Below are 72,089 nucleotides of genomic sequence, written 5' to 3' on the forward strand. Positions count from 1 at the left end.
AAAAGTGATACATCTTCCCTGTCTAAAAAAATATTAAAAATCAACCAAGTGGCTGATCAGTTCCAAATTTAATAAGATTTAATAAGGCAAAAAGCAGCCACATTTTCACAGTGTTTCCCCTAAAGTTAATACTGTAAGGAAATGTTTAGAGTTTGAAGTAAACACTTTTGAGAATGCAGCTGGCTGAAACTCCAACCCTAAGAGGAAAGCCAAGTCATCTTGAGGACCGCAACCGGACAAGAACAAAAAACCCACAAATGATGTTACAATCTGTTAATTGAATTTAAAAACCCTCACTTTTTCTTCTTTCTTCATTTGACTACTGATTCAGAACTGCACAAAATCCTCATTACAGCTGCACAAATCTGGCTTAGAATTGCACATTTTGTGTGGAAATGTGCATTAGAAAAATCCCTGCCTGGTCTCAGAAGCAATTCTCTGGGTCAGACCCAAGGCCCATCTAGTCTACCATGCTTTTTCACACAGTGGCTCACCAGATGCCTCTGGGAAGTCCACAGGCAAGAGATGAAGGCATTCTCTGATGTTGTTCCCCTGCAATTGGTATTCAGAGGCATTCTGCCTCTGAGCCTGAAGGTAGTCAATGGCCATCAAATCTAGTAGCCATTGATAGACCTATCTCACATTAATTTGTCTAAGCCCTTTTAAAAGCCATCCAAGTTGATGGCCATCACCACATCTTGTGGCAAAGAGTTCCAAAGTTTAATTATGTGCTGTATATTTCCTTTTGTATTTCCTTTTGCCTGTCCTAAATTTCCTGGCAATCATTTTCATGGGATGACCCCTGGTTCTAGTGTTGTGAGAGAGGGAATAAAATATCTCTCTCCACACCATGCATAATTTTATAGACCTCTAAGCTAAAAAGCTGCAGATGTTGTAGCCTTCTCTCATATAGAAGGTATCAAGGCCTCTGATCACCTTGGTTGCCTTCTTTTGTACCTTTTTCAGTTCTATAATGTCCTTTTTGAGACAATGACCAGAATTGTACACAGTGCTCCAAATGTGGTTGCACCATAGTATAAAGGCAATTTTATTTTCATTCCTCTTCCTAAGGATCTCGAGCATGTAATTTACCTTTTTCACAGCTGCTGCACACGGAGGCAGCACTTTCAATGACTGTCCACCACAACCCCAAGATCTCTCTCCTGGTCAGTCACCTACAGCTCAGACCTCATCAGTGTATATGTGAAGCTGGACTTTTTTTGCCCCAATATGCATCACTTTACACTTGCATACATTGAACCGTATTTGCCATTTTGTTGCTCACTCACCCAGTTTGGAGAGATCCTTTTGGACTCCTCACAATCTGTTTGGGATTTCACTACCCTAAATAGTTTAGTGTCATCTGCAGATTTGCCCACCTCGCTGCTTACTGCAATTTCGAGATCATTTATGAATAAATTAAAAAGCACCGGTCCCAGAACAGATTCCTGGGGGATCCCCACTTCTTACTTCCCACCATTGTGGAATCTGTCCATTTATCCCCACCCTCTGTTTTTTATCCTTCATCTAGTTACCAACACACACACGAACCTGCTCCCTTATTCCATTAATGCTATGCTTTCTCAAGAGCCTTTGATGAGGAACTCTGTCAAAAGCTTTCTGGAAGTTCGAGAGCCTCTTCTCATGACCGGTGAGAAGGGCTCCAGTGCAGGCTGCGGGAAAGGTTGGGTTAGACTTACCTTCCCCCAGGTCGATCGCTCCTCCTGTGCTGAGCGCACTCCCTGCATGCCCAGACGATTCCCCGTGCACCCAGGCAGTGGGGAGTATCGGGGGGTGGGATGTGGCCCCCAGAAATACCATAATGCACTGTGCAAATGCACAGTGCATCATGGGGCTCCTCACTCCCCAAGCTCCCTGCAGTCTGGCAGCTGCAGCTGCTGACACAACCACAAAAATGGGGTTAAGGGAGTGCTTGCTCCCTTAACCTTGTTTTAAAGGGTGGCTCCACATGTGGGTTTGTTGCCGTGGTGCTGCCGGGATTGGGCCTGCTCCCAGTGGTTCACACCTGCATGCAAAACTGGGCTGGGCTCCCTTAGCCTGGTTTTGCACGTGCATATGAACAGCCTCCAAGTATACTATGTCAACAGGATCACCTTTATCAAGATACCTCCTGACGCTCTCAAAAGAACTCCAAGAGATTAGTGAGGCAAGATTTATCTTTGCAGAAGCTATGCTGGTTCTCTTTCAGCAAGGCCTGTTCTTCTATACGTTTAACAATTTTAGCCTCAAGTATGCTCTCTATCAATTTACCCGGGACAGTTGTTAAGCTAACTGGTCTGTAATTTCCTGGATCACCCTGGATCCCTTTTTGAAAATTGGTGCTACATTGGCTACTTTCCAGTCGTCTGGTACGGAGTCTGATTGTAGGGACAAGTTACATATTTTTGCGAGGAGATCTGAAAAACAAAAAAGAACCAGGAAGCATCCACTAAACATCAACAATAAGAGAGCATATCTCAAGATGCTTGTAAACCTTTGTTGAGCTCAACGCCAGGGGCGTAACTATAATAGGGCAAGGAGAGACAGTTGTCTGGGGGCCCACTGCCTTGGGGGCCCCCCAGAGGCAAGTCACATGACTGACTCCCCCAGCCACGCACCCGCCTTGGCTTCCTTCACTTGTATTCATCCTCCGAAATTGATGTGAGTGTTAAGACCTGGAGCTACCAGAACAGCATGTCTTTCTCTAGTACCATTAAATGACTTGCATCGTCCACAATTTACAAAACCTTTAAAAAAATAATTTAGGATGATGTTCTATTGTGGCTCATAGGAGATATAAATATAAATATAAATATAAATATAAATATAAATTTTACTATGCTTTTTGTTACCACTATTCAGCCTCATTTAAGATTTCTTTACTTCATGAGCCGAACTTCAGTGGTGGGGGGCATTTTAAAATCTTGTCTCTGGGCCCACTCCAACCTTGCTACGCCCCTGCTCAACGCATTTCAGCCAAATGCCTTCCTCAGGGGCAATAATTTGTAATGACCTTACAAGAGATCTCTTGATAACAGTGCTGTTCATCCCTTTCATCTAACAGTCGAACCACCTCCCTGGCAGTTTTCCTGCTTCTGATGTATTTAAATAAATTTTTATTATTCCACTTGATGTTTTTAGCTATATGTTCCTTAAACACTCTTTTTGTGTCCCTTATTGTCTCATTGCATTTCTTTTGCCAGAATTTGTGTTCCTTTCTGTTCTCTTCATTTGTGCAGGACTTCCAGCTTATGTCCAGGAATAACAGTGTCCCACTGGCTCTCACTGTTCCACCATGTTTCCTTTATGCTCACTGTATCTGTGTTTTCATTAGTAACAGGTCCCTTTGGTACTGAAAGTGAGGTGGGTGATGCCAGAGATAGATCATTTACTGAGGCTATTCTCATGATGGGGGGAAACTGGGGAGCCCAGCCCAGTTTCCCCCCATTGTGAGAACCACAGGGCTCACAGGTGAGCCCAGTGGTTCTCTGGTGGCCTGCCAAAGAAGCCCTCCCCTTAAATGGGGTTAGTGGAGCGAGTGTTACACTAACCCTGTTTCCCCAATCATGAGTCACCACGATGCAGCTCCGTGCCATGGCGACTCGTGAGGAGACCCCTGCCAGGAGGCTAAAACAGGCCTCCGGGTCTCGGGGGTCTCCCCAGGATGCCCTGCATCGCATGAGGCATCCTGGGACTTCCAGGGACTGAGCGTCCCCTGATCCTTGCAGCACCTACTGGCTCTGTAACGGAGCTGGTAATCGTGTGGGCAGCCGATCCAGCCACCCAGCAACGAGTGACTGCTCGTCTGCGGAGAGAGCCCGGTAAGGCTCTCCACACTGCTCATGTGGAGAGCCTCACTGTGTGCTGTCTTGACTCCAGAATTATTCCCCCTGGGGAGGTTTGCCCGACAATCAATCTATTATAGTTTCAGTTCCATAATTAAAAACAACAACAAACCCATTTCATTTTGTCAAGTCTTTTTATTTTTCCGGTGTGATCTTAATTCTGTTTTACTTGTTGCTGTTTCTTTCAGTAGTATTTTACATTGTTTTATTTATTGGTTTTATTGTATGATTTTAAATTATGTTGTAAGACAATCTGGGTATTCCAGGATTGAAGGGCAAGGTATTAAATAGTTTAAATAAATAAATGGGGTTACAGCTTAAGGATGAGGAACTTGTGATGACTATTGCATGCCGCATAGTGATTGCTCAGCTGGTGTAGGGTGAGATAAAATAGACTTCCCAGTAAACCAAGAAAAGAGAAGAAAGCAGGAAATAGCTCAGCAAAACAGAAACATGAAGATCAGATGCAGTAGAATTTAAATTTAAATGGTGTGCGCACTGGTGAAGCGGCCAAGCCTCTGCCCCTCACCTTCCCCACTCCCTCAACACGAAGAGCCCCGAGGGCCGGCACGCGGGCACAGAAGTCACCCTCCCATCGCCGCACCTACCCACTCACCCTCGTGCAGTCTGTGCGGTGGCACTGAGCTGGGAAGCTCCTCCATGCCCTCATCCAGTGGTGCGGTGGGCACAGGCAGTGGTGAGGTAGCAGGAGGCCTCTGCAAGACAGAGCCCCCCCCGGAGGCCCCCCAGGATGGAGATAAGAGGGGGTTCGTTGTGGTGGTGGGGCTGCTAAGCCCTGCAGATCAGGTCCGGGCCGCACCACAATTACCGAGGTGCCCCCCTGAATTTACTGCAGTACGTGTGTTCAACATAATGCATGAATGACTGTACCTATGTACAAATCTGTACCCAGCTGTAAAAGTATCGAACATAACATATAAATGGGCCTCTTGTCTTCAGGCAAAGATGGTGTTGCCTAACAGCCCAACCCTATACATAAGGTTCAGTGGGACCTATACACACTCCCAGAAAAGGGTGTATAGGATTGAGGGCCCTTGTGCTAGTGTAGTTTCAGCCATGTTAACTAGCACATCTTGAAGTCCCAGCTATTACAGCGGTAGAAGGGCCAGGAATGGCACAGCTGTGCCTGTAAAATGATGCCTCCTCAGCAGGATCACACAGAATTCATGACTTCCTCCATGGTGTGGGGATAGCAATTAATGCCCTCGGCTGAGCGGCCTTGGTGGCTGATACTGTATGTTATGGAGACTGAGGAGGATTCTCTTCATTTTCTAAGTAGAGCTGTCACCCTATTCAAGAACTCTTGCAGCACAATCCTGTGCTGTGCACATGTGCATCGGCCACTTCTGGTATGACGGTGACCGGGGTGCAGGGAGGTACGCTGTAGCCCCACAGCATTGATTTTGGGGAGAGCGCCAGTTGGGGGAAGCAGTGGGACAGTTAAGTGGCACCCTCCCTGCCCCTTAAAGCGCCCCCCTGCCTCCGAACCAGCTCGAATGCTAGACTTCTAAACCAGTTTGGCGCTCCAGAAAAGGAGCACCCAACCAGTTTGTGAACATCCCTACCGGGTGGTGGGGAGTATTGGAAGTGAAGGACTATGCACTGTCTCTTGTCTCAATGACAGTGGAGGACAGACTAGTGAGTCAGAGGGCTAGAGGGTCATCTCTTCTCTACTGCTCTGACACTATCCCTTTGGAACGTAGATTGCTAATCTGAGGGTCACTTCCTCTCTCTCTTCTCTTCCTGTTCCTACTACCTTGCAACATGCAAGTTCCTCTCCCCTGAACCATGTGTGCAGAGATGCAGAATCCGTCTGCATCCAGCTAGCTAGCTAGATTAGAGATCCTAACTCCTCACTTTCCTATCTAGAATGGAGTTCTTTAATAAATGACATATACTGTATATTGATTTGAAACTATGAACTGGCTCCAAGTTGCTTTACTCTCAGCATACACGCATGCCTAACTAAATTCCGCTGTGTTGTGCCTCTGTGCACTCTGCTATAATGAAAAAGGGTTTCTCCTACCAGAGAGAATTCCCAACAGGGAGGACCTCTTTCAGCCTGTTTTAAGCATCTTGATTAGAAGTACAAAAATGTGGGGTTAGTAATCCTCTACCGTGAGATTTTAAGAACATGCAATGAAACCAATGATTAGAGAGCCTGGAATGAATTAAATTAAGTCTGCCCACGCTGACTGCATCATATTAAATAATGAAAACAAGAGGGGAATAAAAGAAATATTAGTTCTGGGAGTGAAGTGGGAGATAAATTCAATGATTGCAAGAGAAAAATAATAAAATAAGGAACAGCTAAGGGGAGAGAAGGGAAGTTAAGAAATAGGCAAGTTTCTAATCCTCATTCTGAAAGGACTCAGGCAGTTTATTTAACAAGACTGATCTTTTTTACATGCTCATTTTGAACAGCTTTCCAAATTCCCTTGAAAGCATTCTTTACATTCACTCTTCACATTCATTGTGTGGGGTTGATTTAGATAGCTTATCCTTGAGGAGCACACCCTCCTGCAGCCTTGATGAACCTTTCCCCAAATACTCGATGGCTTTCACAGGCATGCAGTTATTAGGTAAACCTCCCAAGCAACTCTTCTCTGGATTGCTGAGCTCATTGTATCACCCCTTGAGAAACCCAGCTGAAGGGAAGGGTGCATGTGTGTTGAGAGTGGTAGCCTCTCTATATACTTCCTTTCCTGAGCGTTTTCCAGATTACATGCTGCAATGTACTTGTAGCATATCCTCTAAGTGCCCCTCCAGATTGCCTGTGTTTCCACTTCGGTGTCACTGTGTTGTCAGCAGGGTGCTGTTCACATTTCCTATGCCTTGATTTGAATTTTAATGATGCGTTTTTGTCCTACAACATTATAAATGCACTGCAGGAAAGCAGAGGTATTTTTCTGTTGTAGGGAGCCTTTCCCCGCATTTTATGCATTGTCACATTTTGCAGTACGGACAGTTCTTGCTTCCTCTGCTGCAGGGAGAGAAACAGGCAGGGAGAAATCTTGGCTTTCCCCTCCTTTCCTCCCCCCTTTCCAGGCTCGCCAAAGGATTCCATTTTGCTCACGACTCCATTGGCCCAAATGGAGCAGGAGGAGGGGCAGATAAATGTGTTTCAATGAGAATATGGACAATCCTGACTGGATGATATGTTTCAGTGGATGGAAAATATGAATGGCCACCAGCTTACAACAAAGCATTAAACAACCCTTTACTCTCGTTTTGAAACCATTGCACTATTCCATCACAGTTTGCAACACATTAACTGTTGCAAATCTCATAGTCTGGAAAACTCCCTGGAAACTGATGGCCAGGATCCAGATGGGGATGAGAGAACACATACATCTGTCTTTAAATGAGGGAAAGTTGGATAGTTGTTCACAGTCTGTATTCTGTCCCCACACACGTTAGGTTGTCCAGTTAGCAAACTTCCATCAGATCTCACAGATTCACGTGATCAGACTTCAGTTGCATTGAAAACATAAGCAGAACAGCAGACTTTTGGATTTGTTGATGCTGTGTAGATGGTAAATGAAGGACTGAACAGGAGTAAATCAGGCAGAGGAGAAAGGGAGGTTTCCTAGCGCTTTACTTCAGGAGGAAGCGGCTTTAGTTAGGACGAATTAGGATGAGAGCAGATAAAGTGCATACTGTTTAAACGTAAATAAGCATAAATCGGACTAAAGTTGGGACTGTTCACATTGCTGCTTTTTATTATGGTTGGGGATGGGTCCCTATGGGTTTTCAAACCTCAGATTGTTCATGCAGCGTGCCCCCCATCCTCCTGGCCCATTTCTGGCCAATAGGGTCATAGAGGAGGTGGGGTGCCCCCAGGCTCGTACCGGCCCACATGGCAACAGGGCATATTCCCGGTGCGCCCTGCCCGCGCGGTGCCCCTGCACCCCAACTCCCACCCTTAATTACCTGTTCTGCTCTAAACCCGGCGCCCTCCTCACATACATTCCACCACCCTCTCAGTACCCCCAGTTTGACCCTGGGTGCCGCACTTCATCTATCCTCTTGGTTGGAGATGGAGTTCCAGTGCATTGAGCTTTTGCACCAACTATCCTAAATGACCACTAGGGGCATTGGGAGTAGAGGGAGTTAGTGAGGGTCTCCTTACCTGTCCCTGCTTCACCTCTACTCTATGACCCCTGCCTTGACTCCTCAGGTATTTCCTGTGGGAAGTCAGTCCTCTTCCTTTCCTCTTAGAGAGTAGATGGAAACATCTTTCTCTCCCTACCTTCTTATTATGTAGCTGATAGTTAGGATAGGTCTTTCCTATCTCAAATGTACTTAACCAATAATTTATTTAGTTCAGTTTAAATAATTTATTTAATAATTTATATTTAGTTTAGATTGTATAACAATCCCCATGTGTGTTCTTAAGATAACTGCAACAACTAAACTCTGTACCCTAGTCTGTAACTGGAGTGGGTAGCTTCCTTTTGGTGCTTTGCTAAATAATTACAAACCTCAACACTCTTTATACATTCACCTGTGTGCAGGCAGGGAAGAAGTACGTTTGTGTGCATGCGTGGTGGATGGCCTACATTTCCCCCCATGCAGTATCATGGCTTTATGCTGACTGCCTTCTCCTGCATTGAAAAAAAAAAATCATTAAAATCAATGGATTGATGGCTTCACTTAAAATTCAATATATAGGAACATAGGAAACTGCCATTTACTGAGTCAGACCATTGATCTATCTAGCTCAGTATTGTCTTCACAGACTGGCAGCGGCTTCTCCAAGGTTGCAGGCAGGAATCTCTCTCAGCCCCATCTTGGAGAAGCCAGGGAGGGAACTTGAAACCTTCTGCTCTTCCTGGAGCAGCTTCATCCCCTGAGGGGAATATCAGTACACAGACTCCTGTCAATGTCATCCTGCTAATGGATTCTTAAAGGGAAAACTAAAATTGTAAATATGCTGGGAGTCGGGACAAAACCCAACAGCAGTGTTAGTATTTTAGACAGTAACAATTTAGGTGCAGGGGACGTAAGAGTGAACAATGGATGAATGAAGCTGTGGTGGTGTCAACCCACTGTGAAGAGAGTTCCTGATTAAATAGTCCATCTGGAAGTGCTCAAATAAAGAGATGTGTTCAGCTTCTTGTTGTGTTGTGAGACTGGCTTATTCTTGTTGCTTGCTTGTGGTGAGATTGCACTGAGTTGACATCCGCCCAAGAAAAGTAGTTTGAGTAGTTAGAGCATAAAGCAGGCACAACAACAGTGTAGGGGGGGTTAGGGTTCACTTCACAAACTGAAGAGCTTGCCTACCTGCGGGGAGAGCTTATGCAACCTTCCCAGTCATTCTTGCAGGCACGTGTCTTCTTCCCCAACACAAACTCACAGGCTAGTCACAGGGCCAGTAGGGACCGTGTACAATTTCACAGCTCCACCTGCTGGCCATTTGTGGGCAATCTGTGATGAAAATTAAAGTTTTTTTAGTCTCTAAAGACATGATTTTCATCATGAATTGCTTGCAAATGGCCAGTAGATGGATCTGTGAAATTTGTGTGAGGTCCCTGCTAGCTGTGTCAGCAGCCCTTGGACTCACACTGGGAAAGAAGATGCAAGCCTCGGGAGTGTCTGGAGGCTCAGAGAAAAACAACACCATGGCTTTCATTGTTTGATGGTTAATAATTAACTGTTCCTCCTTGCAATATGTGGCAGAATAACAGTGTCATCTGCATAGAGCAGAATAGGCAACCATATATCTGCCAAAAATAGAACATAAATTGAACATGTAGATTTAACCCCTGCAGATGTTTAATTAGATAATTTGTATAGGTATTGTAATACCAGTCTCAATCTCAGTGATACATGCAACATTCTTTCTCACAATCTATTATATTGTATTACTATATTATAACCTGGCTGACCTTAGACCATAATAAAGATTGATTGATTGATTGATTGATTGATATAAGTATTAAACAGAAAAGTGGCCAGTATTCAGCCCTGCTTGACCCTCTTAAAGGTCGTAATTGGGTAAGAAATCTGGCCAGCACGATTACACCTTACTCTAAGTCTAATATTGTCATAAAAGTTTATATATCAGCAGCGGAATTTTTATCTCTTAAAAGAACCATGATGCCAGGATGGGAATCCACTGTCCTAGATATAGGGAGCCCATATCTAGTTTGGTCGAAAGGGACTAGAGGAAAGAGTTGTTCATCCATGTTCTCTCTATGCCATTTACATTTACATCCCAGAGAGAATGTTACCACATAGGAATGAGCCATATTCGGATTGTGCTGCCAGGTCCATTCTCTGTGAGGGCTCTTGAACCCTTAAAAGTTGCACAGAAGGGAGAGTTTTGTCAGGTGTGTGGCTTCTCCAATCCCTGGAGCACTTTGGTAGGAAAAACCGCCCTTGGCAGCCCTGCTTGTTTCTCACAGTGGAGCGTTTCTGGGTCCATTAATATAGGCAATAGGAATAATGGAAAATACAACATTAATCTGTCAAAAGATTCCACAGTTTATACAGCAGTTTCAAGCCTTGCTTGGCTCTAGCAGTGTCATGTGATTTTCTTAAGGCAAGTCCTTAAATTATGTAATTTTAACTTTTGATTAAAGGGAACCTTTCTAAAAGATAAACATTTATACTCCATGAATGGTAAGTTGGGGAAATGGTCCATGAGTGTCAAACTTTCCCAAGGCCAAATATTTCTTACTTGCTCCTGATTGTGTTGCAGAAGATAGGTTATAATTTTGTCTCTTTTTCATCCTATTTTCTGCCTTCTCACGTACTCCAATTTCCAGCTCAGCTGAAACTGCTGGAAAGAAATAGGATGGGGCCTGGGAGAGAAACTGCTGATGGAAGAATATGTTTATCAAGAGTTCCGATCACAGAAGATGGTGACTATTCTGTAGAAGGGCCTTGATGTCATCAGTTTGGACTCGTGGTATTTTCCACAATCTCTTTTGCTGGATAAAGGAAGACACTACAGGCTGTTACTTCATTCTCATTTCTGTAATGTGGGGTTACCAATGGTCATTTGGGTGTCATGAATTTCCCCAGGACTTTCTTGAAGGCTGCCTTCACATCTTTGTTGCGTAAGCTGTATATCATGGGGTTGACCAGAGGGTTGAGAACTGTGTAGAACAAAGCGTTTGCCTTGTCCCAGTCTGGCGTGTGCTGGGAGCTGGGCCGAGAATACATGAAGAGGATGGAACCATAGAAGAGGGAGACAGAGACTAGGTGGGCGGAGCACGTGGAGAAGGCCTTGCGCCTCCCAGCAGCTGAGTGAATGTGTATGATGGCTGCTACTATACCCACATAGGAGCTCAGAATGAGGGCAGTGGTTGCCACAACATTGCAACCAATGATGGTGGCTACAATGAGTTCATAGACCCTGGTATCATCACAGGCCATCTTCACAAGTGGTGGTGCATCACAAAAATAGTGGTTGATAATGTTGTTCCCACAGAAGTGTAGGCGGAAGGTGTTGCCTGTGTGTACAATGGCATTGACAAAACCAGCTACGTAAGACCCAACCACCAGCTGGATGCAGAGCTTTCTGGACATGACAGTGGCATAGAGAAGTGGGTTACAGATGGCCTTGTAGCGGTCGTATGCCATGGCAGCCAGCAGGAAGCACTCGCTGTAGGCCAAGCCAGCGGAGAAGAAGAACTGGGCAGCACAGCCGGCAAGGGACATGACCTTGTTCTTGGACACACAGTCAGACAAGATCCGTGGAGTGTAGACGGTGGAAAACCAGACATCTAGGAAGGAAAGGTTGCCAACAAAGAAGTACATGGGTGTGTGCAAGTGAGAATCTAGGTAGATCAGTGTCATCAGGCCCACATTTCCAGTCAGTGTTAGGATGTATGAAGCTAGGAACAGCACAAAGAAGATGATACGCAGAAGTGGATCTGTTGTGAAACCCACCATAACAAAATCAGTAACAAGCGTGCGATTGCCTTCCATTTCTATTGTCCCCATAGGACATATATTAACTGTTGATAGCAGAAAGAGAAATTGGAGTTTTCCTATTCAAACCAGCAGCATTACAGTAGGGGTGGACACACTTCCAGCTTGTGAAATCTACCGTGTAAGGGCAATAAATTAATATTGGTTTAAAAAACAAACAGATGAAGAACACTACAGCTGCAAAACCCAGTAATTAGCATAAGACCAACCATGGCAGAGAAAATGTTTTACTTGCAAGTTATTGTTATTAAAGACCTTTGAAAAGAGGCAACAAAGGGGAGACATGATCAAGGTGTAAATATTATGCATGGAATGGAGAGGGTAGACAAAGAGAAACTTTCTCTCTCACACACACACCTCTAGAACCAGGGGTCATCCCATGAAACTGAAGGTTGGGAAATTTAGGACCGACAAGAGGAAGTACTTTTTCACACAGACCATAATTAATCTATATGGAATTCTTTGCCATGGGATGTGGTGATGGCCAACAGCTTGGTTGGCTTTAAAAGGGGCTTAGACAAATTCATGGAGGACAGGCACGATGCCTCTCAATACCAGTTGCAGGGGAGCAACAACAGGAGAGAGGGCATGCACATATCTCTTGCCTGTGGGTTCCCCAGAGGCATCTGGTGGGCCACTGTGTGGAACAGGATGCTGGACTAGATAGGCCTTGGGCCTGGTTGGGCAGGGATGTTCTTATTTGAGTCAGCAACCTTTAATGTTTTAAACTTTTTGATTTTGTTTTAATTAATGTTTTACTTTCTGTTTTTATTTTGTTGTAAACCACACAGAGAGGTAAGTTTTGGTAGGTATAAAATATGTCAAATAAATAAATAAATAAATAAATAAATAAATAAATAAATAAAAAATAAAAAAATTTACTAACCTACTGAAAATCATCAAGAGGTATAGCAACAGATTCTCATTTTGTTTCTGCTACTTTCCGTATATCTGTCATGTTGAAAGTTGCATTGAAAATGCTTCTTATCTATTTGGTATGATTTTGCACATTACCAATGGAGCAGATAGGAACATAGGAAGCTGCCATATACTGAGTCAGACTATTGTTCTATCTAGCTCAGTATTGTCTTCACGGACTGGCAGCGGCTTCTCCAAGCTAGCAGGCAGGAATCTCTCTCAGTCCTATCTTGGAGAAGCCAGAGAGGGAACTTGAAACCTTCTGCTCTTCCCAGAGTGGCTTCATCCCCTGAGGGGAATATCTTGCAGTGCTCACACATCAAGTCTCCCATTCATATGTAACCAGGGCAGACCCTGCTTAGCTAAGGGGACAAGTCATGCTTACTACCAAAAGACCAACTCTCCTCTCCTAGATGAAAGCCTTTGTCTTAGAGCAAGTTCATGTGAGGGAAAGAAATGCTGAATCATCCCTGCGAGCTGCCTGGCTAGGCATCTCCTAAAACTATTCTGTATTATCGGTAGGTTCAAAAGGCTGTCACTGCCACCCCTCTTATCAACAGTGCTTGAACCTCCCTGGGCTTGGGGTGGAATCCCAGGGGAAACTCTCTTTATTTTGCTATTGGATAAATGCAACAATCTTCCACGTGCAAGCCTATACGTGGTGAGAAAACTGATAGCTGCTGTCTGTCTGAGGATGTTCTTGCACCATCCCCCTTCGCCCCTCCCTTTTCATGAGTTAAAAATGAACTCAGAGAGTCTTGTAAAAAGAAAAGAACTAAAAAAAATGTTTTATTCAGTTACTACAGACTGCTTCCATCTGAGGCTTCTCAACTTTTACATTCAAATAAGAATACTTAGTAGGATTGCAAAAATAGGTTGTTTTAATGCATGCTTAAATGTTTGTAGAGTCTTTTGAAACCCCTAGGTAGGATGGGTGTAGACTAGTGTTTCTTATTTTAATTACATTATAGGTAAACTATAATAATAGAACAGTATCAGGAATATGCAAAAGCATACACACCTAAGAAATAGAAATTCTAATGCAAAGTCTGACTAAACAAACAGTTCCCTAGACTAAATTTCCCTTTCCCTTGAACTCGCCAAACTCCAGATGAGAATTCAAGCTTCCTGCCCTCCTGTCTGTCAAGGATCAGCAGAGTTATTTTCCTGCAGTCATCCTCCAAGGCCACAAGTCCTCCTGAGCACCTCCCGTCTAGCCTCTTCTCTAACAAAGAACTCAATTCTTCCTGGCAACAGCTCTCTAGGTCCCACCTACCTGGTGTACAGACAGTCTCAAAAGTGAATAGGTTCAATGTCGAACCAGCTCAGTTTGAAGGTTTAGGTTCGAGCCAAAATGACCCCACCCCCAGTTCAGGGGTTTGATTAGCCTTTTAAAAACTTAACCCTCTGGGGGGCTTCTCCAAGATGGCAGGTGTGTGTATCCACAGAGGTTCCTCCTGCCTCCACCAGTCTTCCTTTAAAATTTGCCCAGTTCAGGCATCTTTGGCCCTTTCCAGGCCTATTCCCTGGTGAGGCAGCCATTTTGGAGGCCACTGCACCTGCGCAGTGGGACCCTGAGTAGCCTGGATACTTGTTCAAATCAAAGTATGAAATGTAGCTTCCAATGATGACCACCACCAACACAAACAGTGCTACTTTGTGCAACTCCTGGCAACCAGCCCTCTTAACTGCCCCCCCGCCCCAGTTAAACATGTTTAGCAGAGCACACACTCTGCTAACCCCATTTTTTGGTCATGTGTCACTGCGGCACAGTTCCACACTGCTGCAACTCACAAGTAGACCCCCAATCGGGAGGCTACAACAAGCCTCTTGGCATTGGGGGGCTCCCCAGAATGCCCTCTGCAGTCGCGTGGGGCATTCTGGGACTTCCGGTACTTTTGGGGCATCCTGGGACTTCCAGGGGCCAGGAGGCCCCTGATCCCCGCTGCCCCAACTGGCTCTGTGACGGGACTGGTTATCATGTGGGCGAGCTGCCTGCAGGCTCTCCACACTGCTTCTGTAGGCTCTCCACACTGCAGGCTCTCCACCTCCTGCAGGCTCCCCACACTGCTCGTGCAGAGAGCCTCCATTAATGCAACCAATAACAAGTTTAGAAACTAAGGTGGTTCTTTGCCCTCTCAGATCTATCTATCTATCTATCTATCTATCTATCTATCTATCTATCTATCTATCTATCTATCTATCTATCTATCTATCTCTAATTTGTACACTGTCCCAAACTTTAGTCTCTGGGAGGTTAACAATAGCATAAAACAAGTTAAAACATATACAAAAACTTTAAACCATGTAACAATTTAAAAATCATCCACAAATTAAAACCTTAAATTTTCTAAAGAATTGAAAAAGCTTGGGTGAAGAGGTGGGTTTTCAAATGCTTTTTAAAAAAATTGTCAGATGTGGTTGGGGGATATATACAATGATATATCTTGTATTTCATTGTATATCTACAGCAATATATCTTGGAAGGTTTCAAAACATTTTCTGAGTCCTATGTATCACTGAGCTACACTTAGATTATGTCTGCATTTTATGATTTACAGTCATATCTTCTCTCAGCCTCCTTTTTGTTAATCTGTTCCAGCGTTTCCAGCTTCTTCTCTAACCTTAGAGCAGGAGTTCTGTTAATTCTATCTGCAAACCTTCAAACTGACCAAACAAACATTGAATGCACTATTCCAGTACCTTGCACAATGGTTACATGCCTTATCTCTGCTCATAAATAATAATAATAATAATAATAATAATAATAATTTGATTTCTATACCGCCCTTCCAAAAATGGCTCAGGGCGGTTTACAAAGAGAAATAACAAACAAATAAATAAGATGGAACCCTGTCCCCAAAGGGCTCACATTCTAAAAAGAAACATAGATACATATCTTATGTACATATAATGAAAACTCAACTGTGGAGAATGTTGAGAATAACTGGGAAAGGGAATGCCATAATTGATAGGTGAATGTTGAAAAGAATAATAAGGTGACAGACCAGAAAATGTCTACCATCTCTAATTCTCCACATTTTCTGATTTTCACCAGATGCCTGTAGGTTTACTGAAATTGCTGACAAGCTCTGCATGTTGGGCATTTACTATTACCCTCCCCACCTCTTATAATGTATCTTAAATCACTCTATAGCTGGCTACAGTTCTGTGAGCATACGCTTGTATAGCTTGAGCCTTTCAGCAACATGAGAAACTAGGAAGCCAGGAAATGGGTTGCTTATGATTGTTCTGTTGTGGTTTTGCAGATAAAACAGTTTGATTTAGAAAAAGGAGAAGCAGTCCCTTGAAAAGAGGAAAGGGAATGGGAAGCAAAGAGCCAGTTTTTCAGTAGGGGGCATGAATTCTCCCCTTTGCTTAGCAGAGTCCACCTTGGCTTGCATTTGGATGGGTGGCTACATGTGAGCACTTTCTGCTGTAAGATATTCCCCTTAGAGGACAGGGCCATAGCTAAGCCTCACTCAGTGGCAGGACATCTGCTTGCCTGCAGAAAGTCTCAGATACAATCTCTGGCATCTGCACGAAACCTTGGAGAGCTGCTGCCAGTCACTGTAGACAATACTGAACTAGATGGACCTAAATCACATACAATTTAGGCTACCCAAGCCAAGATAATCCTGGAGAGAATCTATCTATGTGGTTGCTAAGAGTCGACACGACTTGACGGCAATCAATCAATCAATCAATCAGTCAATCAAGTATTATAAAGGGAAGCTCAAAGAGTGGGACCCAATAGTGGGATTTTAGAGTCACAGGATCATCTCCACACATCTCCACACAAACCAAGAGCAACTGGTCTTACCTTTAAGAAGTGTAGTGTGTTTTCCTGACAACTCTTATAAGTATTTTATATTGGGCTTATAAGGTATTTTATAATGAAAGTTTTTTGTTTTTAACTCAAGGTGACCACAATGCTCTCCCAAGTTTCTCTAAAGTCAATGTATTTCAGTCAGCTCCCCATGTGAACAATTAAAATGATTTTTTCCTCTTGCTGATTTGAGGTGGGAATAGTCATATTAAGCTGCTGAATACGTTTCTCTCTCCTCTCCCTCGGATATTTCATACTAAAGAAGGACAAAACATCACCATCCCTTGGGCTGTGAGGTCTTCATGTGAAGAATCAACGGCACCCTAAATTATTGCATCTTGACACCTAAAAAGCTGTTAGGATCCTCCCTTCCTATGAGACTTCTCCTGTAAATGCATATTTGACAATAATAACAGAGAGTTGATTCCAAATCTGAAATGCAACTTGAAAGGAAAAATGTGTTGTGTGCATTTGTTCAAACGTCGATTGATGTCTGTCTTTCTATCTCTCTATCTCTCATATTTCTATACCGCCTGATACAAACATCTCTAATAATAAAACAGTTAAAATTAACAAAACTAATAAAATAAGATCATAGATAAAAACACATTAACTTTAAAAAAAACCTCAGTTAAAAGCCTGAGAGAACAGGTACATTTTTAGTGTTATCCTGAAAACAAACAGAGAAGGAGATGCTCTTATTTCAAGAGGGAGCATATTCCAAAGCCCTGGGGTAGCCACAGAGAAGGCCCAGTCCTGAGTCACCACCAAATGAGCCGGCAGCAACTGTAACCAGACCTTTCCAGATGCAACAGGGTTCCTGACAAAGGAGGCACTCTCTTAAATATCCTGGGCCCAAGCCATTAAGGGTTTTTAAAGTAATAACCAGCACTTTGTATTTCACACTGAAGCCTATTGGCAGCCAGTCAGTTCTTTCAAAATTGGTGTTATTGTTGGAGCTAGGTCCCTGGCAGCATCTGCTCTCAGCTGCAATGTCTCATAGTGACCACTGGGGTTTTTTTAGGGTAATGGATAAAAGTGTTGGACTCCTCTCCTCTTTGTTCTTCCAGTGTTAGTCTCCATTTTGTCTCTCCAGAGATGGCTGTTGGTGTTTTTTGCTCTTTCTCTTCATCCATGAGCGACAGCTGAAATTAAGCTGCAGGCTTTTTCACATTTGTTTGTAACCTTTTCTTTAAATAAATCCTCGTAGTTACTGAAGAGCTAGTAGTTACGTAAATACTGAAGAGCTGTCTCAAGACCTCTTGTTTTGCTGCTTTCTCACCAAACTGGTTTTGCTTTGCTAGTTGGGGACTGAACTGCCATTCTTCCCCTACAAATGGTTATGGGCCCAGAAGCCAGTAAATAAAAGAAAAAAGCCTAGACAGTTAAATAGAAAGCAAAACAAAGATAAAAGCTTTGTAAATGGAGATAGCACAAGGATTCCAGATGACTGAAAAGCTGCATGGTCCTGAGTATGAGTTCTGATATTTCAAGATGGAGATAATCCTCAAGAGTCATGGACTTGGCAGTGTTCTGTGCACCCAGCTTCCTGCAGATGCAGGAAAGGAGCAGAAAGAATGGGACAGAGCAGATGAAAAGGCATCAGGAATGATTTGCTTGGCGGTGAGTGATCTAGTCATAGTGCATCTAAGAGACAAAGATGTGATACGTGAGAAACTCTGAAGGGGTTATATAAAAAGAAGTCTGTGGTTTTCAAAGTGCACCTAGTAAGAAAACTGAATAATAAAAGGCTTAGAGAAGGAGAAAGTCTGTCCAAGCACATAAATGAAATGTTAGAAATATCTAGGCAACTACAAGCTCAAGAAGTAATCATACCAGATGCAGTTTTGATAGGATTGCTGTTGAATAGTTTGCCACATTACTTTGATAGTGCGACTAGTGCCTTGGAAGTCAAGGAGGATGCAGACGTACAATTTGTAATTAACCATCTAGAGCAGGAATTCTCAACCTTGGGTCCCCAGATGTTGTTGGACTTCAACTCCCATAATCCCCAAACAAAGGCCATTGGGGCTCGGGATTATGGGAGCGGAAATCCAATAACATCTGGAGACCCAAGGTTGAGAATCTCCGGTCTAGAGGACTTTGATTTGAGCAGAAGGGAGGCAACCAAAGGAAAGTGAAGAAAATGCATTTAGAACCTTGCAAAGAAATAAGAAATCCTTTATTTATGGAAGTCCCAAACACTTGCAGAATAAATGTCCCAAGAATAAACAGTTTGCAGATAAAACACAAGCAAAACAAAGTTGCAAAGAGAGTGAGTCATCTGGGAACACAGAGTACAGAACTTACAAGCAATCAGGGACTAAAGCTAATAAGCAAAGAATATACCTTGCAAGAACAGATAAAGTTTTGGAAGCGAAGTCTGAGAAATGCAGCAGTGGCATTTGCATTGACTCAGATGCTACAAGCAACCTGATTAGAGAAAGGGAGAGATTGATAAACCTAGATACATGTTGTAAAATCTCTATATATTTGGCAAATGGAAAACTGATGTATACAGAAGAGAAAGGATTTGCGCAGTTGCTCTGCAAACTGGAGAAAGGAGAAACCATTGGATTAAGAATTGAAGAAGCTTTGTATGTGCCTACCCTAGAAACAAGTCTGATGTCTGTAAAATATGCTACAGAAAGGGACTACAAAGTAAAATTTAAAGGAAAACACTATTTCATTACTCATAAACAAGAATTGCTTATGAAAGCAGTTTTACAAGATAATGGATTGTTTGAAGTAGAATGTGTGACTGAATAGGCCAAAACTGAAGGAATGCACACACATAGGATGTCAGAATTTGCGGCACAGAAAGTTTGACCATAAATATGCCAAAATGTTTAGGCTCAAAATGTTAGGCTGAAAAGTTGGATTTGGTAAAGGGTCTAAAAATAGCCCCCTGCAGCACAGAATCAAAGTGTGCATGCTGTATAAGAGCAAAGGCAACATGGCCTGCTTTTCTTGCACACAAAGAAAGAAAAACACAGCATCCTTTGGATCTGATTCATAGTGATGTTTGTGGACCTATGCAAGTTAATACATCAGGAAGGAATAAATATGTTCTTACTTTCATTGATGACTATTCTAGATACACATATACATACCTGTATTAGAAAGACTAAAATAATATGTTGCAAGAGTGAGGAACAAGTTTGGGAGAAAGCCACAGATCCTCTGCACTGACAATAGTGGTGAATACACTGGGAATGATGTCATAAGATTCCTAAAGGAGGAGAGCATTGAACACCAAAAGACTGTTCCTTATACTCCGGAGAAAAATGCAGCAGCAGAAAGAAAAAAACTGTTCTCTCATGGAAATGACCAGATGCATGCTTGTAGATGCTGGTTTGGCTCTAAATTTTGGGGAGAGGCAGTGATGACTGCTACTTACCTGCAAAACAGATTGTCAACAAAGGCCATAGGCACAATCACACATGAGCTATGGCATGGCAACAAGCCCACTTTGAGTCATATAAGAGTGTTTGAATCTAAAGCATACACTGATATACCAAAAGCCAGAAGGACCAAATTCAACTGTAGATCTGAGAAAGGAATACTTGTTGGCTATTCCATAGGATGTAAAGGATATAGGATTTTAGATCTTGTCACAGAAGCAATTAAAATATGCAATGTAGCATACTTCAGTGAAAATGAAAAACCAAGCACTAATGAACTGCCAAACTTAGAGCCCAATTTTCAGTTGAAGAAAGAATCAAGACAATATGACCAAAAGGAAGGATCCACCGTAAGTCTTATACCTGGCAGCGATTCAGCAGAAGAGAATGCTGATGATGAACAAAGGGTGTGATGTTCAACATGACAAAATAAAGCAGGTCCACCTAAGAAACTTTCCTACATTGCAAAGGGAGAAAGGTTTCAAGAACCGAGCACATGGAAAGAAATTGATAACTTACCAGCAACTGAAGCACAAAACTGGAAGGAAGCTGCAAAAGAAGAAATGGAATCATTGCACAAAAATAACACATGGACACTCACAGAGCTACCAGAGGGAAGAAAGACTGTGGGGTGGTTTCTTAAAATGCAAAATAGCAATAGCAATAGCAATAGCACTTACATTTATATACCGCTCTATAGCTGGAGCTCTCTAAGCGGTTTACAATGATTTAGCATATTGCCCCCAACATTCTGGGTACTCATTTTACCGACCTCGGAAGGATGGAAGGCTGAGTCAACCTTGAGCCCCTGGTCAGGATCGAACTTGTAACCTTCTGGTTACAGGGCGGCAGTTTTACCACTGCGCCACCAGGGGTAAATGCAGAAGGAGATATCCAGTGTTACAAAATGAGACTGGTGGCAAAGGGATTCTTGCAAATATATGAGGAAGATTATGATGAGACATTTGCTCCCATTGTAAAACACACCTCAATAAGGACACTCCTAAGCATTGTAGCAGCAAAGAAAATGCAAGTGGATCACATAGACATCAAAACTGCATTTCTTCATGGAGACATCAAAGAAGATATTTATATGGAGCAGCCTCCAGGATTTGTAGAACCTGGTAAAGAAAAACTTGTGTATAAGCTGCAGAAAAGTATTTATGGACTAAAGCAGGCTGCAAGAGCCTGGAATGTCAAATTAAACCAATTGCTAGTCAATGAGAGATTTACTCAAGGAAAGGCTGACCCTTGCCTGCACTCGAGGCTCAGATGGACCTATATATTTACTTCCATTAATGATCTGATAATTTGTTATGAAAATAGAGAGGATAGCCTTGAAATAATAAAGCACCTGAATAGTGAGATAGAAGTAAAAGAACTTGGGCCTGTTTCACACTATCTTGGGATACACATAGAGAGAGAAGAGGATGGAAGCTATTTGCTTAACCAAAAACAGAAAATAAATGATTTACTAGAGTATTTGGGATTTACAGAGGCCAAAGAAATGAGTACACCTATGGAAACAGGTTACCTAAAACAGAAGGAGGAGAGTAAACTTCTGCCAGACAACAGTGAGTACAGGAGAGTGATTGGAAAACCTTTATATATAGCTATGATAACAAGATGGGATATAGCAACATCTGTGGGAATTTTGAGTAGGAAAGTAAGCACACCCAGCAAAGATGACTGGACTGTGGTAAAGAGACTAGGCAGGTATCTAAAAGGGACAATCCATCTAAAATTAAAGTTGCCTGCTAATAGTGGATCCAAGTTAGTAGGTTATATGGATGCTGACTGGGCTGAGGATCAAACAGACCAGTGGTTATGTATTCTTTTATGGTGGTGGAGCAGTCAGTTGGTGTAGCTGCAAGTGGTCAATAGCTGCTCTCTCATCTACTGAGGCAGAATATGTATCTGCCACTCAAGCATGTAAAGAGGTGGTGTGGCTGCATAAGCTAATGTCGGATTTCAACATAGACGAACCAAAACCCACTGAGATGTTCAAGGATAATAAAAGCTGCATCCAGATCTCACAAATGGAGAAAATTAAATTTAGAACAAAACACATTGAAACAAAACCAGTGGGATGCACAAGAAAAGGGATTGTAAAACTGATCTATTGTCCAAGTGAACAAATGGTAGCAGATGTGCTAACTAAGCCGTTGCCCAGGGATTATTTCAAAACCTTGAGAGAGAAGTTGGGACTTATAGACATCAGCATGAGCTGATGAGAAGGAGTTTTAGAGCTAAGACCCTGGCAGCATCTGCTCTCAGCTACAATGTCTCATAGTGACCACTAGGGTTTTTGAGGGTAATGGATAAAAGTGCTGGACTCCTCCCCTGTTTGTTCTTCCAGTGTTAGTCTCCATTTTGTCTCTCCAGAGATGGCTGGTTTTTTGTTCTCTCTCTTCAGCCATGAGCTACAGCTGAAATTAAGCTGCAGGAGCACACCCAAGCTACATACCTGATCTTTCAGGGGGAATGTAACCCCATCCAGAACAGGGACATCTAAAACATCTCTTGGGTCCCCCCCCCTCAATACCTCTGTTTTATTTGGATTAAGCCTCAGTTTGCTATCCCTCATCCAGCCCATGACTGCCTCCAGGCAGGCATTTAGGGAAGTTATGCAATTTCCTGGTGAAGTTTGTATGGAGAAATAGATCTGGGTGCCATCAGGACATTGATAAATCAAATTCCTTGATGATCTCTCCCAGAGGTTTCATGTAGATGTTAAAGAGCATTGGAGATTGTATGTAACCTTGTGGAACTCCATACTCTAATTCTCACTTTGCAGAGCAACAGTCTCCAAGCGACACCATCTGGAATCTGCCAGAGAGGCAGGAACGGAACCACTGCAAAACAATGCCTCTGGACAAGGATCAAGAGAACAGGTCGTACCCCACACTTTGTCATATGGAAGTGGTCCCATTTAGAATAAAACAAATATGAAAGAAGTGTGTCCTTTTACAGTTGTTTAATTGATAGCCACAGATTGCCAGCAGATGGTCTTTATTTATTTTATTTATTTTTGCATTTATATACCGCCTTTCATTAAAAAGATAACCCCAAGGCGGTTTACAAAAGTTAAAAACATACAATAAAAACACAATAAAAACATCATATTAAAAGTACAAAAACATATAAAAACAGGCATAAAAACAACACAACAAATACAACAAATAGAAACACAGAGAAGCCGCAGTAGAAAACAATCATGTAAAAGCCTGGGTAAAAAGCCAAGTCTTTAAAAGCTTTCTAAAAGCCGTGATGGAGTCCGAGGAACGAATGGCCGCTGGGAGAGCATTCCAGAGTCTGGGGGCAGCAACAGAGAAGGCCCTGTCCCGAGTGCACGACAACCGGGCCTCCCTCATTGTCGGCACCCGGAGCAGGGCCCCCTCAGATGTCCTCGTCAGGCGGGCAGCAACCCTTGGGAGCAGGCGGTCCCTCAAATACCCTGGGCCCAAACCGTTTAGGGCGTTAAAGGTCAAAACCAGCACCTTGAATTGGACCCGGAAACGAACCGGCAGCCAGTGCAGCTCTTTCAAAATGGGAGTGACATGTTCCCAACGGGCAGCTCTGGATAAAACCCTCGCTGCCGCGTTTTGCACTAGCTGCAGTTTCCGGATATTCTTCAAGGGCAGCCCCACGTAGAGCGCGTTACAGTAATCCAGCCGCGACGTGACTAAGGCGTGGGTAACCGTGGCCAGATCTGCCTTCTCGAGAAAGGGACGCAGCTGGCGCACCAGCCGAAGCCGTGCAAAGGCACCCCTGGCCACCGCCTCCACCTGAGCCTCCAAAAGCAGAGCCGGGTCCAGTAGTACCCCCAAGCTGCGTACTTGCTCCTTCAAGGGGAGTGCAAGCCCATCCAGAACCGGTAAAATCTCCTCATCCCGATTGGCTCTCCTACTGACCAACAGTACCTCCGTCTTATCCGGATTCAGTTTCAGTTTGTTAGCCCACATCCAACCCATCACGGCCTCCAACCCCCGATTCAGGACATCCACCGCCTCCCTAGGATCAGATGACAAGGAGAGATAGAGCTGAGTGTCATCCGCATATTGCTGACAACTCAGTCCAAATCTCCGGATGACCTCTCCCAGCGGCTTCATGTAGATGTTAAACAGCATGGGGGACAAGACCGATCCCTGCGGGACCCCACAGGCCAACGGCCAGGGGGCCGAGCAGTAGTCCCCCAGCACCACCTTCTGAACCCTCCCCTCAAGAAAGGACCGGAACCACTGCAACGCAGTGCCTCCGATTCCCATACTCGAGAGGCGGCCCAGAAGGATACCATGGTCGATGGTATCGAACGCCGCCGAGAGGTCCAGCAGAACCAACAGGGACGCACTCCCCCTGTCTAGTTCCCGGCGTAGGTCATCCACTAGAGCGACCAAGGCAGTCTCAGTCCCATACCCGGGGCGGAAGCCAGATTGAAAAGGGTCCAGATAATCCGTATCATCCAAGACCCTCTGCAGCTGGGACGCCACCACACGCTCCATCACCTTGCCCAAAAAGGGGAGGTTAGACACAGGTCTATAGTTGTCCAGGTTGGAGGGATCAAGGGAGGGCTTTTTTAATAGAGGTCTTACCACCGCCTCCTTGAGGCACGATGGCATCCTGCCCTCCCTTAACGAAGCATTAACGATCACCTCCAGCCATCTACCTGTCCCCTCCCTGGCAGCTTTTATTAGCCATGAAGGGCAAGGGTCAAGAGCGCACGAAGTCGCCCGCACACTGCCCAGGATCTTGTCCACATCCTCAGGCCGCACCAAATGAAAAGAATCCAACACAACGGGACCAGATGGTACCAGAGGCACGTCTGCCGGAACTGCCAAAACTCTGGAGTCCAGGTCAGCACGGATGCAAGCGACTTTATCTGCAAAGTGACAGGCAAACCGATCACAAAGAGCCGTAGATGACTCCTCCCCCATTGTCCGGGGGGATGTGTGGAGCAATGTTTTCACCACACGAAACAGCTCTGTTTGCCTGCACTGAGCAGACGCAATGGAGGCGGAGAAAAAACATTTCTTCGCCGCCCCCACCGCCACGGCATAGTCCCTAAAATGGGCTCTAGCCCGTGTTCGATTGGATTCGTGACGACTCTTCCTCCACCGTCGCTCCAGCCGTCGTCCGAGTTGCTTCATCGCCCTAAGCTCCGAGGAAAACCAAGGAGCAGAACGGGCTCCACCAAGCCGGAGAGGGCGCTTGGGGGCAACCGTGTCAACAGCCCTGGCCATCTCTCCATTCCAGAGATCAACCAAGGCCTCGACAGGGTCACCAGCTCTGGACACTGGAAACTCCCTGAGGGCCGTCTGAAATCCAAGCGGATCCATAAGCCTCCGGGGGCGGACCATCTTAATCGGCCCACCACCCCTGCAGAGGGCAGACGGAGCAGTCAAACTAAACCCCACCAGGTGATGATCTGTCCATGACAAGGGAGTGATCTCAAATTCCCCCACCTCCAGATCATTTATTTCCTGATCGGCAAAAACCAGATCCAGAGTGTGTCCCGCCACGTGGGTAGGGCCCGATACCAACTGAGACAGGCCCATGGTTGCCATGGAGGCCATGAAATCCTGAGCCGCACCCACTAAGGGGACCTCAGCGTGGACATTGAAGTCCCCCAAGACAATAAGCCTGGGGGAACCCAAGGCCACCTCTGAGACCACCCCCGCCAGCTCAGGTAGGGAGACTGAAGTGCAGCGGGGTGGTCGGTACACCAGCAGAATCCCCAGCCTATCTCGGAGGCCCACCCTCAAGGACAAACACTCAAAATTCTGAGATTGCCTGACCGGGCACCTGGAAACGGGGAGGGTCTCTCGAAAGATGACTGCAACGCCTCCTCCCCGACCCTCGAGGCGGGGCTGCTGCACGATCTGGAAACCTGGAGGACAAAGCTGAGAGAGACCAACCCCGCCCAGCGCATCCAACCAGGTCTCCGTCACGCATATCAGGTCAGCACGCTCATCCACAATCAAATCGTGGATGAGAGATGTTTTTGCGTTAACTGACCTGGCATTTAGCAGCAGCACCCTAATCCTCGAAGGAGTGTTCACAGAGCTCCCTAGGGTCAGAGGGTTGGGGGAAGGGCCGGAAAAAGGAACAGGCCTCAATTGCCTGGACCGTTTTCCCCTGTAACGGCCTGCCCAACTCCCACCGCCATACCTCCCTCTGCCCGCTACCCGTGATATTGCCGCCCCCACTCCAGACCCACTTTTTTGCTCTCCCAGACACATCTCCCCAGACTATTCCACCACGGCTACTTGGCTTAATTTAAAACCAAGACCAGACTCATACAGTCCCTGCTGACTTCTTGCTTGGTGGAAGATGGATCGTCAGGGCAGGAGGAGAAGATCTTCAGGGCTCCAGGCAGCTCGCCCCACGGCTGAGAGCCACAAGGACGAGAGCCCTTATGCTCTCGCCCTTCGGCTCACGCCAAGAGGCTCACGCCCCTGGCCCAGCCCCAGCTTTAAAGCCACAGAGGCTGAGGGTCTTAATAATAAGATGAAATGTCCTTTTTGGTGTGGCTTCCCTGTTTTTTCTTATGGTGATAATTCACATTTATGTTGGACTATATCAGCATTTGGGAGGCCTCTGTGGAAACTAAAATATCACTATAACAGAAAATGTTTAAAGCATACATTTCTTATTGTTTGTCTTATAAGAAGACTTTCAGGTGGCAGATGCACATTCAGCAATGTCAAATATTTGGGATTCATATGACCTGGTCAAAATGGAAGAGGAAGGTGCTGTGACAGGTATGTGGATCCCTTTAAGCTAAAGGAAAATGGCTGTTGTGTGTGTGGAGCAGGCACAGGAGAAGTTTCCATTTTTTTAATTTAAAAAAAGCAGTTGATCATGTTTATTTGCATTTTCACACATGCATCACACTGCAAGGCCAACAAACAGATGAGAGCTGGTCTTGTGGTAGCAAGCATGACTTGTCCCCCTAGCTAAGCAGGGTCCACCTTGGTTGCATATGAATGGGAGACTAAACATGTGAGCACTGTAAGATATTCTCCTTCGGGGATGGAGCTGTTCTGGGAAGAGCACCTAGGTTTCAAGTTCCCTCTCTGGCATCTCTAAGATAGGGCTGAGAGAGATTCCTGCCTGCAACCTTGGAGAAGCCGCTGCCAGTCTGTGTAGACAATACTGAGCTACTGTAGATAGACCAATGGTCTGACTCAGTATATGGCAGTTTCCTATGTTCCAATGTTCCTATGCATACTGTTGCTGGGTCTCAGGGCCAGAGTTCCCTGCAAGAGGGATCCCCAGATGTTGCTGACTGCAACTCCCACTATCTCCTGTTGCAATGGCCATTGCAACAGAGGATTATGGGAGTTGTAGTGAACAATATCTGGGGATCCCTCTTGCAGGGAGCACTGGTCCTGAGGCCCAGCAGCAGTACCCATCTATCAGAGACTGTTGTATGTGTGGAGCAGGCACAGGAGGGTTTCATTTCTTCGCATTGATTGTTTGCATTGCACGCACGCACACATCACACCACGAGGCATATGATGATGATGGGTGGATGGGCTTCATGGCCCAGTAGCACCACCCATCCATCAGCGGCTGTGGTGTGTGTGGAGCAGGAACAGGAGGGTTTGGTCTTTTTGCATTGCATATTATTGAATGAATATTATTTAATTTGTTTGCATTGCACGCACACGCGCGCATGCACACACACACACATACATATTACACCATAAGGCTTATGATGGTGATGTGTGGACTGGTGCCATGGTTCAGCAGCACCACCCATCCATCAGAGGCTGTGGTATGGTGGAGCAGGCAGGTGGGAATGGTTTTTATTGGGATATGAACTGATTTCTTTGTTTGAATTTCTCATTTATATCGGGCCTCACTTGTCTGAATAATTGTTACTTTAATGTTTGGTTTGCTGCTTTGCTTTGCTGTATCTTAACTCCCCCCACCCATGAAAGCACTGTGACTGATGCAGCACAAACACATACGCACCTCCCCCAATACCCCCCAACCCCTCAACCCCCAGCCATGGCCACTGGCCAGTGATGAGCTTGCTGCTGCTGCTGCCCTCACATGAGTCAGCCCATCTGTCACACAGAGGGCATAGCCTTCTGAGGCCATGGCACAAAACCCCCCAACTCTTCTGCACTGCACACACAGGTATGACTTTTATTTATTTTCTTGTCTATTGTGTGCCTTAGTTGTTGTGTTTGTTCAATCTCAGCCTGTATGTTCGGTAATGTAACCTTAACCAGTATTCAGCTCATGGCTGGGCATTGGTTCTGTGTGATTTGAAATGCAGAACGTTACAAATAAAGTTGTGTGATTTGTGTTCAAGCGCCATTTTATTCAAACTTGATTGTTTGCATTTACAATAGTTTTGGTTGTCACCGACACCTCTTGGTTCCGTTCTGTAGCAGATTTTTTTTGGTTGCAATGCATGCTGTTGTAATCACTCTTCTGCTTTGGTGGTGGTGGCAGCGGGATATGACATTGCCGTTCCAAATCTGTATGCTGTGGATTTTAGATTATGTAATCCTGCAATGTGTTCAGTTGTTGTCACTTGAACTTCTGCTTAAGGGTGGTGGGAAAATAACAGGTCTCTAGCTTTGCTGCAACATAGTAGGGATGTGCACGGAACCTGTTCAGACGCCCTTTAATTCGAGCTTGAATCAGATCTGATGGATTTGATTTGAGCTTGAATCTGACCCCCTCAAATCAGACCAGATTCATTTTGAGTTGATTTGGATTAAATTCAAACTCGAATGGATTCAGGGGGAAATTAAAGGGCCAGGGGGCACCAGAGTAGGTTGGGTGGTAGTGCCCGATGGGTGGCAACTACCACGGAAACTCCAAAGAAATTGGACAAAGGTGTAATTTTTTAGGAATTTTTGAGTTTGGAGTAGTTTTATTTTTTCTTCCATAGGGAATAATGGGGATCTGAAGTGGTCCCATTACCCCCTGTGGGTAGTGCCAGGGTGGCCCAAAGCAGGCTGGGCGGTAGTGCACATTGAATGCCAACCACCCCGCAAACAGCAAGCCTTTGGGGTTCTGAGTTTGGTTCTTTTTTCTTAAATTTTTTTTTTAGGTGTTCAGAGTAGATTCTATGGTGCAAAATGATGACTTTTTAATGAACCCTATGAAGATTCCTAAAGAATCCACTCTGAACACCTCGAAAACTCAAAGAAAGAACCAAGTTCAGTACACCATGGGTTTGCGGTGGGGGATGGTTGGTACCCAATGTGCACTACTCCCCCCCCCCGAGCTTTGGGCCACCCTGGCACTACCCATGGGGAGTAATAGGGCACTTTGAATCCCAATTATTCCCAATGGAAGAAGAAGAAAACCGCTCCAAACTCAAAAATTCCTTAAAAAACCACCACTTTGTGCAATTTCTTTGGAATTGGGGTGGTAGTTGCCACCCATTGGGCACTACCACCCTACTTACTCTTGTGTCCCCTGGCCCTTTAATTTCCTCCTTAATCCATTTGATTTTGAATTTAATCCAAATCAACTCAAAATGTATCTGGGCTGATTTGAGGGGGTCTGACTCAAGCTCAAATCAAACTCAGCAGGTTTGATTCAAGCTCAAATTGAATAGAAAAAAATAAATTTGGACACACCCCTAGTATTCTCCACAATCTCTTTTGCTGGATAAAGGAAGACACTACAGGCTGCTACTTCATTCTCATTTCTGTATTGTGGGGTTACCAATGGTCATTTGGGTGTCATGAATTTCCCCAGGACTTTCTTGAAGGCTGCCTTCACATCTTTGTTGCGTAAGCTGTATATCATGGGGTTGACCAGAGGGTTGAGAACTGTGTAGAACAAAGCGTTTGCCTTGTCCCAGTCTGGCGTGTGCTGGGAGCTGGGCCGGGAATACATGAAGAGGATGGAACCATAGAAGAGGGAGACAGAGACTAGGTGGGCGGAGCACGTGGAGAAGGCCTTGCGCCTCCCAGCAGCAGAGCGGATGCGTATGATGGCTGCCACTATGCCCACATAGGAGCCCAGGATGAGGGCAGTGGTTGCCATCACATTGCAACCAATGATGGTGGCTAGGATGAGTTCATAGACCCTGGTATCATCACAGGCCATCTTCACAAGTGGTGGTGCATCACAAAAATAGTGGTTGATAATGTTGTTCCCACAGAAATGTAGGCGGAAGGTGTTGCCTGTGTGTACAATGGCATTGACGAAACCAGCTACGTAAGACCCAACCACCAGCTGGATGCAGAGCTTCCTGGGCATGGCAGTGGCATAGAGTAGTGGGTTGCAAATGGCCACGTAGCGGTCGTATGCCATGGCAGCCAGCAGGAAGCACTCGCTGTAGGCCAAGCCAGCGGAGAAGAAGAACTGGGCAGCACAGCCAGCAAGGGACATGACCTTGTTCTTGGACACACAGTCAGACAAGATCCGTGGAGTGTAGACAGTGGAATACCAGATATCTAGGAAGGAAAGGTTGCCAACAAAGAAGTACATGGGTGTGTGCAAGTTAGAATCTAGGTAGATCAGTGTCATCAGGCCCACATTTCCAGTCAGTGTTAGAATATATGACGCTAGGAATAGCACAAAGAAGATGATACGCAGAAGTGGATCTGTTGTGAAACCCACCAGAACAAAATCAGTAACAAGCGTGCGATTGCCTTCCATTCCTATTGTGTCCCCATAGGATAGGTATTAACGGTTGATAGCAGAAAGAGAAATTGGAGTTTTCCTATTCAATCCAGCAGCATTACAGTAGGGGTGGACACACTTCCAGCTTGTGAAATCTACTGTGTAAGAGCAAGCAATTAATACTGATTTTTTTAATGTATGAGGAAAACTACAGCTGCAAAAACCAGTAATTAGCACAAGACCAACCATGGCAGAGAAAACATTTTACTTGCAATTTATTGTTATTAACGTATTGTGAGTCAGCAACCCATCCTAACCTATTGAAGATCACCAAGAGGTATATAAAAAAGATCCCCATTTTGTTTCTCCTATTATTGGTATACCTGTCATGCTGAAAGATCCATTGAAAATGCCAGTTATCTATTTGGTAAGATTTTGCATGTTACCAATAATACTCCTTTCTTTTTCTGTAATACAGTAAACATTCATGGTGCATGGCATTTACATGATGAGGTCATTGCAAGCTGCATCATTATGCTTCCTGCCATAATAGGTAGGAGAGCAGGGCCGTCCTTAGAAAGCCCTGGCAGGGTGCGGGGCCCGGGGCAAATCAGTCGGTGGTGCAGGGCCCCCTTCCACTTAATTCTAATGGGGTTTAAAAGAGCAGGGCCCGGGGCGGTCGCCCTGCTTGCCATGCCCTAAGGACAGCCCTGTAGGAGAGCTGGTCTTATGGTCGCAAGGATGAATTGTCCCTTTTGCTAAGCAGGGTCCATCTGCTCTGCATTAGAATGGGAGACTTCATGTGAGCACTGTATGATATTCCCCTTAGGGGATAGGGCCGCTCTGGGAAGAGCATCTGCATGCTGCATGAAGAAGGTTCAAATTCCTCTCCTTGGCACCTCCAAGATAGGCCTGAGAGAGACTCCTGCCTGAAACCTTGGAGAAGCCGCTGTCAATGGGTTTAGACAATATGGAACTAGATGAACCAATGGTCTGACGCAGTAGAAGGCAGCTTCATATGTTCCTATGTAGCATAATCTCATAATGTGCCCTTGAATGTGGACAGAAGAACTATCTGCAGCATTATGATCCCTATAATCAGGAATACTAGATTTCACTGTGATCGCAGAATAATTAAATAAGGACTATAGTAAAAATTCCAGAGCACCTACGGATATGCTGCAATTTCACATGTATATAGGGGCAGCTAGCCACCTAATGGCACAGTAGGGGAATGCTTGACTAACAAGCAGAAGGTTGCCGGTTCAAATCCCTGCTGCTACTACAGGTGAAACTCAGAAAATTAGAATATTGTGCAAAAGTCCATTAATTTCAGTAATGCAAATTAAAAGGTGAAACTGATATATGAGACAGACGCATTACATGCAAAGCGAGATAAGTCAAGCCTTAATTTGTTATAATTGTGATGATCATGGCGTACAGCTCATGAAAACCCCAAATCCACAATCTCAGAAAATTAGAATATTACATGGAACCAAGAAGACAAGGATTGAAGAATAGAACAATATCGGACCTCTGAAAAGTATACAGTGTACTGTACTTGATTGGCCAGCAAACTCGCCTGACCTGACCCCATAGAGAATCTATGGGGCATTGCCAAGAGAAGGATGAGAGACATGAGACCAAACAATGCAGAATTGCTGAAGGCCGCTAATGAAGCATCCTGGTCTTCCATAATACCTCATCAGTGCCACAGGCTGATAGCATCCATGCCACACCGCATTGAGGCAGTAATTGCTGCAAAAGGGGCCCAAACCAAGTACTGAATACATATGCATGCTTATACTTTTCAGCGGTCCGATATTGTTCTATTCTTCAATCCTTGTCTTCTTGGTTCCATGTAATATTCTAATTTTCTGGGATTGTGGATTTGGGGTTTTCATGAGCTGTACGCCATGATCATCACAATTATAACAAATTAAGGCTTGACTTATCTCACTTTGCATGTAATGCGTCTGTCTCATATATCAGTTTCACCTTTTAATTTGCATTACTGAAATTAATGGACTTTTGCACGATATTCTAATTTTCCGAGTTTCACCTGTATATGTGATATAGGAAGATGCTGAAAGGCTGCATAATCTCATACTGCATCAGAGGAGGCAATGGTAAACCCCTCCTGTATTCTACCAAAAGAAAACCACAGGGCTCTGTGGGCGCCAGGAGTCTAAATCGACAGCACACTTTACCTTTATAGGGGCAGTGCCAGAATGAGTAAGATTGTAATTGGAAGATTGTAATATTAAAATTAGAGCTGAAATCCAACTGAAGACTTCTTTTAGTCCATTAATTGTACAACAGTCAAATAAATCTGCATATATGTAAATCAGTGAGTGAACCAATGCTGAAGGAAAAAAGCATACTTGTTTTTAGCTGATGCATGAACGAGTCACAACAGGCAACTTCTTAGAAGATGCATTCCCTCTTTGTGAGAAAGAAAGGCAAATGCCTCTTTTATAGGCATCTACAAATCCACCTGCCAGCAAACCAATCCTCTGGTGAGTCCCCAAGAGCAGGACATCCAGCACCACACAGATTTCCACATCTCCACTGCCATTTTTGAGAAGGTAAGAAACAGCAAGAATCCTTTCTGAGCAGCAGGAGAGGGCTCCTACCATTTCTTACTACTTCCATATCCCAGTTCAGATGACAGATGACGGATGACCCACTTCTCTCCTAAGACTTCTGCCTGTGTGCTAGAAAATGATCTGAGGAAAGAGGGCTGGCTGATGGTGACTGCAAATAATAGCTGGCTAGTGAGCTAACAGCTAAGCTTAAATTTGTGGGTCTCTGCTCTTCCAAGATGGTGCCTGCCTGACACTCACAGTTGTAAATTCTTGTATTATGAGTAACATCTTAAAAAACAAACACCTATTCCCCAGTTGATTCTGAGTACCTTTGACTCCAATTAAATTGCAATGGATTCTGAGCATGGATCACTACCTCTAAAGCAGGGCTGCACAACTTTGGCACTCCAGCTGTAGTTGGAGTACAGCTACCAGCATTCCTAGCCACAGTGGCCAATAGTCAGGGATGATGAGAATTGCAGTCTAACACCTGCAGGAGGGCTGAAGTTGTGCAGCCCTGTTCTAAAGTATGAATGCCAACAGAGGAAGAAAAATCGCAACTACAGTTAGGTCCACCAGGTCTGTGTGATTGTTTCATGCACATTGTTATTCTCTCTGTGATCCAGTTCTGATTATTGGAGTTCAGAGAGTTTATTGGAGTTCCATATCATCATGTTTCACCTTTGCTGAGGTTGCTGCATTGGCTACCAGTTCACTTCCAGGTCCAATTCAAGGTGCTGGTTATCACCTATAAAACCCTTCAGGGTTTGGCGCCTGTATACCTTCAGGACTGCCCCTCCTGTTCAACTTTGACCCGCCCTGTAAGGTCATCTCAGGTGGGCCTTCTCAGAGTTACAGGCCCAGGGGAGGTTCCGTGGCCCCCCCTCCTTATGGAACACTCTGCCTTCTGAGATTTGTAATGCTCCCTCTCTTCTGTCTTTTAAGAAGCTCCTGAGAACCTATCTATTTTGCCAGGCTTTTAGGTTTTTAACGTGTGTGTGTGTGGGGGGGGGGTGTTCTTTTTCTTTTTCTCCCCCCCTTCTCTTGTCTTAGTTGTTGTTTTAATTTATGTAAACCACCTTGAGTCTAAGAAAGTCAGGCGGTCAATAAATCTGCTGAATGAATGAGTGAATGAATCTTTTTATAGTCTTACAGCAGGGCTCCTCAAACTTGTGCCCCCAGGTCTTGTTGGACTACATGCCCTTTGGCCATTGTGGCTGGTGATGATGAGCCTTGTGGTTCAACAACATGTAGAGGGCCAGGTTTGAGAGCTCCTGGAGGTTTTTCACACCCGGCTTTATTTCACATCTCCTCCGGAATGGAGGTGAGTTTTCACATATTGGCCAAATTTACCCCGAAGTCCCTGGGAGCTATCAGGGAGCACTTCACACACAATTTGAGGTTGTTTTTTAAATCACACATTAGAGTGTAGACCAATTTATATCCAGGGTAAAAAAATCCACTTCGAACTCACAATAAAGCCTTGCATTAAACCTGTGGTAAAGCCTGCTTTCTGGGAAAACTCCTGGTCTTCCAGAATTACCAGCCAAATGTGTCACACTCATCAAAGCTCTTCTCGAATACAGTGTTTTTAGCACTAAAGCAATGTGTTAGCACTGGACCATTCAGTCCAATACTCTGATCATTATTGCTGTCTGTCTTTCTAGTCTTGTGGATGATAACAATATAATAGACAAAAGGGAATAAAAATTCCTTGCTGGTTGTAACAGGTAGCAGCCATTCCTGAAACATCTGTAGAAAACGAACAATGTATTTACATATACTATTAGCTCTTCATAAATGTAACTGACATGTTTAGAAAGTAAAGTTTCAAAAACTTTGAGGAGACAGAATGGATAGATGATGGGGAAAGACCGATGGATTCCCACTGAGAAGTACTCATCATCCTCTCTAATAAAAGCCTTGGTGTCCATCTGTGGATGGACACCAAGGCGTGTGTTCGTGCCTCCCTGGGCTGTTCTGGGCATGCGCGAAGTGCATGCCCAGAACAGAGCAAGGGAGACATGACCACCAGCACCCGGCGGCCATCTTGGGCGGCCAGAAGCGGCTGCCCCGAAGAAGCCGGGTATGCGGAGGAGGGGAGCACTGGCCGAGGCGTGGCCAAGGCCTGGCCGCGCCGCCGAAGCCGGGCGGGGGGAAGAGGCGGCGGGGGAAGCTGGCCGAGGTGGTGGTGGAGCCGCCGCTGAGGCCTGGCAGCACCGCCAGAGCTGGGCGGGAGGGAGAATTTGGGGCCCTTGCCTGGCCCGGCCGCGGAGGCCGGCTGCGGCCCGGCCAGAGACGGCCTGGCCAGAGACTGGGTCGCGGGGGGGGGGGGGAGAGGCGGCGGCGGACCCGGCCCAGCCAGGCCACGGAGGCCACAGGTGGTGGCGGCCCGCCCAGAAAGGCAAGGCCGGCGGTGGCGGGGGGCCCTTGCCCAGCCGGGGAGACCAGCCGCGGCATGGAGGGAGCATGCGGGCATGTTGGGGAGACTGGGGCCGGAGCAGGGAAACTGGGGGATGGACGGGGGCGGAGCGGAGGCCGGCGGCAGCACGGAGGCCGATGGCGAAGGGCCCGGCCGCGGAGGCCGGCCACGACCCGGCCAGAGACGGACCAGTCAGAGACTGGGTCGCGGGGTGGGGGGAGAGGCGGCGGCGGGCCTGGCCCAGCCTGGCCGCAGAGGCCACAGGCGGAGCTCACAATTCTCCTAGCGCCTGTTAATTTAACGGGCCTAAAAAAAAACTAGTCCAACATAAAAACAATAGAAAGACACTACTGCTGATATTTATCAAAGATGGAATTTAACTTGTTGGACACTTGAAAAAGACACATCAAACAGTGTATAATACCAGAAAGCTGTTGTGGTTCCATAGTTTTTTATATTATTGTCCTATTGTTTCTCTATATATATTGTTATAAATGTTTGGTTATTGCATCATATTTATATTTATCCAGATCACCATATATATTTGATTGTTCTACTTTTAATAAATTCTATATTCACATATTTAGTGGTTTTTATTGTTTTTGGTTATATTATCAGAATGTTAATAAGAATTATTAGTTGACAGTCCAGAGCAGTGTTTCTCAACCTTTTTGGAGTCAAGGACCGCTAAATTCTTCGTGCAGAGTTTCAAGGACCGCTACATTCTTCATGCGCAGTTTCCCGGACCGGCAGTTAGTAAAGGGGTTTCAAATCTATCTATCTATCTATCAGACTTCTATACTGCCCAAAACTTGCATCTCTGGGCAGTTTACAATTAAAATAATATAAGCATTAAAATAATTAAATTTGGAATCTTTTGCAAACATGGAATATTAGGGGTTCTCAACCTTGGGTCCCTCAGTTAAACTCCCATAACCCCCAACCACAATGGCATTTGGCCATTATGGCTGGGGATTATGGGAGTAGAAGTCCACCAATGTCTGGATACCCAAGGTTGAGAACCCCTGAATCTAAAAGCCTGGGTGAACAAATTTGTCTCCAGTATGTCTTCAGTATGTGTGGGGTGGGGGTGGAGGTGCTTGTGATTACTCAATGGAGAGGGGATGTTGGGCCATTAGAAAAATTCAAAAGCTACATGGGGGCAATGAAAACAACGCACAAGCAAGCTTTTGAATCCCCCAAAATGCTTCATCAGGCTGGATGTCAAGCAAAGCAAAAAGGAGGTGAGGAGAGGAGAGCAGGGCAAGCTCAGTAGAGCCGGAAATCTACAGTTTAACCCTCTCATGATGGAGGTGGAGTTTTAGCAGGAGTTGTGTAGTCGCAGGGCAGGATCCAGACAACGTTAGTCACGACCACCCACTGAAATTAATTTAGTCATCTCTCATTTGTGTCAATGCTGCTTGGTCATGATCACCTGACTTGATCTGGATCCTGCTCTTAGATGTGCACTTTGTGAGGTGGACCTAATGAAACCCGTGCAGCTCCTCCAAAACTCGTTAAATTCGTTACATGGCAGGTGCTGGGAATGGGGTTTTTTTTAATGGTGAAAGAAAATGTGAAGAAGAGCGGTGGAGACCTGGTATTAAAAGAAAGGGGGTGATTCTGAGATGGCGGAGGGTGTGGAGTGTTGTAGTGGTAGATGCCTCATTTTCCTCGCTGGGGAGACGAGGCACTGTTCAGGGTGGGTGAGGCAATGGTGCACCGGACTGCACTCGGAAGGTCGCCTGGGTCCAAGAGCTGCCGCCACTGTGCTTGCGCACCAGAGTGTAGCAAGTGTTCCCCATCCTCTCTCACAATGTGCACTTCTGTGCCCCCCTCCCAACTCCCCTGCGGGAGCCAATCACACCAGCCTGCCTTTGGGGCCACGCAGCTCACGTGGTCCCACATGCTGCCCGCGCATACCTGCGAGGTGAGCCAAGGCGGCCCTCCTCCCTCCCTCCTCTGCTTAGCCCTCACCGCGGCATGATCCCGGCCAGAGATTGTCCCCCGCACCCGGCGAGGTCATAAAGGGGACCGCCGTCCTCCACCGGCGGTGCAGACCAGGGGGTTACAGGGGGCAGAGGGACCACAACACCCCACCGATGCAAGAGGGAAACAGCGTTCCCTCTCAAGGCGCCTCGACCACAATAGGCAGCTGGGTTTCAATCAATCAACCTTTGGCTGCAAACAATGAGCATGCAAGAACCAGCAGCCCTTCAAGTGGCAGCCCTTCAGGTGGCATACCTTCCACACCGCATACAGTTTGAAGCTGTAAAGATAGGGAATAAAATAGCTGTAGGAAGATCACAGCAGCACGTGGAGGCAAGGGACAAGAAGGTGATACTCTTCCTCTTCCGTACCATGTGCAAAATTGAGGAAGTGAGTGCCTTGATTGCAGTTGTTGGGGGGGGGGTTTGACTCCCAGTCAGGGACCGGCGCTCAACCCTTCGGGGACCGGCAGCGGTCCCCGGACCGGTGGTTGAGAAACTCTGGTCCAGAGAATATGCACAATCTTCAATTTTCATATTTTCTGATTTTACCCAGATGTTCTCAGTGGCAGAACATCTGCCCGAAACCTTGAAGAGCTGCTGCCAGTCAGTGTAGACAACAGTGAACTAGATGAACTGATGGTCTGTCTCATGATAAGGCAGCTTCCCATGTCCCTACACCATTGAGAAAGGGAAATATACAGGCCTGCCCCAAAGCACGCTGGTGCCCGGACAGCTGCACCACATAACCTGAGAGGCATGGCACAGAATCTCTTGCAGAGTTGCAAAGGATACTTGGGCACAATTGTGGGCACAACTGTTTTTGCAATCTGTTCTTGTTCTCAAAGCTTTACTTCCCTGTTCTCTTTTCCAGAGTTCTATTTCCTCTTTCCCCACTGCCCTCAGAAGCATTCTGTCATTTCTGACAATGACAGATTTAATGCTCCTTTGTGCTAAATGTTCCACCACAGGATGCTCTGTGTCATCACAAGAACTTTTGGGGGATGGCTGCTACATCATACAGAGCTGTATTGCCTCTATAAAGCATTGGTTCCCAGTCAGTAACTGGGTTGTTTGGAAGACTGGACTAGCCCTGGATTTATGCCTACACCACATTTATGCTGATTAGAATGGAGGCTAGCTCAAAGAGCAAGCATGAGCATAGCAAACCTTTGAAGGGTGATGTAAACTGATTAGCACACACAGGGGCGTAGCAAGGTTGGAGTGGGCCCAGAGACAAGATTTTAAAATGGGGCCCCCCCACTCAAAGTCCAGGGCCTCCGCACACCCCAGGCCCCCAAGGATTTAAGTCTGATATTCCAAAATAAGTATGCTGCCTGCAAATACATTTCACTGAATACACACACACACGTCACAATATATAGTGATATACATTGAGTACTATACATTTGTATTACTTTTAATGCCTAGAACACAATAGAAAGATGAATGATTAAAATGGGCCCCTCGCTGCAGATTAGCAAAGGAGACTTTCAACCATGCAGGGTGAGCCTATGTTTGTTTTCTCAGAATTCTGAACAAATGCAGTCAAGTTTGATTGCAGGAGGTTTTTCACAGGAGGCTTTTAAAGGCCTTTAACACACATCTCCTCTGGAATGGAGGTGCTGCATTCACATGTTGGCCAGATTTACCCTGAAGTCCCTGCAAGTGATTGGGGAGCAGTTCACACACAAGAAAAATAAAATAAAATAAAAGCAGAAGACATGCTTCACAGTTCTCACTCAGACCTTCTGGGTTGCAAAACAACTTGAACATAAGTGCATTTATAAATATATGAATGAATGAATAAAATAAATATAATACTGTTTCTTCCAGAAGTTTTTGTAATTTTCTGCCATGAAACAAGCCACTTATAGGACTTTTTAGATAGTTTTTTTTAAGCCAGCAAATTTTCCAAGCTGTTTAAAAATAAATATTCAGAGACTTCTCAGTCCCTCCCCCCCCCCATATCAAAGCCCTATGGTAAGCAGATGCCTATATATCCGGGGGGGGGGGGAGAAGGTAAGCACAAAAAGGAGTTCACACTCTACCTGGCAGCAAGGGGTCTTCTGCTGCAGAGAACAGTGGTGGCCACTCTGGCTGCCTCCCCCTTCCTGGCTGGCTTGGGCCCTACTGGAGTTCAGGCTTCACAGAGGCCTACACCAGGCCTCCATGGAAGCCCCGCCCACCCGCCGATCAGCTGAGAGGCGGGAGAAAAGGAGCTCTTTGCAGCTTGTCTGCTGCCTCGATTGCCGGCCAGGAGGACAAGCAGGAGAGACAGCGAACAGGGCAAGGGGCTGAGGGGCCTTGGGGCTGGGCAGGGGGCAATGGGGAGTCACGTGAGGTGCCTCTAGGGGGCCCCTCCAGGCAGTGGGGCCCCCAGACAACTGTCTCCCCTTGCCCTATCGTTGTTACGCGCCTGAGCACACACCACCCACAGATCATTTTTAAATACTAAACACAAAGGATCTTCTGGTTATCTTGCTAGGAAGCCATCACATTCAGCTTAAATTGACACTGCTGCTGCTTAAGAACTCATTCATGAGAGATAGTGAAGAGTCCATTTTATTAAGGCAGCTCTTCAAATATGTTAAAAGCTGCTAAACCCAATACAAAATGTGAACTAGGAGGGAAATGCTATGATCACAGAGGCCCTTAATTTTCTCTATCTCAAAGCTATTCCTATACTCTCTCCCTTCATTCCTTTCATATCTGATTCACCTTCAAAGCCTATTACCATGAATGGGGATCTTTCTCATTTTGGAGAGTTGAATATGAAGTTGACTCACCAAGGTGTATATAAAGCACCTGCTTCAAGAAATGCAGGCCTGCAGACAGAAGAGGAAACAAGGAATTCTGATCACCACATTTTCATAATTTCTCCTTGATTGAATGGACAGAAATCAAATTACCCGCCAGAGATTTGACAATCACACACAATTTAGGCTAGCCATAAAGGGAAGCTCAAATGGTGGGACAGAATAGTGGGATTTTAGAGCCACAGGATCATCTCCACACATCTCCACACAAACCTAGAGCAACTGGTCTTACCTTTAAGAAGTGTATCATGTTTTCCTGATAACTTGGTTTGGATCGGCTTATAAGGTATTTTATACTGGAAGGGATTAAAAACAACTTAAGGTGACCACAATGCTCTCCCAAGTTTCTTTAAAGTCAATGTATTTCAGTCAGCTCCCCATGTGAACAATTAAAATGATTCCTTCCTCTTGCTGATTTGAGGTGGGAATAGTCAAATTAAGCTGCTGAAATATGTTTTTCTCTCCTCTCCCTTGGATATTTCATACTGAAGAAGAACAAAATATCACTTTCCCTTGGGCTGTGAGGTCTTCATGTGAAGAATCACCTGCACTCTAATTCTTTCCATCTTGAGGACATCTAAAAATCTGTTAGGATCCTCCCTTTCTATGAAACCTCTCCTGTACATGAAAATTTGACAATAATCACAGAGTGTTACAGGTGTAACCACAGAGTGTTACAGTTGTAAAAAATCTGAAATGCAACCTGAAAGGGAAAATGTGTTGTGTGCATTTTTCAAATGTCAATTGATGTGTCACTATTTATTTATTTTATTTATTTATCAAATTTGTACACCACCCCAAACTTTCATCTCTGGGCGGTTAACAATAACATGCAACAAGTTAAAACATACAAAAAACTTTCAATGCTTTTAAAAAATGTCCAGAGATGGGGAGGATCGTATTTCAGTAGGGAGCACATTCCACAAACTTGGGGCATCAGCCGAGAAGGCCCGACCCCATGTAGTCTCCAGCCGAGCTGGAGGCAACTGGACCTCTCCAGATGACCTAAATGGGCAGTGGGGCTCATAATGAAGAAGACGTTCTCTTAAATACCCAGGGCCCAAGCCGTTTAGGACTTTATAGGTTATAAACAGCACTTTGTATTTTGCCAGGAAACCAACTGGCAGCCATTGTAGCTCTACCAGCAAAGGAGTGATATGGTCTCTCTGAGATGACCCAGAGATCAACCTGGCCGCCGCATTCTGTACCAACTGGAGTTCCAGACTATGTACAAAGGCAGCCCCATAGAGTGCATTGCAGAAGTCAAGTCTGGAGGTTACCAGCATATGTACCACCGTTTTGAGATTTTTCATCTCAAGAAATGGATGCAGCTGGTGTATCAGCTGAAGCTGATAGAAAGCCCCTCTGGCACCACCTCAATCCGAGATACCAGGGAGAGGTGTGGATCCAGAAGTACTCCCAGACTGTGTACCTGTTCATTTTGGGGAAGTGTGACCTCATCTAGAACAGGTAGATCAAAATCATTTCTGGAGTTCTGACCCTGCACAATAAGTACCTCCGTCTAATCTGGATTCAGATTATCTGGATTTATCATATTTCTATACCACCTGATATAGACATCTCTAGGTGGTATATACAAAGTTAAAACATAACAAAGGTAAAACAATATAAAACAGTTAAAATTCACAAAACAAGTAAAAACAATCTCAGTAGAGTAAAACATATTAAAAATTTAAAATTTCAGTTAAAAGCCTGTGAAAACATATATGTCTTGAGAGTCTTCCTAAAAGCAAGCAGAGAAGGAAATACTCCTATTTCAACAGGGAGTGTATTCCAGAGCCCTGGGGCAGCCACAGAGAAGGACTGGTACTGAGCTGCCACCAAACGAGCCAGCAGCAACCATAACTGGACCTCTCCAGATGACCTTAACAGGTGACAGGGTTCATGACAAAGAAAGCGCTCTATTAAGTACCCAGGATCCAAGCTGTTGAGGGCTTTAATAACCAGCACTTTGTATTTCGTTCAGAAACATATCGGCAGCCAGTGCAATTCTTTTTGAATTGGTGTTATATGGTCCCTTTGTATTGACCCAGAGACCAATCTGGCTGCTTTCTGTACCAGTTGTAGTTTCCATCCAGACTATGTACAAAGGCAGCCTCAGGTAGAACACATTACAGTAGTTAAGCCTACAGGTTCCCAGCATATGTACCACTTTTTTAGGGTCATTTACCTCCGGAAATGTACATAGCTCTTTGGCCCTTAATGTACATAGCCCTTTGGCCCTTACCTCCGGAAATGTACATAGCTGGTGGATTTGTGCCAAGTCTTCTGACCTCCACTTGCACGCTAGTCGTCTACTTTGCAACTTCAGCTACCTTAGTTCTTCAGAGTACCATGGGGCTGACTTTGAAGCAGGTCGGAGAGGAGCTTTGGAGCTATTGTGTCTACAACTCTAGTGTGATCATTATACCATATTTGCACCAGAGGATCGACAGAATTATTACCCGAGCCAACTTGAAACCCTCTCAAGGCTTCTTGGAATCCTATTGGATCCAATAACCTTCTCGGATCGACCAACCTAATGGTTCCTTCACCCTTGCAGAGGTGAGTTGTGGTTGCAAGTCCCAGCTTAACCAGATGGTGATCCTTCCATGACAATGGGGTGATGACAGGGATTCCCCACAAGGAACACCACCCTGATCAGAGCAAAATACCAAATCAAGCATATGACCAGCATCATGCATTGGCCTACTTGGGATAGGCCCATAGTCATCATGGCTGCTATGAACTCCTGAGCCACTCCCGACAAGCTGGTCCTGAAATGGACATTGAAGTCCTCCACCAACAACCTTTGTCACTCCAATGCCAACTCTGCAACCAGTTAGGGACTCCATTGGGCAGTGGGGTGATTGGTACACCATCAGAAATCCCAGTTTATCCTTGGTCCCTAGACTTAGGTACACACATTCAATATAGTTCAATTCCCTGACAAGGATCCTGGTAAAGCAAATGGTATTCTTAAAGACCACAGCACCTCACCTCCCTGCCCACATTCTCTCACACCCTCTACCATGGAATAACTCATCTGGAGAAGCTGGGACCAAACCAGGCCACTAGCCTCTCCCTACCAGGTCTCTGTAATGCATACCAGGTCAGCTCCTTCATCCATGATCAAGTCAGGGATGAGCTTGTCTTATTTTGGACCAGTTGGGCATTACAGAGTAATAAGGTGAGGTTCTCTGGGTTGTTGGCACTGCTCTCAAAGGTTAAAGAGGTGGTAGGCCTGCTGGAAGGGGAAACAGCAATTAGATTTCTGAATTCCCTCTCCACCACTGATTCCCCACCAACACTGGAATAGGTGCTCCAGAGGAGTCTCTCCACCCCTCTGGATAATCCACGACACATACCTGAACCAGACTCAGCCAATTACAAGGCAGCCACAGTGCCTTCTAGGCAGGAGTCTCCTTTTTAGGAGTTCAAAACAATACCTTGCCTCCATCCCTCAGCCCCACCCCTGAAGGCGTCCACCAAAGGCTGGCCCCATTTGGCAGCCAGCTTTGGTGGCCACCTGCAGGCAGCCCACTTGCCGGTGACCTGCTCTGGAGGCTGTGCCCCCAGCACAGCCTTCCTTCTTTTAAGGGCCAAAGAGTTGGAAAAGCCTTACCAAGTGACTCTTACTCAGCCAGTGGGGCAAAGTTGGCCTAGCTGCCTGATATTCAAGCAGTTAGGAAGGGGAGAGGGGTGGGAGAGCCAGCCTTCAGCAAAGCCTTGAGCTGGTTTGCCTACTCTGACCAGAGAGAAGGGGGAGGAAAGTGAGACAGAATGCACACATACCATCGACAAAGAAAACAACCAAGAAAAGTCCACACCAATTCTCATGTATGAAGTTCTAAAGTTCTAAAGTTAGCAGGGATTGGACAAGATGACCTGAAGTGTTGCCCACCTTTGTAGTCACTGCAGGTGGAAGATGTGACAATGACTATGAAAAGTATTTGTTTAGTAAAGACTTTGTCTCCATGAGCACATATGCTCTTTCCTTCTTCTTGTGCACTGAGATGTCTTTCCCTAGTCACATGGGGGATGTGGAATTAGTCCAAAGTGCTCCATGTCAGGTACTACAAATACTACTTAAAATAGTATTTGTCGAACCACCCCCTCCTGCATGACTAGGAAAAGAAAGCCCTACATGTTGGAAAGAGGAAAAGATGTGTGTGATCATAGCGCATACTACTGCTACTACTATTTATATACAATTTTTCAACAAGCAGTTTGCAAAGTGGTTTATGAAGAAGAGGAAGTGGAAGACTAATTGGGTATACTCGGACAAGTATAGTCAGAACTGGTGATAACAGAGCTCGAAAATGTGTAGATAAGATAATTAAAATGATCGGGGTGTGGGGGGTGGAGCACCTTACTGACAAGGAAAAGCTATAATTTCAGGCATTTTTTTCCTAAACAAGTTGTTCTAGTAAGAACTAATCTGCCTATTTTCCTTTCACTATCCCTACAACTGGACTAAATTTGGCCCAAATCAATCAGTCAGTTCACAAGTTATCCCGCTTGCACCTAAAACATTCATGCATCCACCATCTTGAACTGGGGTGGATGACATAACAAACTATGCCATTGAGGTGTCCCTATGTGTCCCTACAATTGCACCTAATTTGTTCCAAATCAGTTCCCACTTGTGCCTCAAACATTCACATGTCTGCCATCTTGAATTAGGGTGGATGGCATTACAAATTGAATTAGGGTGGATGGCATTACAAATTACGTCCTAGTGCCATCCCTGTGTGTCCCTACAGGTGTAGCAAATTTGGTTCAAATATGCTATTTATTGTATATAAATAGGTTAGGCGGTTCACAAGTTAGCCCAATTGTGCCTCCATCTTTATGTGTCTGCCATGTTGAATTTGGATGGATGACATAATCACAAACCATGCCATTGAGGTGTCCTTCTGTGTCACTCACTACAACTGTACCAAATTTGGTTAAAGGTGGTTAGGCAGTTCACAGGTTAGCCCTCTTGCGCCTCAAATGGTCGCACGTCCACCATCTTGTATCGGGGTGGATTATATCATTATAAACTACACCACTGAGGTGCCCCTATGTATGTGTCACTCACTACCCCAAATTTGGTTCAGATCAATTAGACGGTCCACAAGTTAGCCCACTTGTGCCTCAAATTTTTACATGTTTGCTGTCTTGAATTGGGGTGGATGACATCATCACAAACTATGATTTTGAGGTGTCCCTATGTGTTCCTACAGCTGCAGCAAATTTGGTTCATATTGGTCCAGGCATTGTGAAGTTGATAGGGACACACACACACACACACACACACACACACACGGAATGCTGGGTGATCTCATAAGCCTACTACAAAGTAGGCTAAAAAGGTGTCTAAGGTGGAATATAACAGAAGTTTATAAAATTGTGCATGTGTGTAGAAAGTAAACAGAAGTTTTTCCTATTTCATCCTGTCAAACGGGTTAACAGGAGATTCCAAACAGACAAAAGAAAGTACTTCTTCCCACAACACACAATTAATTTATGAAATTAGCTGCCATGGGATGTGGTGATGGTAACTTGCTTAGATGGTTTTAAAGGAGATTAGAAATCTTTGTAGAAGATTGGCTTATCTGTCGAACTTGCACTTCAGAGGCAGAATATCTCTGAATAACAATTGCTTGAGGGGGCAACAGAGAAGGGCTACGGCCTTCATGCCTTTCTTGTGTGCTTCCCAGAGGCATCCGATTGGAGACTGTGGGGAACAGAACCCTGGACTTGATTGACCAAGGGATGCAGACAGAGGGAAAGCTTGAAAAGGGAGGGAATTTGGGGAAGGGAATATAGTTCATTGAAAATAGGCTTTGGAGGGAGTTCAGTGAAATGAGAGGGGATCTCCTCAAACGTTTAAGGCAGGATCTGTGCAGTGCACCCCTGTGATGGATTTTGGACTGACCCAGCAGGGTCTTCTTGTGTTCTTTGACATGATTGCCTCCTGGAAGTTTTTCACACATGGCTTTATGCCTCGGGGTATCTGAAGAGCGAATCTGCTTCACAGCAGATTCGCAAGATGTTTACTTTGTGGGATTAAACTGACAGTTAGCAGATCTTTTTTGTGCATTCCCACCAGTTTTTCTCTAATGACGGGCCAATGGCAGCAACAGCGGTTTTCTAACTGGTAGCCATCAGCAGCTGTGCCCCCCCCCCCACAATATCCCATTACACACAGTGAAGTTATGTGTGGCCTTGATCGGGGGGCACACACAGTGGCAGCTAGAATGTCAGGTGGTGGCAGAAAAAAATCCTCTACTTCCATCACAACACCTGCCACCAAAGTAAAGGGAGGGGGTCCCCAGGAGGGGGCCCACCCAGCTGGCAATGGCAGGTTGCTGACTGAGTCCAGTCCTCCTCAGGGAGGATCCTAGGATAGCTGCCAGTCAGCAGTGGCCCACCTTCAAACACTAGGGCCCTGACGGTTGTCCAAGGATGACACGTGCAGTCTTGGGGCCTGCTTCCATTGTGTTTTCTTTCCCATCCAACAGAAGCAGGTGTGGCTTGTCAGCTCTCCTCCGGAGGGGGGGGGGAGCAGGTGGCTTCTTTAAGGTAAACGGAGCCGGTGCTCTGTGCCGCCCAGCAGCCCCCGCGGTAGGGAATCGCCTCCGCCACTCACCTGGCTCCCGTGGAGGTGAGCCCCCCGCCAGTGGCCAGGTGAGTGGTGGAGGCAATTCCCCGCCGTGGGGGCTGCTGGGCGGCACAGAGCACCGGCTCCCTTTACCTTAAAGAAGCGCCCCCCAGAGGAGAGCTGATGAGCTGCGCCTGAACAGAAGTGGAGCTGGAGGTGGGGAAATGATGCATTTTCTAGAATCTGCTGCCCAAAGTGATTGCTTAATGTTACCTAATGCTAAGGCCTTCCCTAGGCAGCCCAACAGCATAGTGGATATGTGCACATCCTACTCTGAAAGAGCCAAAGAAGACAGGAGTGCAGCAATTCAGTTTTTAAGCCATCCCAAATCCAGAGAGACTGTTCACACATAGCTGTTTCCTATATAAGAAGGAACCATATATCAGGATTATGCATGTATCTAAGATTGCCAGGCCAAGACCTGAGAGGGCTCTTGCAGCTTAGGGACGGTTTTGATTGGTGTGTGGACGTATTTGATATGTGTGGAGATATTTGATTGGTGTGTGGACGTATTTGATGCTGCACCGCATCAAAGGGACATATTTGATTGGTGTCTGGCTTCGCCCATCCCTGTAGCACTTTGATGGGAAAAACAGCACTGAGCAACTATTCATGTCTCTGTCTGACAGAATAGGTGTCAGAGTTCCTTGAGGCTGAGATTCTGCTTACCACTGCCCCTTGTGATGACTTGCTGCACCTCAGCAGCTTTGGAGTCTCCTGGCATTCACATATTGTCCAGATTTAGGTCAAAGTTCCTGTGAGCTATCAGGGAGCACTCCATACATGATTCTGGTTTTTCATTGCACATTGAAGCTTAGCCCAATTTATGTCTGGGGTAAACAAAAAAAAAAATCCACTTTTTGTGTTGTGTTTTTGGGCAAATTTAAAATATCCGATATGCCCCATAACTCACAGTATTTCACCCCTTGTAATCCCACAATAAAGCCTGCTGTCTGGGAAAGACCCAGGCCCTATGATGGCCCCATGTTTGAGGCCAGTTATTTGGTTCCCTGCGAACTGGAAGAGTATAAGAGGCAAGAGCAAGGGAAGTGGTAAAGAAGCTGCTCCTTTGCTCAGGTTAGGAAACTGGGCAGTTGAGCAGTCCACATGCCTGGGGTTAACATGGCAGTGGGGGAGGTGAGGTAAAATGAGGTGGCCGGGATGGGGGGAAGTGAGAGGGAACAAGCCTCAACTGCAGCTCACTGACTGCCCCCGCCCACCTGCTCCACCACTTCTGATAAGAGGCTCCCTCTTTGACACAGACCTTGCCCCATGACTTATTGATACTGGTATATTTATTCTTGATTGCTGCCTTCCTTCCTTGACCAGCCTGGCTTGACCTCTGCCAGGTTTGTCTGCTAACTGTCCGCTCAGCTTGACCTCTAGTGTGTTCCTGACCTTTGGCTATCAATTTTGATTCCTTTATCCTGATTAGTTGCTTGGCCCTCCCGGTCCTAGCTTCTGTCCTTGCACCATCTAGTTGCTGCTGTCCATGGCGCAGCCCAGACAGCAACGGGGACATGGCCGATATGCATTTGTAGGGATGTGCGAACCGGTTCAAATTCGAACCGAACCAGCCATCAGGTTCGAGCTGCAGGTTCGAATTTGAACCAAACTGGGGGTGGTTCGATTTGAACCGGCTTGGACCTCCAAAAGTGGATAGGGTGGTAGCTGGCACCCATGGGTACCTACCACCCAAACCCCAAACCATGAATCCACTCTCATTGCTAACCTTAAAGACACATAAGCTTCAAAAATCTCTTAAAAATCAGCCCTTTGCACAATTTTCAAATAATTCTGGTAGTTTGCTTGCCCCCCTTGGGCACTAACACCCACCACACTCTGCTCTAGGCCACCCCTTTGCCCCCGACATGAAGCTATACTTTTGGTGACACCTCCATGCTTCTTTATGGAGAAAAACCTTAAAGACACGTAAGCTTCAAAAATCACTTAAAAAACAGCCCTTTGCCCAATTCCTTTCAAATAATTCTGATAGCTTCCTTGCCCCCCTTGAGAACTACCACCCACCACACTCCACTCTAGGACACCCCTTTCCTCCTGATGTGAAGCTATACATTTGCTGCAATCCTCATTATTCCCTATGAGGAATTCAAAAATAATTTTAAAATTCACCAATAATCAGAGGAGTGTCTGATTGCCTTGGGGTTTTGTGGATGGTAGGCACCCCTGGGTGCCTACCACCCACCACATATTTGTTCCCCTAGGTGTTCCACAATAGGGGATATGGGCTGGTTCGGGTCCCATTATACCCTATGAGAAAAATAATAATAAAAAATCAAATATTCATAAAAAAATCATAGAAGTGTCCAAATGGTTCGGGGTTTGGGTGGTTGTTGGCACCCATGGGTGCTACACAATAGGCAATAATGGGCTAGTTCGAGTCCCATTATACTCTATGATTAAAAAAATAAAAATAAATTTCAAACATATCATAAAAAATCGTACGAGTGTCCGATTGCTTTGGGGTTTGGGTGGTAGGTACCCATGGGTGCCAGCTACCACCCTACCCATGTTTTAAGATTCAAAACAGTTCTAACCAGTTCAGGTTCGAACCGAACCAGAGGGTGGTTCGAGCAAAACCAAAACCGAACCACCCCCTCCTGGTTCGACCCCGGTTCGAATTCGAACTGAACAGGGCAAACCGGTTTTATGCACATCCCTATGCATTTGTCTTTCCCAAGACTCAGTGATACTTTCACACCCCTGATTGCATTGCATTGCAGTAGAATCTGTAGGAATTTCCTTCCTTCCTTCCTTCCTTCCTTCCTTCCTTCCTTCCTTCCTTCCTTCCTTCCTTCCTTCCATCTCTCTCTCTCTTCTCATTTTCATAATGTTTTATATTTATATCCCGCATTCCCTCCAGGGAGCCAAGAGTGGTGTGCATGGTTATATTTATACCCCAAAACACTCTGTGAGGTAAGTTAAGCTGAGAGATAAGTGACTGTCCCAGAGGCACCCAGTGAGTTTCATGGCTGAATGTGGATTTGAAATCAGGTCTCCTCAGTCCTAGAACAACACTCTAACCACTACACCACACTGGTTCTTCTCGTATCCCAAGCCCACCTCTGTAGATACCCTTGGGAAGAAACAGGATAAAAACAAAGACAGAAATCATTTATAGGAAGACATGTATTGTGGACACTGGGCACAGAGATGGTGACTAATCACCAGCAGAGCCCTGCTTACATCACCAGCTGGGACTCCTGATGCTCTCCACTGTCTCATGATGGAGTAATAAAGGAGGACACTAGAAAGCTCGGCTTCACTTCTGTGCGGACAGATGCAACATTATTGCCATTCACTTGGGAGTTTTGAATCTCCCCAGGACTTTCTTGAAGGCCATCTTCACGTCATTGTTGCGCAAACTGTAAACCATGGGGTTGACCAGAGGGTTGACAACCGTGCAGAACAGAGAAGTCACCTTGTCCCATTTTGGAGTGTGCTGGGAGCTGGGACGGGAATACATGAAGAGAAGGGAACCATAGAAAAGGGAAACAGAGACTAGGTGGGCGGAGCATGTGGAGAAGGCCTTGCGCCTCCCAGCAGCAGAGTGGAGACGTGTGACCACTGCCACTATGCCCACATAGCAGCCCAGGATGAGGGCAGTAGTTGCCACCACACTGCAACCAACAACTGTTGCCAGGATGAGTTCATAGACTTGGGTATCCTCACAGGCCATCTTCAAGAGTGGCGGTACATCACAAAAGTAGTGGTTGATAGTGTTGTCCCCACAGAAATGTAGGCGGAAGGTGTTGCCTGTATGTACAATGGCATTGGCAAAACCAGCTACATAAGACCCAACCACCAGCTGGATGCAGAGCTTCCTGGGCATGGCAGTGGCATAAAGTAGTGGGTTGCAGATGGCCACGTAGCGGTCATATGCCATGGCAGCCAGCAGGAAGCACTCACTGTAGGCCAAGCCAGCAGAGAAGAAGAACTGGGCAGCACAGCCAGCATGGGATATGGCCTTGTTCTTGGACACACAGTCAGACAAGATCCGTGGAGTGTAGACAGTGGAATACCAGATATCTAGGAAGGAAAGGTTGCCCACAAAGAAGTACATGGGTGTGTGCAAGTGAGAATCTAGGTAGATCAGTGTCATCAGGCCCACATTTCCAGTCAGTGTTAGAATATATGATGCTAGGAATAGCACAAAGAAGATGATACGCAGAAGTGGATCTGTTGTGAAACCCACCATAACAAAATCAGTAACAAGCGTGCGGTTGTCTTCCATTCCTATTGTCCCCATAGGATAGGTATTAACGGTTGATAGCAGAAAGAGAAATTCGAGTTTTCCTATTCGATAGTATTACCGTAGGGGTGGACACACTTCCATCTTGTGAAATCTACTGTGTAAGAGCAATCAATTAATATTTGGGTATTTTTTTTAAACAGATGAAGAACACTACAGCTGAAAAAAGCAGTATTTAGCACAAGACCAACCATGGCAGAGAAAACATTTTACTTGCAATTTATTGTTATTCAAGTACTGTATTGTTAGTCAACAACCCTTACTGACCTACTGAAAATCACCAAGAGGTATACCAATAGATTCCCATTTTGTTTCTGTTACTTTCAGTATTTCTGTCATGTTGAAAATTGCATTGAAAATGCCTCTTATCTATTTGGTATTTTGGTATGATTTTGCACATTACCAAAAATGCCTTTCGTTTTTGCTTCTGTAATACAGTAAATGTTCATGGTGCATGGCATGTACATGATAATGTCATTGCAAGCTGCATCATTATGCATCCTTCCAGAACATCATCGCATTATGTGCATTGAGTGTGATTGGCCAATAGAATGCTGACAGAAGAACTACTAGCAGCATTATGATCCCTATAGCAAGGAATACTAGATTTCACAGTGATAAAAGGATAGTTAAATAAGGAGTATAGAAAAAAATTCCAGAGCACCCTTTTCCATGCTAAAATTTCACATGTGTAGAGGGAATGCCAGATTTATTTATTTATTTAGTACATTTTTATACCGCCCCAACCCAAGGTCTCAGGGCAGTTCACAACAAACAAAAATAAAACATTAAAATCAATTAAATACTAAAAACAGTTTAAAACAAATAATAAACAATCCAAAGTTTAAAGAGTTAAAAAGCTAAAAGGCCTTGGTAAAAAGATGAGTCTTAAGACACTTTTTGAAAGCTGCTAGAGATGGGGAGACTCTTCTTCCCACGAGAAGAGCGTTCCAAAGTCTTGGGGCGACAACAGAGAAGGCCCGTCCCTGGGTGGCCACCAGACGACATGAAGGTAGCCACAATTAGTATGATAGTTTATATTAAAATTAGAACTGTACATCCGGTTTAAGAACTCTTTTTGTCCATTAATTGTATGACTCTTAGTCAATTAAATCTGCATGTATACACTGATCAGTGAGTGAACCAATGCTAAAGAAAAAAAGTATTTGTTTTTAGCTGATGCATGAACAATTCACAGCAGGCAGCTTCTTAGAAGATGCATTCCCTCTTTGTGAGAAAAAAGGGCAAATGCCTCTTTATAACCATCTATAAATCCATTTGCCAGTTCACCAGTCCTCTGGTGAGTCTCCAAGTCCTCTGGTGAGCAGGACACCCAGCACCTCAGATCTTCTCACCAGAGGTCTCATTTCCCCTCCATTTTTGAGATGGTAAGATGCAGCAGGAATCCTTTCTGAGCAATAGGAGAGGGCTCCTAATGTTTCTTACTACCTCCATCTCCCACGTGAAATGACACATGACCCACCTCTCCTAAGATTTCTGCCTGTGTGCCAGAAAATGATCTGAAGGAAGAGGGCCGGCTGATGGTGACTGCAAATAATTGCTGGCTAGAATGGCGCAGTGGGGAAATGACTTGACTAGCAAGCCAGAGGTTGCCAGTTGGAGTCCCCACTGGTATGTTTCCCTTACTATGGGAAACACCTATATTGGGCGGTAGTGATATAGGAAGATGCTAGAAGGTATCATCTCAGACTGCGTGGGAGGAGGCAATGGTCAACCCCTCCTGTATTCTACCAAAGAAAACCACAGGAGACTCCATGCACACTCAGAGGCTAGGGCATGCAGCTATGCTGCCGGATGTCGGGCAGAGCACCGCCGCTCTGCGCAGGATTGCGGGCAGAGCACAACGGCTTGCAGGTGCTGCCTAAACACTGGGAAGCACCTGCTTACTAATCCCTGAAGGTGTCTCTCGTCGCCTTCCGGTGCTGTCCTCACCAGATGCTACTGCTAACTAACTAACTAACTATGGTGTTTTGGTTAATCCGTTCTTTGATCAAGGCCAGCTTTTGAATGGTGCTTTTGTTACTTTTAGTCCAGTCCCGGAGTAGAGGCGGGGCTAACAAACATCCAGCAGCAAGAGCGTTGAAAGCAGTCTGCATTTGCCTCTTTGTAAATAATATATATTTTAATTAAGCCATTCATATTCCTGATTCTACTCCACTGCCTTGTCCTTGCTTGCCTCAGCTCTTTTTCAGGGATCCTCAACGTTGGGCCCCCAGATGTTATTGGACTTCAACTCCCATAATCCCCAACCAAAGGCCACTGGGGCTTGGGATTATGGGAGCTGAAGTCCACTAACATCTGGGGGCCCAATGTTGAGGATCCCTGCTCTAGATTCTATACTGATGAGGTAGTAGGTGGGATCATTTTCCTTTATCACAAGAAATAGATTTTCCAGGCTTTCAAGCCAGTGCTCCAATCTAGGTCCCAATGTAGAGTGAGAGTCAAGAATAGAATATTCAGGAAAAGCAGGAAATATAATATTGATAACAAGAAAAGCAGTAGCTCATAAAACTGGAGGAGGAACCAGCCCCTGTTGGAAAAGTATACTGTGCCATTGAATAAAAGAAGCATTCAAAATGGCTGCCACTCCACTCCTTCAGACAGAGCTAAGAGACCATACAGTAGATAAGATGGCTGTTGCACTCAAAAGCAGGTGACAACACAAAGCTTGTGTTATGTTGGAAAGTTAAAGGACTTTGCGCTGTCTCTTGCCTCAGACAGTGGAGGACAAACTAGTAAATCAGAGGGCTAGAGGGTCAAGATATTTGTCATCCCTTCTCCACTGCTCTGATGCTATCCCTTTGAAATGTAGATTGCTAATCTCAGGGGATTCAACTTCCTTCCTCCTTCTCTCTCTTGGTACCTGGCTGCCTACCTTGCAACATGGCAAGTCTCTTGCCCTGCACCATATGTACAGAGAAGATGGAGAATCCAACTGCATCCACTTAGATAGATAGATTAGAGATCCTAAATCCTCACTTTCCTATCTAGAATGGAGTTCCTTAATAAATGCCTTTTATATTGATTTGAAACTATGAATTGGCTCCAAGTTACTTTACTCTCAGCATACACGCATGCCTAACTAAATCCGCTGTGTTGTGCCTCTGTGCACTCTGCTATATTGAGAAAAGGATTCTCTCACCACAGAGAATTTCCAACAGGTTATGGGAGCCCAGTATTTTGAGCTGCGTGTGCTGCAACTAGAGAGTTAGGTTTGTTCCAGGAGATCCATTGAGATCTAGCGTGGACACTTTGAATTGCTAATCTACAGCAACTGCCTTTTGGAGCCGGTGAGGATGTCTACGTACCTGGAGGGAAAACTCAGGCTAACTATTCTAAATGCAGACAACTACTTGGAATGGAAGACCAGATTGAGGATCGCACTGAAAGCAGAAGGACTGCATAACGTTGTTGAGGAGGACCCCTCCGCAGATGGATCCACAAATGCTGAGAAAGCCCTGAAAGAGAAATGGTTGCGCAGAGATGCTCAAGCTCAAGCGATGGTCGCAGCTTCCGTGAGTAAAAATCTGCTTTATAGTATTTGTGATCTTGGAACCTCAAAGCAAATGCTAAACAAGCTAGATTCCTTGCATATGAAAAAGGGCTGGGCATACACCTTTAATTTATGCAAGAAAATGCAAGATCTCCAATATAAAGAAGGGGACTGCTTTTCTACTTTTGTGGGAATGTTGGAAGATTTCTTTTTTCAATTTAGACAAGCAGGAGAGGAATTTACACAGAGTCAGAAGTTGGAAGCTTTGTTCCTAAGTATGCCTGCTAGCTATAGCAGTTTAATCAGGCAATTGAAAACCCACACCAATCTAAGCTTTGAAAAGGCTGTGGAGACATTGAGCTCAGAAACAAGCCGGAGAAACCTTTTGAGCTCACGCTCTGAAAGTGAGTTGGAAAATAACTTTGCTCTTAAAGCAACAATTCATCATTCCAGACGTAACCCGAGATGGGGAGGGAATGCTGCAAAGGGAACCGCATGGGCCCCTCACATTTGCATACAAAAGAGCTGATTACGTCAAAGAAACTCAGCCCAGAGAGAGGCGGGAAACTGCTGCTGAAATGAGGTCACCTGGAAATAAAGCCTTTAGATGTTTTTTATGTAACGAATTATGCCACAGGGTGGTGAACTGTCCCAAGAATCAAACAAAGGCTTCTGATCAAACAAAGGGTTCTAATCAGACAAGAAGGACTGATTCTACTGAAAGAAATATGGATCATTTTAATACAGAAAGATATTCCAACAGAAACAGCAACTATAATGTTAATCTAATAAAAGGTGGTGAGAAGTTTATTTTAGATTCAGGTTCATCCATGCATATCTCTAAAAATCTAAGTTTCTATACTAAACTGTTTGATAGGGATGTGCGTTTCATTTCGGATACGAAACGTTTTGTGTACAAAACAGGCCGTTTCGGCTGTTTTGTAGCCAAAACAAAACACCCAATGCTCAAACCAGAAAATGTTGTAGCCAAAACAAAACGTCCCTGTTTCGGATACAAAATGTTTTGTTGTTTCGACTGTTTTGGAACTCCATTTTACAATCGCAAAAAGTCTTTCTCCTTCAGTCTCCATTTTGAGTTTTGACATCTGTTTGAATTTCCAGCCCACAGACTGGCCTGTGAAAGCATGGGCTGATCTGCTGGCAATTGCCTCCTTATTCCTTTTAAGGAAATTTAAGGGTAAATTTTACCCTCATTGGCTAGTGGGGCAGTGTGCATTTACCCTCATTGCCCAGTGGGGCAGTATGCATTTCATTGTTGTTATTTCACACGGTTGTGTATAGATCAATTGCATTTTGGGCGGGAGGGATGTGGATGTATATGACCTTTGGAAATCTGCCTGATTTTTTCCAAAGCTCTACTGTTGTTAATGTGTGATGTTGATGTTATTTGGGGTGGATTTGGGGCAGAAAGGGGGCTTTGGGGGCAGAAGAGTGGTTCAGGTGGTAGTGCCCCAATGGGTGCCTGCTGCCACCCAGATTCAAAAGGAATAGAGAAAAGGGCTGATTTTTAAAGAATTTCTGAAGTTGACATGTCTTTGGAGCAGATTTGGGGCAGAAAGGGGGCCTGAGGGGCAAAACAGTGGGTTGGGTGGCAGTGCTCCAAGGGGTGCCTGCCACTTGCCCTATTCCAAAGGAATAGGGCAAAGGGCTGATTTCTTAGGAATTGTTGAAGTTTACGCTTATTTAAGGTTCCCCTTCCAGGGAATAAAGGAGGTTTCAGAAGACCCATAACTCCACCTGGGGGGCACTAGGGTAGCCGGGAGCGAGTGGTGGTGTAGTGCACACAGGGTGCTAACCCATGGGGTGCTGGGTTATGTTGTTTCTGAGGTGTTCTGAGTATAGATTCTCTGGTAGCATATGAGATTTTCAATGACAAACCATGAATCCACTCTCATATGCTACCAGAGAATCTGAATCTACACTCAAACATCTCAGAAACAACAGAACCCAGTACCCCATGGGTTAGCAACCCATGGGGGTGGTTGGCACCCTATGTGCTCTACACCACCACTCGCTCTGGGCCACCCTAGTGCCCCCCAAGTGCAGTTATGGGGCAGGAATTATGGAGGTCCATCATTCCCTATGGGGAAGAACTTTACAGACATGCAAACTCCATTACATCTTTAAAAATCAGCCCTCTGCCCAATTCCTTTGAAATAATTCTGGCAGCTTCCTTGCCCCCACTGGGCACTACCACCCACCCTACTCTGGGCCACCCCTTTCCCCCCCAACATGAAGTTATACTTTAGCTGAAACCTCCATTCTTCCCTATGGGAAAAATCCTATACTTCAAAAATTCACCCAAAATCAGCCCTTTGCCCAAATCCTCTGAAATATGGGTGGTAGTTTCCACACATTGGGCACTACCACCCCCACCCACTAGTTTTTCCCTGGGGCCATTTTTCAAAATCCAAAATGTTTCGGATTCAGATTTTTCAATTTCGAACAAAGAACACAATTGGGGTGTTTCGGATTGGCTGATTTCGAACAAAGAACAAAATTGGGGTGTTTCGGATTCGGGCCAAAAACAAAACAGAAAAACAAACAAAACGCACAACCCTACTGTTTGATATTCCTGAAGAGACTGCATATTTGGGCAATAATACTACAATTAAAGCCAAGAAGAAAGGCAAAGGAGTTTTGTATTGAAAATTGCTGGATAGATCTGTTAAGCCATTTTTTCTTAAAGATGTTTTGTATATCCCTGACTTCTCAAGCTCCTTGATCTCAATATCCAAGCTAGAGCAACAAGGCTATGAACTGTATATTAAAAATGGACAATGTGTTGTTACCCAGAATGGAGAAGTTTGCCTTGTAGGCTCTGAATCCCAAGGTCTTTATCATGTGGAAGAGCAATCAAATACAGACAGAGAAAGACCAGCCCAGTCCAAACCTGGGGCATACCAGCCTAATGAAGTGAATCTTGCTAAATTATGCCTGCATGAGAATTGCTTGCGACTTTGGCATAGGAGACTAGGACACAGGAGTTTTGAATCAATCAAGGACATGAAGGAAAAAGGATTAGCTAATGGCATTGATTTTGTACCATGTGACATTGTAACTAACTGTGTTTCTTGCCTTAAGTTCAAAGCAGTAAACCACCCATTTCCAAAGCAAAGTGAAAGGAAGACCAGAAAACCTCTGGACCTGATCCACAGCAACATATCTGGACCACTACCAGCAACCATAGGTAATCAAAAATATTTTCTAACTATAACAGATGATTTCTCACGATACACATGTGTTTTTCTACTAAAGGAAAAGTCAGAGATGCTCGAGAAATTGAAAGGATATGTGGTGATGGTAAGCAACAAATTTGGCTGGAAGCCAAAGATCCTGCGCACAGACAATGGAGGAGAATATATGTCCAATGCTACACAGCAGTTCTTGAGAGAACATGGAATCGTGCATCAAACTATGGTGCCTTACTGCCCGCCCCAAAATGGAATCACAGAATGAAAGAACAGAAGTCTACTGGACAGGGTAAGATGCATGCTTGCTGACGCACACCTCCCACAGAAATTCAGGGGAGAAGGCATCATGACTGGCACATACATACAAAACAGAATGCACACAAAGCCTATAGAAACAACACTTTATGAACTTTGGCATGGTCATAAGCCGTCCCTGACGCACCTGCGTGTCTTTGGAAGCACGGCTTACTCATACATCCCAAAGGAAAAAAGGACCAAGTTAGGGGCTAGGGCCACAAAAGGGATTTTTGTAGGCTACGCAGCACAATCCAAAGCCTACAGAATTCTGGATCCTGACACCAACAGGATAACCATAAGCAGAGCGGTGTGTTTTGAAGAGAATGAAAGAGCTGCACCTTCAGAGGGGGCGTATACCGAAGCAAGCAACCAGACCAAGCACCCTGATGACTGGATTATGCTTCCTGATCTCAGAGGAACTGAGGAGGAGGAGACAGCAGATCCAGAACCAACCACACTCGACACAGAGACCCCCAGTGATCCAACAGACACACCTGAGGTAATGGAAGAGACCACAGAGGGTGAGGTGAGGCGATCAACGCACTCAAACAGAGGTGTTCCAGCTCCGAGGCTGTCCTACCTCGCAAGAACGGCGGAACAACCAGAACCTTCATCATGGGAGGAAATATCCCAGCTACCACAACCAGAAGCCCAGAAGTGGAAACAAGCTGCAATTGAAGAGCTTGAGGCTCTACAGAAAAACAAAACCTGGACTCTTACTAAGTTACCACAAGGAAGGAAAGTTATAGGCTGCAAATGGGTTTTCAAACTCAAACATGATGCTGATGGTGAGATTCAGCGCTACAAAGCCAGATTAGTAGCAAAAGGATATTCACAGAAATATGGAGAAGATTATGATGAAACCTTTGCACCAGTGGTTAAACATACCACAGTAAGGACTCTGTTAAGTATTGCTGCTAGCAAAGGAATGAATGTTGAACACCTAGACGTGAAAACTGCATTTTTGCATGGTGAACTGGAAGAAGATATTTACATGCAACAGCCACCAGGTTTCTTACAGAAAGACAAAGAGGACTATGTATGCAAACTGCAAAAGAGCATTTATGGTTTAAAACAAGCTGCCAGAGCATGGAATATAAAACTGAATGATATGCTGCTTCAAGCAAACTTCAAAAGAAGCAACGCGGATCCCTGTCTATACACGAGATGCATAGATGGCAAGTGGACTTATATTTTGGCGTATGTTGATGATTTGATTCTTGCCTATGAAAATCCAGATGACAGCAAGGAAATAGTGCATCATCTGAACAGAGAAGTGGAAGTCAAGCAACTTGGCAACATTGCACACTACTTAGGCATTCAAGTACAAAGAGAGAAAGATGGAAGTTTCCTGATCAACCAAGAACAGAAAATTAAAGACTTGATAAACTTGCTCAGACTGGAAAATGAAAATCCTACATCAACTCCAATGGAAGTGAACTACATAAAGCAAGAAGATCAAACTGAGCCACTATCTGACAACCATAGATATCGTGAAGCATTGGGTAAGCTTTTATACATTAGTACACTCACTAGGCCAGATATTAGCACAGCAGTTGGCTTACTTTGCAGAAAGACTGCATCACCAACTGTCAAGGACTGGAATGCAATTAAAAGACTTGTTAGGTACCTAAAGGGTACTGCGCTCTTTAAGCTCAAGCTGCCAGCTAACAGTCAACCAAAACTAGAAGCATATGTAGATGCAGACTGGGGTGGAGATATAACAGATAGGACATCCACCAGTGGTTACATAATTTTCTATGGAGATGGAGCGATAAGCTGGTCAAGCAGAAAACAAGACATAGTAGCATCATCAACCACTGAAGCGGAATATGTATCAGCTGCACAGGGCTGTCACGAGATACATTGGCTGTGTCAACTACTGAAGGACCTAGGTACAGAGGTACCACAGCCCATACCAGTGTATGAAGACAACCAAAGCTGCATTCAACTCTCCAAATAAGAAGATGTAAAGAGGAGTTCCAGACATATTGATGTAAAGTACCATGTAGTGAGAAGTCTGCAGAAGAATGGACTAATCAAGCTGATCTACTGCCCGACAAATGAAATGCTTGCAGACTTACTTACTAAGCCACTACCAAGACCCTGCTTTGAAAAGCTGAGAGAGAAAATGAATCTTGTGAACTGAGTCACGAGACATCGAGAGGGGGTGTTGGAAAGTTAAAGGACTTTGCGCTGTCTCTTGCCTCAGACAGTGGAGGACAGACTAGTAAGTCAGAGGGCTAGAGGGTCAAGATATTTGTCATCCCTTCTCCACTGCTCTGATGCTATCCCTTTGAAATGTAGATTGCTAATCTCAGGGGATTCAACTTCCTTCCTCCTTCTCTCTCTTGGTACCTGGCTGCCTACCTTGCAACATGGCAAGTCTCTTGCCCTGCACCATATGTGCAGAGAAGATGGAGAATCCAACTGCATCCACTTAGATTAGAGATCCTAAATCCTCACTTTCCTATCTAGAATGGAGTTCCTTAATAAATGCCTTTTATATTGATTTGAAACTATGAATTGGCTCCAAGTTACTTTACTCTCAGCACACACGCATGCCTAACTAATCTACTGCTGTGTTGTGCCTCTGTGCACTCTGCTATATTGAGAAAGGGATTATCTTAACACAGAGAATTTCCAACATGTTACACAGTATGTTTTCTCTATAAAGAAAAATTCAGAATTTCAAATGAGGGAGAGAAAAATACCTGCATAGAAGAATGGTGTGTCTTTGTTTCTGTCCCTCGTCTTCCTCTTGTCCTCCCTGTGTCTTGTAGGCCTTTCCCTTGCTCTAATGCTTCCTGTTATTGAGAACTGGGAGTTTTGTTTATTTTTGATTTATGGAGGGGTTCTTATGCCATCTTGTCGCCAGTGTAGAATCCAGAGGAAAGAGCTGTGGCATGTAAAAACTTGGCAGTGGTGTAGAATCACCAATATTAATGGCTTAATGAAAATAGATATTATTTACAGCTACAGGTCCACTCCCCACTGCTCTACCGGTGTGGCACCAGCTAGCTTTATGTTTGGCAGACAAGTTCGGACAAAGCTGCCTCAGCTTGACAATCCATGTCCGGACTTTGTTTTACGTCAATGTGATGAATGTGCCAAGAGACTGATAAAACAGTACCCTGATCAATGCAGGTGAGTGACTGTACTACCATTGAAAGTGGGCAACATGGTTTTAGTGAAAAACCTTCAGCCTTGGAACAAACTGTCATTGCCCTTTTATCCTGAACCATATCAAATAATGCAGATAAAAGGTGCCATGATCACAGCCCGGTGGGGTAATCATAAAACGACAAGAAATGTGTCTCACTTCAAACCAGTGCAGAGCACACATCAGGCTTCAAGCTCAGATGACGACTCCATACCCAGTGACAATGTCATCCCATCCAGCTGACTTGATCCATCAGTGTCTGCAGCACTGTTCCCTCTAAGGTTCATGCTTGCGCATGTGTGCAACCCCCCCAGCCCCCCATTCAGCAGTTTCTGGTGAGCTCACAGTCTCTGCTGTGCCCACCACTGCTGCCCAACTGCTTGGCACCCTGTTCCTCCCTCTCCCCAACAGGGAAACATTGCCCCATTTCTCTTCCTTAGCTGTGCCACCACCACCACATCCTCTTCCCTCCCCCACAGGCAAGCCTCCTCCTCCTCCAGTTTGGGCTGCAGATCTCATGAGATGTCAGAGTCCTGCAGATGGAGCCAGGGTAGGATGGAGGAAGGAGGTGTCATGGGCATGCTGGAAGACTCCGAGGAGGAGCTGGAGGAGGGGACAGAAGTTACAGCAGAGGAGGGAAGGCAAGGACCAGAAGTTGCAAAGGAGAGTGGGTCCAACGCACGGGGAGTTGAAAATGAGTTAGAGCCGGGTGAGGCAGCTCTTGTGAAGGAGGTGCGACCAGTCTCAGCTGTGGAGAGGTGTTGGTCTGAGAGACAGCAAGAGTTAAGGAACCGCATGCGTAGAACAAGAGGCAAAGCTGCTGACTCAGGAACTCTTGATTAACAGACGACGGCACCACATCTACCCTGCTGATAGCAACGTCAATTTCCTGTGAGCTAATCGGCTGTGTTCGTGTATTGCCTGGACTGTGTTTGGACCCTGGACTGTGTTGACCTTGTCCGTGGACTTCGATTTGGACTCTTTTGAATTGATTGGATGTGACTCAGACTGAACCTGGTTTGGAGAATTTCTTCCTGTAAGACTTTGCTGTTATACTTCTGCCTCTGCCTGTTTTATGGTCCATCTGGCTAGCCTGACAGATTTATGACAGGAGGACATGTAGCGGGGGTGGCTCCCCCCCTCGCCCCAGCAGAGGAGGATAGAGTGAAGAGGATGTGTTGGGGGTTGTAATTTTTATCCCCCAGTTAATTAGCAGAGCACTAAAGAAGCTACTTACTCCAGTTACAGAGTAGAATGCAGAGTTTAGTTGTTGCAGCTATTTAGAGAAGACACATGGAGATTCTTGTAGAATAAAATACTAAGTAGATTTATTGGTGGAGTACACCTTTGGATAGGAAAGACCTAATCCTTAAGCTAAAGAACTACAGAATGAATAGGTAGGGAGAGAGAGAGAGAGAGATATGTTTCCATCTGCTCTCTAAGAGGAAAGGAAAGGAAGGGAAGAGAAAAGGAAGGGAATCTAACTCAGCACAGGAAGAGAGAGAGAGAGATGTTTCCATCTGTTCTCTAAGAGGAAAGGAAGGGAATCTGACTCAGCACAGGAAATACCTGAAGAGTCATATCATAGAGACAGGTAGAACAGCTAGGGAGACCCCTACTCACTATCTCTACCCCCAGTGGCCCTAGTGGTCATTAGGATTGTTGGTGCAAATGGTCAATGCACTAGAACTCCAACAGGATGGGCCGAAGTTCCGGCTTCCCCACCCCCAGCGGTTCCCCCCAGTAGCCCCCTCAGCACCTAGAGAGCCCAGAGTTTGGGGGCCTTATATTTTATATTCAAAATATAAAAACATCTACTTAAACTCATAAGTTGCAAGTTGAGCAGCTTCACAAAGTGCATATTCATTTAAAGGAACTCATTCAAGCAACTTTTGCTAATGGTTTTCTAAAAGGATTAGAGATGTAATATTTTAAAGAAATAATAAACTATATGTGGAGAAAATCTCTCAGTGACAGTTAGTAGTTATAACCAAAAGGGCAACATCCATTTTCAGAAAGATGGTTTACTTTCTGGATATCTATGATAAAACATTACTACTTAGCAAATTTTACTTTCCTTGTGACTATTCTTGAAGCATCTAGTTGTCCATTGTCAGTATTTGTTATGATCACATTAAAAGGACAGAAGAGGCAGTCATGCAAAATCATAGGGAGTAAAAATTATCTGAGATTGGCAAAAACGGTTTGTGAATGTTTATAAGTTCCATTATTTAAATGTTTGCCCTATACAAAATTATCTAGAAGTAAACCCCAGTGTGATTCAAACATACATAGGATTTCTCTTTTAATTTTAAAAAGAGAAGATTCTCTAATGCAGTCCAATCTCTCTTTAAAAAAACGTAATAAAATTAGAAGTGAATGATGAATCAAAAGGAGCATGAACTAATGCAATAGAACATCTTGCCTCATAAAACTTGTATAATTCCTTCAGAGCATCAACAAATATGCAGATTTGGATGCTCTAGTTGATTGTTATTAATACTAATAATAATATATTTGTACCGCTTTTCAATAAAAACTTCTCAGAGTGGTTTATGTAGCAAAAGGAGCAGGAAGATCATTTCCTGCTACCCCTGGTAGCCCCTCCCTGGCAGCCCAGAGAGACCGGGAGAATGTTGAGGAAGGGGCAGGAGATTAAAAAAAAAAAATTGCACTCTGTGCTTTGTGTGGCATGTTTATTCTTTGTGTGCGTGTATGTGTGTGTGAGAGAGAAAGTTATGTGTGCACACTGCCTTGATACTGCCACCCAGAACAAAACTCTTTCCACTCACTCATGATAAACATAGGAGGGAACACTGGTCTGCAGCCCCGTGTGATCCTGAGCAATGCCATTCACGTGACCCACAAAAGATCAGTCACCAAGCTCCAAGCTATTTTCAGGACTATAGTACATGGTAGTAGCTGTCCATGAATCTGTGGACCAACTTTTGATCTGTCTTCTTTAATTGGTTGTATAGTTTAGTGTTCCAAATTTTGTTAGTATTTTGATGGGACTGGTCTTTTATTTGGGGGGAAAGGAGGGATGTGGTGTTAACCCATTCCTTGATCCAGGACAGCTTTTGAATGGTGCTTTAGTTACTTTTATTCCAGATCTGGAGTAGAGGTGAGACTAACAAACTAGCAGCAAGAGCGTTGAAAGCAGTCTGCATTTGCCTCTCTGCAAATAATATCTATTTCATTGAACCACAAATATTCCTGATTCTACTCCATTGCCTTGTTCTAGCATGCCACAACTCTTTCTTCTGGATTCTACACACACACACACACACACACACACACACCAATTGTTTCTGAGTACCTTGGACTCTAGTTAAATTGCAATGGATTCTGAACTTGGATCACTACCTCTAAAGCAGGGTTGCACAACTTTGGCACTCCAGCTGTAGCTGGAGTACAACTCCCAACATTCCTAGCCACATTGGCCAATAGTCAGGGATGATGGGAATTGCAGTCCAACACCTACAGGGGCTTTTTTAGATGACGACTTTACCGCAACTTTACTTGACCACGGAGGTGAGGACACTTCCAGCCCCTGCCATGGACCTCCCAACAGTGGTGGATTAATGGAGAGGCAGAGTAGGCATTTGCCTATGGCGGCAAAATTTGAGGAGCAGCAAATTTTGCCCCTCCTCAAATTTTGCCACCCTTCTCTGTGGGCAGTGGCTGCTGCAGCAGGGGTAAAGTGGGCGAGGAGAGGGCGGATCATTTTTAAAAAGACAAAACTTTTTTGTTTAAGGTAAAAGGGCAGCAAAAGCCTTTTTGCCTATGGGCAGCAAAAAGATAATCCGCCCCTGCCTCCCAAGTGACAGTCCGGGCTGGCTGCAGCTCATTTTTGGCCTCTCTACACACACACAGAGCTGCCATTAGAAAGCCCTCTGGCTAGCAGCGGGGGCAGGGTTGGAGAAGCCCCCACGGCAACCTCCGGTGCAGCATTTTAAAAAGCATTTTTTCCTTAAGAACAGCCCTGCTGGATCAGGTTACCAGAGAGTGCACCACAATTCTGAGATCACTATCTTCAAGGAATGGACACAGCTGTCGTATCAACCAAAGTTGATAGAAAGCACTCCCAGCCATAGTCCATCCAGTCCAGCATCCTGTTTCACACAGTGGCCCACCAGATGCCTCTGGGATGTCCACCAGATGCCACACGCAAGAGGTGAAGGCATGCCCTCTCTCCTGCTTTTGCTCCAGTGCACCTGGTATTTAGAAGTATCTTGCCTCTGAGGCTGGAAGTGGCCTATAGCCGCTAGACTAGTAGTCATTGGTGGACCTGTCCACCATAGATTTGTCTAAGCCCCCATTATAGCTATCCAAGCTAGTGGCCATCACTACATCCCATGGCAGAGAATTCCATAGATTACACACTATGTGAAAAAGTACTTCCTTTTGTTGGTCCTGAATTTTCTGACCTTCAGTTTCATAGAATGGCTCCTGCTTCTAGTGTTGTGAGAGAGGGAGAACCATTTCTCTCTACCCACTCTCTCTACTCCATGCATAATTTTATACAGCTGGGTCATGTCTCCCCATAGAGCCTTAGATGCTGTAGCCTAGCCTCATAAGGAAGGTGCCCCAGGCCCCGGGTCATTTTGGTGGCCCTCTTCTGCACCTTTTCCAGTTCTACTATGTCCTTCTTAAGATACAGTGATCAGAACTGTACACAGTTATTTATTTATTTAATTTATATACCACCTGACTCTAAAAAGCTCTTGGTGGTTCACAAAAATAAAGACAAAAAACCTACAAAACGGTTAAAAACAGCAATTTTAAACATTCAAAGAAAAGCTTGGCTGAAAATAAATATTTTTAGGGCTCTTTTGAAGGCTGGCAAAGATGTTAAACCATGAATGTTTATAGCGAGTGCATTCCACACCCTAGGAGTGACTACAGTGAAGGCCTACAGAGTCACTGCCAGATGAACTAGCGGCATAAGATCACCTCTCTCGATGATATTAATGCGTGGTGGGGATCATACAGAAGGAGGCACTCTCCCAGTCCAAAGCCATGGTCCAAAGCCTGGTCCAAAGCTATTTAGGGTTTTAAAGATAATCACCAGCATTTTGTATTTTGCCTGGAAACCTATTGATAGCCAATGCAATTGCTTTAGCATAGGCGTAATATGGTCTCTCCGATTCAGTCTCTGGTATCTACCTTGGAGAGCTGCTGCCAGTCAGTGTAGACAACAGTGAACTAGATGAACTGATGGTCTGTCTCGGGTAAGGCAGCTTCCCATGTCCCTACATCACTGAGAAAGGGAAATATACAGGCCTGCCCCAAGGCACGCTGGTGTCCGGACAGCTGCACCACATGACCCGAGAGGCATGGCACAGCTCTTGCAGATTTGCAAAGGATACTTGGGCACAATTGCGGGCACAACTGTTTGTGCAATTTGTTCTTGTTCTCAAAGCTTTACTTCCCTGTTCTCTTTTCCAGAGAATTTTCTATTTCCTCTTCCCCCACCCTGTCCTCAGAAGCATTCTGTCATTTCTGACTATGACAGATTTAATGTTCTTTTGTGCTAACTGTTCCATCACAAGAACTTTTAGGGGAAGGCTGCTGCATCATACAGAGCTGTATTGCCACCCATAAAGCACTGCCTACCAGTCAGTACCTGGGTTGTTTGGAGAACTGGACTAGCCCTGGATTTATGCCTATCCCACATTTATGTTGACTAGAAAGGAGGCTAGCTCAAAGAGCAAGCATGAGCATAGCAAACCTTTGAAGGGTGATGTATTGTAAACTGATTAGCACAAACCACCCACAGATGATTTTTAATGATCTGTCAGAAAACAAAAGGTCCTGAAAGCCATCACATTCAGCTTAAATTGACACTGCTGCGACTTAAGAACTCAGTCATTAGAGATAGTGAAGAGTCCATTTTATTAAGGCAGCTCCTCAGATATGTTAAAAGCTGCTAAACCCAATACAAAATGTGAACTAGGAGGGAAATGCTATGATCACGGAGGCCCTTAATTTTCTCTTTCTCAAAGCTATTCCTATGCTCTCTTCCTTCATTCCTTTCATATCTGATTCACCTTCAAAGCCTATTGCCATGAATGGGGATCTTTCTCATTTTGGAGAGTTGAAAGGAAGTTGACTCACCAAGGTGTATATAAAGCACCTGCTTCAAGAAATGAAGGGCTGCAGACAGAAGGGGAAAGAAGGAACTCTCTCTGATCATCACATTTTCATAATTTCTCCTTGACTGAATGGACAGAAGTCAAATTGCCCACCAGAGATTTGACTATCATACATGATTTAGGCTAGCTACAAAGGGAAGCTCAAATAGTGGGACCAATAGTGGGATTTTAGAGTCACAGGATCATCTCCACACATCTCCACACAAACCTAGAGCAACTGGTCTTACCTTTAAGAAGTGTATCGTGTTTTCCTGATAACTTGGTTTGGATGGGCTTATAAGGTATTTTTTATTGGAAGGGTATTGGTTTTTTTTAAAAAAGTAAGGTGATCACAATCCTCTCCTGAGTTTCTCTAAAGTCAATGTATTTCAATCAGTTCCCCATGTGAACAATTAAAATGATTCCTTCCTCTTGCTGATTTGAGGTGGGAATAGTCCTATTAAGCTGCTGAAATACGTTTTTCTCTCCTCTCTCTGGAAGGACAAAACATCACCATCCCTTGGGCTGTGAGGTCTTCATTTGAAGAATCACCTGTACCATAAATCCTTCCATCTTGAGGACACCTAAAAAGCTGTTAGGATCCTCCCTTCCTATGAGACCTCTCCTGTACATACATTTTGGCAATAATCACAGAGAGTCAATTGCAAATCTGAAATGCAACCTGAAAGGGAAAATGTGTTGTGTGCATTTGTTCAAACGTCAATTGATGTGTCACTAATTATGACTATGAAAATTATTTGTTTAGTAAAGACTTTGTGTCTGTGAGCACATATGCTCTTTCTTTCTTCTGGTGCACTGAGGTGTCTTTCCTTAGTCATGTGGGGGGAGTGGAGAGTTAGTCCAAACTGCTCCAAGACAAATGACAGCTACTACTTAAAATACCATGGGTTGAACCACCCCCACCCCTATGACTAGGGAAAGAAACCCCTACATGCTGGAAAGAGGAAAGCATGTGTGTTCTGCTGCTTCTACTACTACTGGTATGTGTCTGACCATGTAGCAGTCATATGCCATAGCAGTCAGAAGGAAGCACACTCTGTAGGCTAAGCCAGTGGAGAAGAACTGGGCAGCCCAGCCAGCAAAGGACATCATCACCTTGAGTTTGTATATAATATGTTATATATGGATATACAAAGAGATATTTTAAAATCTCCCCACAATTCAGTAAATACTTCGGATCACAGCAAATAAGGTATATGGATGAATAATTCTGTATATTTGTATTCAAAAACTGAATATATAAAATCCATTTCTTAACAAACTTGTCTGTTGTTTCATCTTCCTTTGCATTTTACCATGAACATTACCTTCCATACATCATTAAAGCACTGTTCTAGATGGGCTCGGTTTTCCCCATACTTTAGCTATATACATCCTTGATTGATTGATTGATTAAGTGCTGTCAAGTCAGTGTCTACTCTTAGCGACCACATAGATAATCTCCAGGATGCTCTGTCTTCAACTAGGGGTGTGCATGGAACCGTCTGGCCCGGTTCGGTTTGAGGCCAGACCGGTTTGCTTTGAGGCCCCCCCATTGAACCCCCCCGGTCCAGTCTGGTCCCGGACCGGTCCGTGAATTTAAAAAAAAATTGATGTAGATTCTAAGTACCTTTAGCCCCTTTGGGGGGCTTGCTGAGGCCGCGTGTGTGTGTGTGTGTTCCACGCGGGTTCCCTCTCCCCCCACTGGCCTTCCTCATCACCACCGCGGCTCACCGTGGCCGGGTAAGTGGGCATTTTTGGCCCTTTCGGGCCTCTGTACGAGCGTGTGGCCGCCACGGCTGCACGCTAGTACAGAGGCCCGAAAGGGCAAAAAATGCTCAGTTACTCGGCCGCAGCGGGCCGTAGTGGTGATGAGGAAGGCCAGCAGGGGGAGAGGGAACCCACGTGGACCCCCCTGCAGCCTCAGCAAGCCCCCCGAAGGGGCTAAAGGTACTAAAAATCTACTTCAATTAAAAAAAATTGCGGACCAGCGGTCCGGTCCCAGTCCAACGGAACCGGGGTGGCGGTTTGGTTTGACCCCGAACCCCCGGACTGGACTGCCGGACCAGTCCGCACTTCCCTCTCTTCAACTTGGCCTTTAAGGTCTCTCTGTGGTGCATTCATTGCTGTTGTAATCGAGTCCATCCACCTTGCTGCTGGTCATCCTCTTCTTCTCTTTCCTTCAACTTCTCCCAGCATTACATCCTAGTTGCTGTGAAAAGGTAGGTAGGTAATGAATTCAACGTCATTATTTAACGTTTCCTTCTTTATCTATCCAAACAAAACCATTCTTGGATCATACTTAAATCATATCCTGACATTCCTTTTATAATATGGCCTGGTTCACACGATCATTTCAATCTGTGTTTAATGAGGCTGTGCATATGAACAGCCAAACTCATGCGTGGGCAGCCCTGACTGGGTTTGGCTGCCCATGTGCAGTGCCAGGATCACAGGTGATCCTGGCCCTTCCTCCCCTGCAAGCCTGGGAATTTACCCAGGGCTTTAACCTGGGTTAAAGGATGTGAGCATGCCCTTTCCCCAGGTTCGGGATCGTGAGTATGCTCAGACTGCATCCCAAGCATACACAGAATCAGGCGCCTAGAGTGCCCAACTCCTGGGGGAATCCCCCATGCACTGCACTCATCGCACGGTGCATTGGGGGATTCCTGGAGGCTGGGAAAATGAGTCCTGGCCTCCAGAGATCCATGCTACACAGAGCAGCATGGAGAATGTGGGTGCACGATGGCCACATGGGTTTGGCTGCCTATGTACAGTGCCGGGATCGCAAGCGATTCAAGCGCTGCCTCCCCCACAAGCCTGGGAATGTAACCCAAGGCTTTAACCTGGGCTAAAAAGTGTGAGTGTGCCCTTTACCCAGGTTTGAGGTTGTAAATATGCTCAGCCTGCATACAACCCGAGCACACACAGAGGTGGGTGCTTATAGCACCCAACTCCTGGGGGAATCTCCCAATGCACCACACTCATCACACAGTGCATTGTGGGATTCCTGGAGGCCAAGAAAACGAGTTGTGCCTCCAGAGATCTGTGCTGCATGGAGCAGCACAGGTAATGTGGTTGCATGACAGCGCACCAAAGAGGACAGCACCGATCATCGGGGGGGGGGGTAAATCCATCCACTGCCTTTCCCCCGCCTGCTTTTCCTGCCCCTATTATGGTCATGAGAATGACCTAAATGTGGGTTACCAACAGTAGTGTGATTGTGTGAACCCACATCAAGGTAGTTTATGTGTGAACCCATGCCTAAGATGAATCTGAGATCCCCACCTTGGTGTGGGTTCACACAATCACACCAATATTGTTAACTTACATCAAACCTAGATTTCAACAAGTGTGTGAACCTGTTCTGTGCCTTTTAAGACATTTACTATTTAGAGGCATGACCATATGGATTATACAGGAGTATATCTAATCCTCTAGCCATACCCCTCCAACTAATTCTGCTCAGTCTGTCATCTGCTAAATGATAAATATGTTTTTTAAAAGATGGGGTGAGGTACTGTTTAGACTGCAGTTAATACAAATCTTCCTTTAACGAAACATCAACAATAATTGTGCTACAGGGAATCATATATTTCAGAAAGGCTGAAAAAGCATGTGCTCACAATGATATATACCTGACCAATCCTTAAGAAGTATTCTGCACATATAAGCCATGAAGACGGGTGGAGTTATGCCCTGGTCACAGGCATCCTGCAAGTGGCAAAAAGGGAACATTATTTGCCACATTTTGCTCTCTTCTACAGTTAATCCAGCATTTCTCATTCTATGGCAGTACTCTTCTTTCTTCTTCTTTTATAATCTTCAATAAAATGCTGAGGTATGGGGCATATCCAAAATGGAAGTGTTCCCTATTTGAACAGATGGTTTAAAGTGTGAAATAGTGGCTGTCTCTAAATAGCTGAATTTGGAGCATTCATCCCTAAGCTGAAAAATAGATATATAATTTTTTTAAAAGCAAACTTCGGGAAAGAAGTGGTTCTCCTGGGAGGCAAACTAAGCAATGATTGTACTGCATCTGTGTGTATGGTTATATAAATGCAATGCCACATGAGCAATTACCATGCACCACGGCAGCTGGCCTCCAGAGGTCGTATTTTCCCCACAATGTGCAGGAAATTGATGCAATTAGGTAATGATAAAACAAATACTTAAATATGCCTTATCAGGAATGGGTTTAATCTGCACTTTATTATAATCTAGTATATATTTTGAATAACTGGTTGTTTGTTTGTCTGATTTGTGCAAAATAAAGCCATTCTTCCCAATGACCTACAAACACCAAATTTTGTACATACCATCCTGCCACTGAGATGAACTACTTTTAACACCAGAATACACTCAGTAAAAATTTAAAAAGCTTTTAAAAAATATTTCAAATAAGAAATTCTGAATATCATACTTCCTGGTTACCTACAGATACCAAATTTTGCA

The 72,089-nt window shown here is 44.9% G+C and overlaps 3 protein-coding genes across 4 annotated transcripts; all 3 read right to left on the reverse strand.

The window, feature by feature from the left end:
• Positions 1-10,684: 10,684 nt before the first annotated feature.
• LOC128349097 (olfactory receptor 9G4-like) lies at positions 10,685-11,939 on the reverse strand. The gene has a single exon (XM_053305025.1). It carries the CDS (start codon positions 11,820-11,822, stop codon positions 10,872-10,874), a length of 951 nt encoding a protein of 316 aa, XP_053161000.1. The 5' UTR covers positions 11,823-11,939; the 3' UTR covers positions 10,685-10,871.
• Positions 11,940-29,590: 17,651 nt separating this feature from the next.
• Positions 29,591-39,927, reverse strand: LOC128349108 (olfactory receptor 9G4-like). Of its 2 annotated transcripts, none has more exons than XM_053305036.1 (2): positions 39,616-39,927; positions 29,591-30,721 (listed from the first exon to the last, which is right to left on the reverse strand). In XM_053305036.1, the coding sequence occupies exon 2, from the start codon at positions 30,600-30,602 to the stop codon at positions 29,667-29,669; it is 936 nt and encodes a 311-aa protein (XP_053161011.1). In that variant the 5' UTR covers positions 30,603-30,721; positions 39,616-39,927; the 3' UTR covers positions 29,591-29,666. The 2 variants fall into 2 exon arrangements, 1 of the variants encoding a protein (XP_053161011.1); XR_008318558.1 differs by lacking the exon at positions 29,591-30,721 and adding an exon at positions 38,910-39,226 and having other exon boundaries at positions 39,616-39,679.
• A 10,427-nt stretch (positions 39,928-50,354) lies between these two features.
• LOC128325097 (olfactory receptor 9G4-like) lies at positions 50,355-51,293 on the reverse strand. Its single transcript, XM_053250582.1, has one exon. The coding sequence runs from the start codon at positions 51,288-51,290 to the stop codon at positions 50,355-50,357; it is 936 nt and encodes a 311-aa protein (XP_053106557.1). The 5' UTR covers positions 51,291-51,293.
• Between the last annotated feature and the right edge of the window lie 20,796 nt (positions 51,294-72,089).

This window comes from Hemicordylus capensis, chromosome 1 (assembly GCF_027244095.1).
Source record: "Hemicordylus capensis ecotype Gifberg chromosome 1, rHemCap1.1.pri, whole genome shotgun sequence".
Taxonomy (NCBI): domain Eukaryota; kingdom Metazoa; phylum Chordata; class Lepidosauria; order Squamata; family Cordylidae; genus Hemicordylus; species Hemicordylus capensis.

What these genes read in the sequence shown, in the direction of transcription:
- LOC128349108 (XM_053305036.1), bottom strand. Translation starts at nt 30,602, where the DNA reads ATGGAAGGCAATCGCACGCTTGTTACTGATTTTGTTCTGGTGGGTTTC.
- LOC128349097 (XM_053305025.1), bottom strand. Translation starts at nt 11,822, where the DNA reads ATGGGGACAATAGAAATGGAAGGCAATCGCACGCTTGTTACTGATTTT.
- LOC128325097 (XM_053250582.1), bottom strand. Translation starts at nt 51,290, where the DNA reads ATGGAAGACAACCGCACGCTTGTTACTGATTTTGTTATGGTGGGTTTC.